Source organism: Lemur catta, chromosome 6 (assembly GCF_020740605.2).
Source record: "Lemur catta isolate mLemCat1 chromosome 6, mLemCat1.pri, whole genome shotgun sequence".
Classification (NCBI taxonomy): Eukaryota; Metazoa; Chordata; class Mammalia; order Primates; family Lemuridae; genus Lemur; species Lemur catta.
Window position 1 is genome coordinate 54,427,390 of NC_059133.1, and position 56,425 is coordinate 54,483,814.

Genomic DNA, 56,425 nt, shown 5'->3' on the forward strand with positions numbered 1-56,425 from the left:
CTTTAGGGAACCAATTAAGCATTTGTATATATATGTATCTGTCTCCCCTATAGACTATTTATCAGAACTTCTTGTATCTCCAGTGTCTTACTCAGAGTCTGCTGCATAGTACGCACTCAGTACAGATCTGTTGAGTGAATGGATGAATGAATGAGTGAATGATGGAACAGGAGCCTGAACCTCTGTGGGGAATGAAGCCAGAAACCTGTATGCATCATTTCCTACCTTTCTTCATCAGACTTCTTTTCTCAGATGTGCTAGGGTGTCACATGGAACCCTCTGGCTTGAACCATGTAGGAACAAACAGCTCAAGAGTAGCAAACAGCTAGACTGGGTTTGAATCCCAGATCTGCCACTTACTAGCTATGTGACCTTAAGCAAATCACCTCTCCTCTCTGAACCTCAGTTTCCTTATCTATAAATGAGGAGGGAAATAATACCTGTCCTAGTGGCTTGTCTCTCCAAGGCCTGGAAAGAAGAAAGGCAGTGTTCTTCCAAAATAAACCCAATGCTTCTGGGGTCCTAAAGATGCTCCTGAAACCTAGTCTTATCTTTTGGCCCCTTGAGAACTGGCCCAGATGTTCTGATGCTCTGTCTCTATGTCCCAACAATTCTTGGCAATGATCTTATAAGTGTTCTGCCATGCAAAGAGGGGAAGGAAACAGCTTGGGTCTCAGGAAGAAGAAAGCAAAGAGTGAAATGACTCTGGGGTAAGTAGCAGAGGAATTTCAACAGAGAAGCCTAGATTTCACTAGCCAAAGTAAAATGCGTAGGACCGGAGGTGGGGAAGGAAGTGGCTGAGGTTGGGTAATTGGGGAGTTTCTTATTCTTTCAGTCTACTATAATAGGATACATGAGAGCAGGATACCTCCTGCTTAAAGCTCAACTGTCCACCAGAAAGGACTGCTCTTTGGGTGAGTTGAACTTCTTCCACTGGAAAGAGAATTAGAGGCCGGAAGACTCAGATAAGTACTTTTGTGATGGATATACTTTGACCTTTTCAGTCTCCTCATCTACCAGGTATTAAACAAAAAAAACCTGAAGCCTATATGTGTGTACAGTGGAGAGGAGCAGAGGGAACTTCAGCGGAATCCTGAACAGAGAGGGATCTCTGGGGAAAGGCAAGGAATTAGAAAGGTTGCAGGGCACTGGGTTTACTAAGAGCATCTAGACGGATATTGAAGAGGCCTGGGGTTTGGAGAAGATAGAAACTAAGAGATATTTAGATAAGAACTTGTGAGAATCTTTGGGAATGGGAAAGAACTAAAAAGAGCCTAAGGAGAGAGTTGAGGATTTTGAGATGAAGAGACCTAGGAATGGCTCAGGAGGATAGAGAATTAAGGTGAGCTCCAGAAGCAATTCAGATGTCCAGAGGCCCAGAGCTATTCAAGAGAGCTAACTTAATGGCCAGGTTCTGATTCCCTCTTCCTCTTCTACCTCCTTCCTCTTTAGCTTCCATCATGTGGAACACCTCCGACGCCAACTTCTCCTGCTACCATGAGTCTGTGCTAGGCTATCGTTATGTTGCAGTTAGCTGGGGTGTGGTGGTGGCTGTGACAGGCACCGTGGGCAATGTGCTCACCCTCCTGGCCTTGGCCATCCAGCCCAAGCTCCGTACCCGATTCAACCTGCTCATTGCCAACCTCACAGTGGCTGATCTGCTCTACTGCACCCTTCTCCAGCCCTTCTCTGTGGACACCTACCTCCACCTGCACTGGCGCACTGGTGCCACCTTCTGCAGGGTATTTGGACTCCTCCTTTTTGCTTCCAATTCTGTCTCCATCCTCACCCTCTGCCTCATTGCACTGGGACGCTACCTCCTTATTGCCCACCCTAAGCTCTTTCCCCAAGTTTTCAGTGCAAAGGGCATAGTGCTGGCACTGGTGGGTACCTGGGTTGTAGGTGTGGCCAGCTTTGCCCCCCTCTGGCCTATCTATATCTTGGTACCTGTAGTCTGCACCTGCAGCTTTGACCGCATCCGAGGCCGGCCTTACACCACCATCCTCATGGGCATCTACTTTGTGCTTGGGCTCAGCAGTGTTGGCATCTTCTATTGCCTCATCCACCGCCAGGTGAAACGAGCAGCACAGGCGCTGGACCAATACAAGCTGCAACAGGCAAGCATCCGCTCCAACCATGTGGCTGGGACAGATGAGGCCACGCCTGGTCGTTTCCAGGAGCTGGACAGCAGGATAGCTTCAGGAGGGCCCAGTGAGGGGACTTCATCTGAGCCAGTCAGTGCTGCCACCACCCAGACCCTGGAAGGGGACTCATCAGAAGTGGGAGACCAGAGCAACAGCAAAGTAGCTACGCAGATGGCAGAGAAAAGCCCTCCAGAAGCATCTGCCAAAGCCCGGCCCACTAAAGGAGCCCGAAGAGCTCAAGAATCTTCATCAGAGTTTGGGAAGGTTACTCGGATGTGTTTTGCTGTGTTCCTTTGCTTTGCCCTGAGCTACATCCCCTTCTTGCTACTCAACATTCTGGATGCCAGAGTCCAGGCTCCCCGGGTTGTCCACATGCTTGCTGCCAACCTCACCTGGCTCAATGGATGCATCAACCCTGTGCTCTATGCAGCCATGAACCGCCAATTCCGCCAAGCATATGGCTCCCTCATAAAACGAGGGCCCCAGAGTTTCCGTAGACTTCGTTAGAACTGTGTCGCCAGTCACCAGAATCCAGAACTGTTTCCTGCAGAACCCAAGTGGCCAGCTGATATAACAACAGGTGAAAGTAAGACCTGTGGGCATCTTCACAGACAACCTCTCCTCACCCCCCAAACCAAGTTTCTTTGTCCCTTAATCAATGTTTCAGCCCTAGGCTGCCTAAGGAGTATTACTGATTATTAATAAATGAATTCTATGCTTTTAATGTTCAGGTGTGGTCTCTGGGGAAGAAGGAAATAAGTCAGGGTTTGTTTGGAGCTGGAACCTAATAACTGAGGATTTCGGGGGACCTAGGTCAGAGCAGAGGCAAGAAGCAGCTGGCCTGGGACATAGCCTTCAGCTAAGAGGTTTCCAGGTTATAAAACATATGAAGCGGTTTAGGAGGATTAGCCTTTTTATTTAACTTCCCAGAAATAGCCACTGCCCCTAACCACTGCTGCCAGGATCCCCCATCTCTGCAAACAGATTTATTCAGCTCAAAAAGTTTTATACAGCCTAAGCAAGAGCGAGACGCCATCTCCACAAAAAATAGAAAAATTAGCTGGGTGTGGTGGTGCAACTGTAGTCCCAGCTACTCGGGGGGCTGAGGCAGGAGGATCACTTGAACCCAGGAGTTTGAGGTTGCAGTGAGCTATGATGATACCACTGCACTCTAGCCCAGGCGACAGAGCGAGACTCTGTCTCAAAAAAAAAAAAAGAAAAGAAAAGAAAAAGAAAAAAAAGTTTTATAATTCAGCTTTGATATCTACTACAGTGAGTCTAGCACCCTGGCCCTTCCCTATACAAGCAGAATGGTCATGGAGGGGGACTCCTTGCTCTGTGGAAATGGAACTGAGCTTGGCTGAGGCAAAGGCAGACAAAGGCTCCAGCTGCCCTAGCAGGGTCTCACTCATTGGGGCTAATTCAGCTGAGCCCCAGGCCCTCGCTTCCCTTGCACTTGTTATCCTGGTTTATGAAAGCAGAAGAACAGAGATTCTAGTTAAGAGGGCGAGGGGGCCAGGTCGGGGGGGGGGGGGGGGCGGGCATACCATTCCTTTCCTCCAGCACTACCGACATCCTGTCACTGTGTGCATGCTTACACACAGCCTTAAAGCACCTGTGGCCACCAGGTGACGCTGGTTCTCTGTGTTTCCTTTCTGGCTTCCCAGTTGAGCACAGAAGCTGGGAAGCCAGAGACTGCTGACCAGAGAGTGGAGACCCAGGGACCTGCACTCTCCTTTTTCCCCAAAGCTCAGGAAGAAAAGTGAAGAATGAGACATTTGTTGTTCATAAGGTAGTTATTATCTACTTGGGGCAGGGCCTGGGGGGAGTAGCGGGGGTGGGCACCATGATGACACTGAGGATGGAATATGAGAGTCATGCTGACATGAACACTCTGGCTACATGCTGTCCTCTCCCTACCCCTACATCCATGGTTTGCGAGAACAAAGCGAAGTCTAGAGAGATTCAAACAAAGGCAGAAAGAACCACAGTTGTGGTGGACAGATCAATACCCTCACATGCAACACACTTCCACGGCCCAGGAATCCTGACTCCTAACCTGGAACATGCACTTCTAGGTGTCCTTCTTCCACAACAATCATAGCAGCCTAAACTGAGTCAAGGTGGGGCTACTGAGGCAGGGGTCCAGACAGGTGAACTGTAGGACCAATGAAGAACATTAGCCTAGGAGTGTAGAGATGGTTTCAATCAAGGCTGTCTGATAATTAGCTCTGTGAACTTGAGCAGATCTCTGGACCACTCTGGACCTCAAGTTTTACCATCTGTACAAAGCGGGGTGTGTGGTGTGGGGTGTACTCTTACCATGTGCGCAGTGCAGTTCTAAATCCTGTAAATATATTATTTCATGTAATCCTCACACAACTACCACGAGTATCTATTATAATCTCTTCCTTACTAGTGAGAAAATTGAAGCACAAATAGGTTAAATAATTTGTCAAAGGTCGAAGGGCTACTAAGTTATATGACCATGATTTGAGGGCCAAGTCTAACCACTACAGGACAGCTGCCTTTCTAAAACTAGAATCAAGTGACCAGATGATCTCTAACAGTCCTTCCTACTCAGACCTTCTAAGAATCTGAAAGTCAACAACTCTCTGGAGGGCTGTAAAAGGATTTACTTTTCGTAGTCCTTGAAGGCAATTCAAAAGTTTTGTCAAGTAGAAAGGAGCTGCAGTAGGGACTGAGGTTAGACCTCAGAAAGGACTTCCCAATTATTAGTCACTGGAAAAAAATTTCTCAGGGGACGCTGGAAAAAATGACTCAAGGGGACAGAGGGGGACACCCTGGAGTCAGAGCAGAGAGGGCAGGCAGATCTTACCAAGAAAGCAACCCCTTCCTTTCTCACCCGCTACCACCCACACACCCCCGGCCCCCACCCCGCTCCTAATTTCAATCAGGGCAGAATGAAGGAAAAGAAACAGAAGAAAAACAAGGCTTTCTTCAAGCGTTCTCTCGAGGGTGTGCCTGGCCCGTGTGTCCATACACTAGGTCGTGCACGGTGCGTGGCTCACGCGTGGCTCGGGGAAGTGTGTGTGCGTTTGGGGGCCCTGTATGCACATGAGTGTGAGCCAGTGTCTGTCTCGCTTTGTCTCTTTATCTCTGTCAGTCTCCCGCCGGAGCCGAGCTCTATCGCTGACTTTCTGACGCTATCTCTCACGGCTTCTCTTTGTCTCTCCCCATCTGTCCGTCTCTCCTGTAGGCTGTCTTCATCTCTTGTACCTCTGTTATCGCCTTTTTCCTCCGAAGCTCGTTCTCTCCCTCCCCCTCCTCCTCCTCCCCCCCCCTGCCCCCAGTCCCCCGCCCGGCTGCTCTTGCTCGTTTGCACACTCTCTCTCTTTCGCTGTCTCTTACAGGCAGATTTATGGTCAGCCCAGGGCCTTTCATTGGCCAAGCGCTGACAGAACTTGATTTAACGCCGCCTCTCATTGGCTGAGCTTGACAGGCCGATTTACGAGTCACTCTACCATTGGCCAAACCGCCCGGGCCCTGATTTATGGCTCAGTGGCTGCGGGGGTCGAGGGTGGGGAGGGGACGCAGCTGGGGAATGAGGATGCCCCTCCCCTCGCCACCGCTTCCCTCTCCCTCTCCCTCTCCCTCTCCCCTACTTTTTCTCTTCTTTCTTTCCCTCCCCTCAAGGAATCGTGCTCCCTCTACCTGTTCCTCAAGCCCCCTCCTCCCTTCGTGCACTGGGAGGGGAAACTGGGGTGCGGTGGTGTGAACTGAGGGGAAGATGGAGTCTGGAGGGGCACCTGTGGGTGGGGGGGTCTGAGGGGTGCGGCAGGGGTCGAGCAGAGAGAGGAGTCTGAACAGGGAGAGGGGATACTGAACTGCAGTGAAGGGGAAACCGAGGGGGTAAAATGATGACAGAAAAGGCTGAGGGAGAGAGACGGTTGAGGAGACAAGGGGAGGAGCGTCCGAAGAGAAGAAAGGAGGAGAGCCTGAAGGGAAAGGGCGCATCTGAGGGGCAAATGGGCTACGGCAGGAAGATCCGGGCACTGAGAGGGACTTTTCAAACCTCACTATCCAGACTGAATAAGAGACGGGAATTTCCTTTTCAGACAAGGGCTCTGAAAAGAGAAAGTCTTAAGGCTTAGAGAGGAGCAAAGACATAGAGAAAGGCGCAATAGAGAGGTAAAAAGTTGGACTGATTCTTAAAATCAGGGGAAAAAAGTGTTTAATTAAAAAAAAAAAAGATGAGAGCGAGAAGCAGGAAAGGACAACTGGAAGGTAATAGCAAAGCAAGGAGGGAGGGAGAAGGATAGAGAACTAATGGGGAGGACCAGACCTAAGGGCGGGGGATTTGGGGGGAACTGGGGGGGAGAGCAGAGTGCAGTGAAAAAAGAGGAAATACTGAGAGAAAGGACTCCTACTCCTGCTCTCTATGCAGACCCATTGGTGTCTGCATGGGGACAAGTTAGGCACCTCCCCCAGGAGACATTGTGCTTCCTCTAGGCTGCAGTAGGCTCCCCATTCCATACACCTCACCCCTCCCCCTTGCCCACCTCCCCAGTTAAATTTATGAGTCCAGGGTTGTTGGCCTTCAGGAATTAGGAATATTTATGCTTCTTTGAGAGTGAGGTTTGGAAGGTGATAAATAAGGGGCCATGCGGGGTGCAGATGGGGGCTCCTATATTTAACGTGGCCACTTTCCCAAGGCCCCCACCCACCCATTCCTTCTCATCGTGAGCCAGAGGAGGGAGGTGGGGAATGGGTTTCAGATATCAGGAAGGGAGTTTGACTATCCTGGAGAGCCCCTCAGAGGACTGCAGAGCTTTGCAGCAGAAAGGATTGAAGGCAGATAGGGGAGGAACTTTCCAAGTATCCTGGCATTCTTACAGCCCCTGGAGTGCAGTTACAGCATTTTTGTAGATGATGGGGAGAAACCCGTTTCCCCTCTGTCCCCTTAAGCTCAGTTGCTGAGGAATAGAGGAGAGAAGCCAGGAAATTAGGAGGCAGATTTCTCTGGCTTGTCACCTCCCTCACAGGGAGAGGAAGATTTGAAATCCCCCACCTCCCACAGACCAGAGCCTAGATCCCTGGGAAAGGAGGCTAGGAATGTAGGGCTCAGGGCATCTCCTAGGAGTCTCAGCCCCCAACCTGTCCACCCCCACTGCTGGCTGAGAATTAAAAACAGCCAGTAGTTCTTGACATCCCTTGCCCTGGGCCTCCAGGAAATGAGGGAGGGAGAAAAGATCTGCCTATGGATCCACATGCCTTCTCCAGCCCTCGGCTCCAGGAGCCATGTGTCTGTGACCCCCAGTCCAATAAGAGGGCTTGCTCTGAGCTTGGGTAGGTAATGAACAAAGCTGAGGGTCCATGATCTAAGGGAGGTCTAAGGAGAACAGAGAGAGCTGGGAAAGAGTCACCCACCCTCCCATCCCCCCACACCATTCCCTCCATCCACTGTGGCCTTAGCAGGGCTGGCTACAGGGGACATTCGTACACACACCAGACTGCTGCCTGGAGGGGGGATGAGGGGGAGAGAGGGTCTAGACTGGCCCTTTAAGAGCCACTTAGGGTCAGAAAGCCTGGGCTACAGAGAGGGGAAGGAGCTGATGTCAGAAGACGGATGGGCAGCAAGATGGGGATTGATGCTAATGGGGGAGTTAAAGCTAAGTACCCAGACACTCAGAGGGCAGAACTGCAGATCTGTCTTCCTTATGCTCACCCACCCCCCCAAACCAAGGCTGTAAATCTGCCTCCTCAATTGGGGGAAGGGGGAGTGAGGAAAAAAGACATGCTCTCTTCTCCCTTTTCCTGTTTCTTCCTTACACACTGTGCCCACCCCACCCCCCAATTCTTTTGTCCTCTCCCAATCCCTCCTCCCAATCCCTGACCCCTTCCCACTAAAATTTACAGTTTTGGGCTTTCCATCAGAAATTGAGAGAATGGTTTTTGGTTTCCAGGAGAGAAGAGTGTAAGAAATTTTCCTTCACCAGACCCAGGAATTGGGTGGGATTGTGGTGAGAGACTGGGAGATTGGAAACTCCCAGTTCCCTCAGTTTCTCTTCCTTCCACCTTCTCACTTGGAGTTAACTTTAGCAGCCTTCTCCCAGGACAGTAGGGTGAAAGCAGGAGGCAGGATGTTGGGTGCCAGGGGCTGGAAGGGGCACGAGAGCTTCCTGAGTTGGGTTTATGAAGGCCCCTGACACACTGAGATTCTGGAGGGGCTGGTGGTGGGCCTCCACGGGCAGCTAGGGACGCTGTGGGAGCTGTCCACTGAAAGATATACAATCTGGTTTCTCGGAAGCTCCTGGATCATACCGTTCCCTCTCCTTAAGCACACACCCTGTCTGCTGAGTAGAGACAATTTCAGGCCAATAGCCTATTTACTGTAAAGGCAGGGTCCAACTGCTCCTTATACCTCTCCGGAGGGAGTTGGGGACCTCAGGGAGGAAGGCTGTCTCAGAGGGGCTACAGCTAGAATTAACCCTTGGCAAATTCATTTCTTTCTTTGCTTTCAGGTGAGACTATGTCTCCCATCTTTCAGGACCCTTAAACACCCCTATTTCCCTCCCTACTGTCAATCAGGGCCTGTTCTTGAGAAGTCCCTGTCTATATTAGAGGGAAAACCCTCTGCATCTCATCTGTTGCACTATTAGACCTGAACTCCTTCCTAGTCCTGGAAATAATTGGTGCCTGATTGCCTTGGTTTCTGAGTCCTCCTCAGTATCCATAAGAGAATAACCCTAAGACATCAATCTCATCTCTTCCCTCACCTCAGGGTCATCCTCATCTCTGTTTTCTAAGTCTGTGGAGACAAGGGAGAGAGCAAGGCTGGAGTGGGAAAAGTTGGGGGTTTCAGTGAATAGGAGCCACTAGAACCCAGGCTTCCAGCCTCCAAGTATCCAGCCTGGTGCTCCCTCCTATCCCAGGGAGGTCAGCCATTGCCCGCAGCTCTGGTCTCTGGCTGCCCCTCAATACTGGTGATAAATCCTGTCTTTGTCTCCCCTCTGACCCAGGCCCCAGGCGGGGCTGGGGGTCAGGGCTGGGGGAGGGGTCAGTGTGGAGGAGATACAAGGAGAGTGGGAGGAGAAGATGGACAGGAGCAGCCGGTGGGCAGGCATTGGGGGTGGGCAGTGAGGGGATGGGGCCTCTGGATTCTACAGATCCTGGACATTCCAGCAGGCCTGCATTCCAAGTGAGAAAGCCAGGATTCCTGAGATGTGGAAATACCTTCAGAGTGGCCCCTGGAGCATCAGGAATACTGGGGGATAGGGGGTTTGTATGGGGTGCCTCAAGGAAAGAGGCGGCTGAAAGAAATGGGAAAATAATATTGTGGGAATCATTGTATCCCCACTGCAGACCCCTACACACGTGTGCCGTGTGCACATGCGCATAAACACACATAGGATTTATGACCCTTCACCATGAGGGAGCCCAGGAGAGCCAGCCTGGTCCCTCCCCGGTGGCCCTCTCTTGCTGTGACTTTCCTGCCTCCAACTCTCCATTCTTTTCCTCTGCTCAGCCTTGCTTTCTTGCTGTCTCTCACTGTCCTGGTTTGTTAGTCTCGCTTTCTACTAACTCTCAGCCTCTGCCTCTTTGTCTCTCAGTGATCACCTTTTCTCTCTCTTTGTGTTTCTCTTTCCATCTTCTTGTCCCCCTCCTCCCCCTCCCCTACTTTCTTGGCCCCTCCATCTGTCCTATCTCTGCTACTCTTCAGCCCAGCCATCCCCCTACCTCAGTCTCACCCCAGAACCCTGTTCTGGCCCAGGGGGGACCTTTGGTAGTCAGGTTGCAAGGAGGAATGGGAAGGAAAAAAGGGGCTCTGAGTCCCTGCTTTGGTGGGAGGTCTGGGAATCATACTGGGCTATGCTATGGTATGGAATGGGGCAGGGAAGAGGCCAAGAGGTGAGCAGAGAGAGAAGCACAACTAAGGGAGGAGCGGTGAAATGGGAGGGAAGAGATTGCTCAAGAAAAGACAGAAGAGCAGACGCTAAAGAGAAGGGGGTAAGGACTTAGGTTCCCTCTACGTATGTGTATTGGGTCAGTGTGAAGGGAGGAGCTGAGGGGAATCCACTGAGTCATACTGAGTCACAGATCCAGAGACAAGGTCTGGAGACCCCCCCAGAGAAACAAAGATGAGATGTCCGCCAGGCAGCCGCAATTCTGGACTCTCTCGCCTGCCTAGGAAGTTCTCAGAGACCTCTTTTCTCCTCTGCAGACAGTCTTGGAGTGCTGGTTCCCTCCCCATTCACCTCCTCCTCCCCTGTCACCTCCCTTCCTTCCCCAGTGAGAATGACATCAGTGCTGGCTGCCACAGTCCTCAGCCCTGTTGCTGATGTACTCTCCCATGGGTGAAACAGAGGCCAGTCACCCTTGCCCCATGCGTTCGTCCTCCAGTCCCGGAGCTGGGGCTTACACAGCCCAGCACCCTGGAGTGGGAGTGGGGGGAGGCTGTAGCAGGAAGGCGACTGCAGGACATGGTGGGAAAAGAGAAGGCCTGGGCACCAGGGGGAGAGAGAGCAGCCTGAGGGGGCACTTGAGGAAGAGAGGCTGCAGCAGTAAATCACCCTGTGGGGGGGCTCCCTCTGCCTGAGCTCAGTGGGGTGGGGAAAGGATAGACATTGGGGGGGAATGGGGAATCGCCACATCTGGCAGGCAGGTGTCTGGCACTGTTCAGGCTGTAGTCACTTTCCCAGCCAAAGGGGAGGAAAGGGGGGAGAGGAGAGGAGGGGCCTCCCAGGGTCCCCTGGGAAAGAGGGAAAAGCTCACAAACAGAAAGATAGAGGTTCACAATCAGACAGAAAGAGACCAAGGGAGGGAGATAACCAGACCCTGCTCCCCAGTCTCTGTTTCAGTTGGTGCTAGCGATGGGTTTGCCCATAGTCCCAAAAGAAAATTGCTGGCCAGAGGACAGGGCACCAAAGTTCCATTCCTAGGGGGAAAGAGCAGGCAGGAGAAGTTCAAACCAGGCCAGGCTGGGGAAACTGAAGCTGAGGATTCCAAGTTTGAGAACTGAATAGATCTCCACTCTCCACACCGTCATTGATCACTAACCCCTGGCTCTAGCACTGACACTACCTTCTGGCACTCATCAATGCTGCGTGATGAGTAGGAAGATCAGGGTGGTAAAGCTGGGCACTGCTTTTCTCCAGCTCAGACAAGCAAAGACAAAAGAGGTACTCAGCCCTCATCCAACCTCCTGCAGCCCAACTTTCAATGCAGGACTGCAGACAGAGGCGGTACACCCAGGCATTTTTCTTTTCTACCTGCTGAGGGCGATCCCAGGCACAGGTGCCTTATAGGTGGTGAGCTTAATTGTCAGGTTTTCATAGAATAACAGGCAAGACTGGAGGATTCCGAGTTTCATGTCCCGATGCTAGAGAGGTTCATCCCCATTCCTGTTACCTTCCTTCCCTCTTCCTTTCCCATCTGAGATACTAATTTGGTCTCTCTTACTTAATCCTGGAATTGCAGGCCCATTTTATGAGCAGTAGAGGTGACTGAGAAGGAGACCCTTCAAATTGCAGTGGAGAGGAGGCTCCCCCCACTCCCTCCTCCTTAAAATCCTGCAGAAGAAGGGGGAAAGAAAACCAAAGCATTCTCTTGTCGCCGCGGCAACCATAAAACCCCCAGCTAAATCCATCTTGTGAGCTCACCGCCCCATTAAGATGCAGGGCCAGGCTCTGCGCCAGCCCAGCCACATTCATTTGTGCGAATAAAGGTGGAGGAGGGGGAGGGGAGCAGGCTCTGGAGGGACGGGGAAATGGCGAGAAGAGGTTATTTACACCACCGTCCTGACCTTCTGGAGCAGCACTGGCTCCGATAAATAACCCGCTCAGCGCCGTTTCAGAGCAGGCGTGGGAGGTGCAGGAAGGGAGCAGGGGCTGGAGGAGAGCCCCCACGCAGGTGCGCGTCTCCGGGTTACTAATGGCTGAGGCGGGAGCCCAGGCAGCTGGCTTTGGGGGTGGTGGGGGAAGAACTCGGTTCCCTGGGACTCCCACTGAGAAAATACCATCCCCACCCCACCCCTGGCGCCAATTTCCAGGCGAGGGGACGGAGAGATGCCAAGGAGGCAAACAGCCCCGTAAATTAGGGATGGGGGGGATTGCTGGAGAGTCTCTGAGGTAGCAGGGAAGAAATATTATAAGATGGGGAATGAGGGGGGCGGCTAGAGGAATAGGGGTAGCTGCCAAAAAGAGAGGAAGAGGAAAAGAAACATCACACAAAGGCAGTTTGGAAAAAGAAATCTGTTTTATTCCTTTTTGCACAGAGCAGTATAGGAGGGTGGCTATCTCCTGGCTCCATACATCTCTTACACAAAGATGCCCCCTTAAGTATGCCCAGTTGTCTACCCCACTTCAGTGTTAAAGAACTGGCAGTTAGTGGGTGGGGTAGAATGCTTAAATCTCAGGAAGGTTAAGACATTTTTGTGGGGAGGAAGTTTTGGGTCCAGGGGAAAGATTAGACACAAGAGTGGGTATTCCATTCTCCATCTTCCTGGGGAAATCCAAATCCCAAAGGTTTTATGAAGAAAGGCGGCACTCTCAGCAACCTAGGGGGTACAGCCCAGACCCACTACTTGGATGTAAGGTTGAGGCAGAGAGAGGACAGGGTTAAGCAGCAGATTGCAGACCCAAGGCAAAGGAGTAAATGCATGTGGGGGAGCCGAGGGAACCAACAGAGCCTAGAGGCCCAAGTCATAAATTCCACTTTCTCCAGTTCTGAGCAGAAACTTTTCTTCCCAAGATTAAAATGGAATTTTAGTCCCAGGGACTGGCTTTGCTCCGGGACACAGAGAGGACGAACCATGCAAAGATCCCATGAGGTAGCCGACCAAGAGATGGACACTCACCACAGCAGTTTTGAAGCTATTTGCCAGCATGAGGATAGAGGAATGAATTTATAAAGTCTATCCAATAAAATTTAAATCACTGTTTCTCTCACTCTGTCCCCTCCCTATAAGCTATTCCCAATCTCTTTTCCAAGGTGGAAGACAGGTCAGTAAGAAGGAATAGGAGAAAATGCTGAGGCCCGTAACGGGGGCTGCGGCTGATACTGGATACATCCCTATTCATCCCCACCCCCACTCATTCTATAAAAAAGAATTCTCTCTCCCTCCCCTTGCTGGACATATGGGCTCTTGGGATGATGGCTGGGCAAAGGCAAAGGCAGGAAAACACTCAGCACATTCTTTCTCCTGCTTTGATCTGAAGTGTAGCTATAGCAAAGAGCACAGAAGTCAAGGAGAAAATAAGGGGGTAGGAGAGCATGGGAGCATGATCCAGCCTAGATAGGAAGAGGGTGCTTCCCCTGCCCTGTATCCAAGCCTGCTGGGAGCTTTACTCCCAGTACTGCAAAGAGTGAGAAGGAATGGGAAGTGTGTAGGGAGTTTAGGGGTTGGGAGGGGACCACCACAGACAGGATGGAGATTTAAGGATCCCTATGATCCCTAAGATGGCCCTGAGAGTATCAGTTGGGGGACTGGATGAGAATTCACAGCAGACGTGGCTTTTTTTTTAGGCGGTTGAGGAGCCAGGAACAGTGAGGTCTTCACCGAAGGAGTGACCACTTGATCTGTTCTTTGGCTGACTGCAGCACCTGCAGAGACAAGGGCAGCATTGAGGGAGGCTTGCTGAGGGTCCATGGTGGGGACGGGGGTTGGGGATCTCCTTCCCCTCACTTGCCTTCCCTTTCCTTAGAAGAATGGGGAATAGAAAATCCTCAAGGGTAGAGGAATGGGAAGAAGCTCTCTAAGGCCCTAGAGGATTTTCAGTTTGGGAAATTCCAAAAAAATTCAAATCTACTGGGGGGCTGAAGAGAGAAGAGGTATACCTGGGAGGAAAGAAAAAAACTGGGGGTTATTAGACATATGTTAAAAAGGCAGGGGGTGGTTACCACATCCAGACGGACTTCTTGGCAAAAATTCCAAGTGGGTGGAAAACAGAACCCCTCCCTTGCCCCCTGCATCAGGTAGACAATCTATCTGCAGTCAAGGTAGCAAGATGGATCTGCAAAAGCTGCATATATTCTGGAATATGCATTTCCAGCTTAGCCCTCATTTGAATAATAAGAGAAAGAGAGAGAGAGCATACCCACATGCACACAGACCATCTGCTTAAGGCAAGCCTCTGCTGAGGAATAAATCACTGAATGAGGCATCAGGCAGGGAGGGTTTGAAGAGTACAGAGCAAAGCTGACAGCCACTGCTCACAAGAAACTGGGAGAGGAGTTGGGAGTGGGGGTAGGGAGTGTCTGGCTATATGAGTCCCAGTTCTCAGGAATAAGAGGGATCGAAGATGTGTCTTCAGTCCTCTAGTCTCATTCAGACCTGGCAGGTAGAGGTGGAATGCTATTCTAGCCTCTTTTTTTTTTTTCCTCACTCTGTTGCCCAGGCTAGAGTGCCGTGGCATCAGCCTAGCTCACAGCAACCTCAAACTCCTGGGCTCGAGCAATCCTCCTGCCTCAGCCTCCCGAGTAGCTGGGACTACAGGCATGTACCACCATGCCCGGCTAATTTTTTTCTATATATATATATATATATATATATATATATATATATATGTTTTTAGCTGTCCGTATAATTTCTTTTCTATTTTTAGTAGAGACGGGGTCTCATTCTTGCTCAGGCTGGTCTTGAACTCCTGAGCTCGAGTGATCCACCTGCCTCGGCCTCCCAGAGTGCTAGGATTACAGGCGTGAGCCACCGCGCCCGGCCTATTCTAGCCTCTTTAGTGACCCAATCCATCTAGAAAGGAAGAAGGGAGAAAGTCATACCTGAGACACAGTCTGCTCCGTGAGGGGGACATCTTCACCCTATGGCACAGAGAGACAAACATTTAGTGTGGGAGAAAGCTAGAGTAAGACCTGATTGGAGTCTGAGTATAGAGAAGAAAAAGGTGATCCTTTAAACTGCAGCAAAGTGCAGATTTGCTAAACTTCTCCGTCCTTTTTAGGGATTAGTACAGCCACAATTTTACTTGGCCAAAGGGACCATGGGCCAGAGGGACCCAAAAAAAGAGTCATTTTATCCATCCTCCATTTTGAAGCAGGAGGACTTCTTAAAAGATTTACTGCATTCCAAGTAATCATCAGGTTATCTGATGCTGCTCTCTCAACTTGGGGGTGGGGGACCCGATTACCTAGTCAGAGAAGACCTTCCCTGAATATCAATATCGCTAGGGAAAGGATGAGGGGGAGCCAGGGGTAGTTTAACAGATCCCGCAAGGCCTGATGGGTAACGACAGCATGTTAATTTGAAGAAATAAACTGCTGCAACAGCAGCCTGAGAAGAGAAAGGGGGAGTTGAGGGGGCCCTCTCTCTTGCCACACAGAGACATATGTTAGAAGAGAAGATTAAACTATGCAAATGGAGCCCACTGCAGTTAAGGGAGAAGATTTCCCATTACCCAGCACTGTCAGCCTTCACTCTGTAGAGGTCAGAGCCAGGACATTCTGTGAACGGAAAGGTTTGCTTTGCTCAGATGTCTCTGCACCCCCACAATTTGCTAGTGGGCTCTCTCTGCAACTACCATTGTCTCCCCAGCAGACTCAGAGACCTATGGTTAACTCAGAGGCCCCTGTCTTTTTTTTTGTTTTTTTTTTTTGAGACAGAGTCTCGCTCTGCTGCCCAGGCTAGAGTGCCATGGCATCAGCCTAGCTCACAGCAACCTCAAACTCCTGGGCTCAAGCGATCCTCTTGCCTCAGCCTCCCGAGTAGCTGGGACTACAGGCATGTACCACCATGCCTGGCTAATTTTTTCTATATATTTTTAGTTGTCCAGATCATTTCTTTCTATTTTGTTAATAGAGACAGGGTCTCGCTCTTGCTCAGGCTGGTCTCAAACTCCTGAGCTCAAGCAATCCGCCCGCCTCAGCCTCCCAGAGTGCTAGGATTACAGGCGTGAGCCACCGCGCCCAGCCAGAGGCCCCTTTCTGATATCACTAACACCAAAGAGGACTGAGCTTCTAGCAAATAAGTACTTTCTGATGGATAGGTATTACCCTCAGTTACATAAGATTTTAAAAGACAAGAAAGGCGCTCCTCTGCCTCAGATGATTGGATCCATCCCCAAAGGGAATAAGCCAACTTCAAGTTCTTTTATAGTTTCAGAACCATGCATATTACAGTCTGTTTTATTTCATCATTCATTCAATATGTATTAAATGTCCACTTTGTGCAAAGATTGTATGAGATGATGCTAGGCACCATGTTAGGGGCAGAAATAAGTTCCTTCTGCTTCCCTTCTTTGGGACAATGAGAAAGGAAGGGAGGAGAAAGCTGTATGTATTTGAAAGGAAAAGAGAAGACTGTATATATTCTGTAAGCCCTGACCCATAGACACATTCAGCAGGTCTGGCTCCGGAGGGTTATTTGTGAATAGAAGGGGGGACGCAAGGAAACACATTCTTGCTTACCCTTAATGCCACCCGGTGTACCACTTGCTGGGGATCACTTTCTAGGATCACTCTACAAAGACAAAGAAGAGATCATTCTTAACTCTGTCCTGAAAGACCAACTTACTGTGGGGACAGGACCTCTGGCCACTCAGCCTGCTTGACTTAAGACAGGGGCAGTTTACCCCACCCCCTCACCCCAGATCCAGGGAGGTCAGAGAACTCACCCTCCATCTACGATTTCATCCACAGCCAAGAAGAGACCCTCCATGTTCTCCAGCAGAGCTCGTTTTTCTACATTTTTCCTGCATCCCCAAGAGAAAAGAAAAACCAGCCTATGTGTGACAGGAATCCCAGGACATTGTCTGAATCAGGGATCCTAAACTAGACCAATAAATGTCTCCACCAACCACACAGACAAAGAAGTAAATAAGCTGAAGAACTTTTTAGCTAATCCACTCTAAACCCCTTCCTACTCTTGTTTGCTGAGTAAGGATCAGGGATTTCTGGAAATTCAAAAAATAGTCAATTCTGACTATTCAATGGTTGATTATCCACAGCTATTATTTCTTTCCTACCTGCCATGAGGCTGTTCATGATATTGCTCATAAACACTGACATCAGTGGGTGGAAAAAGGAAATAAACAGAGCAAAGACTCAATCTGGAGATTGCAAGAAGTGGCAAGGGGTTGAATGCAAACCCTATTTGCACTCAAGCTCTGACAAACCTCCAAAGCATGTTTCTGCTCCCCTCCTCCTCCTCCCTTACCAGCTCTGCTCAGGCCCTGAAAAGAAGCTCAACAAGGGGGCTGGGGAACAGTCAGGGTCTGCATACACCAGCCTCAGATCCGGTGGTTGGTGCATGTGGCCTGTCACATCCGTCAGTTTGACTCTTTCACTAGATTACCCGAAATGAAGTCTATTCATTCTACCTGGCTAAGAAATAAATTATCCTCTTCCTGAGGAAATCTGAGCCATTTGCCCTGCTGATTTTGCAGGCCTGAGAGCGCCTGCTGTTCTGCTCCGGATGGCCGTCTGTACTGGGTTCACTTGGGAGCTGCCGGGGGAATGAAATTCAGAGCCCTGGATGTTTTCAAGAAAAGTATCTTTTTTTTTTTTTTTTTTTTTTTTTGAGACAGAGTGTCACTCTGTTGCCCTGGCTAGAGTGAGTGCCGTGGCATCAGCCTAGCTCACAGCAACCTCAAACTCCTGGGCTTAAGCAATCCTACTGCCTCAGCCTCCCAAGTAGCTGGGACTACAGGCAAGCGCCACCATGCCCGGCTAAATTTTTCTATATATATTTTAGTTGGCCAGCTAATTTCTTTCTATTTTTAGTAGAGACGGGAGTCTCACTCTTGCTCAGGCTGGTCTCGAACTCCTGACCTCGAGCGACCCACCCGCCTTGGCCTCCCAGAGTGCTAGGATTACAGGCGTGAGCCACCGCACCCAGCCAGGAAAAGTATCTTGTATTTATTCTATTGCCCATCTACATGGAGACCAGAGGGCTAGTGGGTAGGTGGAAAGGGAGGAGGGCAAATGGCACATTGTTCTATTCTATAAAAAGGAAAAACTCGGGGCTAAAACTGAAAATTTCGAGTGCTGCTTTCATTCCCAAGGTACCGATGCTTCATCTGGGATACTTTTTCTGCTTGCCCTTTCCCTATTTCTAATGTAAAGAATGGAGCCCAGGAAAACACCTTGAGGGTGCTGAGAACTTTGACAGAGCCACAGGGGATTACAAGAGTAGACACGGAGGTGAAGATTCTGCTCCCTCCTAATCCCCTTCCTTAGTAAGAGATGTATATGGGAAGGACATGCTCTCTATCCAATCCTCCCTATCAGCATGAATTACTCTGAAATAATAAGCCCAACTTCTTAAACTACATCAACTCCCTGGAGCCTCTGCCAATCCCCCACAAATCCCTGGGCCTGAAGAATAGTTACTTTCTCTCCCAAACCGATGTCAAGAATGGCCTGCTCACCTCAGCATCTGGCTCAGTGAGTCGAAGAGACAGTTCAGAACAGCCATAAGCATCAGCTGTTGGTAGACAGAAGGATAAAGTTCAATGCCCTGAAAGCTCTATCTAAAAACAAAACCCTTTAATTCATTAAGCCTCAAAAGACACAGGCTTTCACAAAGGACAAAAAACATAAGGTGGAAGTGAGAGCACACAGGAAGAGGACCTGTGATTTCTCACAGAAATAAATTCTGCTATATGATCCTACAATTTGACATCTCTTTTAGCCAAAAGTTCAAACAGACCTTTGCTGTCATAGTCCTCTACATGTCTTTACCAACTGCATATGTGTTACCTGATGTCTCAGGGTAGAGAAATCATTAACCAAGCAATAACTGAGGTCAGAGGAAGGCTGCAGAGTTAGTGGAAAGGGCATGAGATTTTGAGTCAGATAGATCTGGGCTTGAATCCCAGCCGAGCCATTTTCTACATGTGTGACCCTGAGAAAGTTATTAGGTTGAACCACATGAAACTGCCACTTTTGTAGTTTTACAATTGTCAAATACAAGTAATTTTATACGGTTCTTCATGGTTTGGTTTCCTCATCTGTAAAACAAAGGCACTAATGTTCTTCTACAATTCATAGAAATGTGCAAAGTTGAAATAACAATGCATTTTAAGCCAGGCAGGTGCCAGTAATTCCAGCTACTTGGGAGGCTGAGGTGTAGTTAGGTAGGTAGTTAGAGACAAGCCTGCACAACACAGCCAGACACTCCCTCCCCACCTGCCTCTTAAAACAAACAAACAAATGTATTTTACAAAGCACTTATAGCAATAATAGGAGCTCAGTAAGAGTTGATTCTCTCACACGTTTACTTCTGCCTCAAATGACCTGGGGGCTTATTTTTACTTATTTACTCTCCTAGAAGTTGCTACCTGAGGCAAATAGCTTTTCCTGCATATAGGAAGCAAGTTAGGACTATACCCACAGTCTTCTCAAGTGACCCATTCAGAAGTATGGCTTCAACATGACCCCAGGGTGTTGGCTAACTGACCCAAACTCAGGTATGGACCCTTCATAGCAGGAGCAAGTATTCCCTGCTCCCATCCCGCAACCTTGACCATGCCTTAGAAATCTATCTTAAAAAACACTATACTATCTGGGGAAGGGATATTAATGTATATATGGAGTTTACCACACGGAGATAAAAGATAGATCTGAGAAAACGTCCTTTCTAGGCTGATTCATTTGCTGGCCCATGTTTGTGAAGCAGAGAATGTGGCTCTACCAGGCCCCCAAACCAGTGGCTATGTACTGCCAGTGGTTTAGGAAGTAGAATCAGACATAGCAAAGAGGGGTGGGGATTCTCACCTCATTTTCATAGGAGCTGCCAATCACATAGAAATAGAGATCAATACTGCTTTTGTATACCACTGTCAGGCCTTCCAAGAGAGCAATTTCACCTGGTGGGGAGGGGAAAAAAGGTGGAAACAGTGGGTGGCCTGAAATAAGGATGCAGGATAGAAGGAGTTACCACGAACTCCTGGTATCCAGCTGTTTTGGGCTGAGGTAAGGCAGATTGTAATAACCTACTGAGGTTGATCTGTTCTTTTTGGGTAGTAGCAGGAAGAGAGAAGTATAAACTTGGGGGAGTCTAAATGTATCTTCTCCACTAAGCACCCCCTCCCCTCCTCCTGCCCACTACACTTATTTCCCTCCTTGTATATGAGACAGGATACTAGTCGATCCTTCGGAGGTGAAAATGCAGAGCGGTCACCTTTACAGACTTCCATTTACCTGCCCTAATGGATGCGGTACAATAAGCAGAGCTGCAGTTAAATTTGTCAAGTGAGGCTCATAAATCCAGGGACTAGACAGGTAGCTAACAGCCAACCTTCCAGCACGGTATTCCCGCGTGAGGTACACTCACCTCCCCATTACATTTCTGAAGAGTTTATTATATGAGGGGAGGAGGAAAAAAAGAGAAAAAGGAGGGAGAGTCATTTTATCCTTTCTGCAAAGTCCTGCAGCCACCCTCTTCCCACCACATGGTTCCCCCCAACACAGGGAGTAGTGAAAGGAAAATGACCTACTGTCAGTCCGATGGGTCTTGTTGAAAATGTTCTTCTCAAATGCCTTTTGCTCCTTGACACTGGGGTAGGTGTCATCATAGTACTGGTCAGAGGGAAAGCAGACAGGGTTAGGTCATTAGAGCTGGAAGCCCAGAATGATTAGTGACTATGTTTTACACCAGGATCTCAGATTTCTCTCCTTCAAGGCATGGGGCAAGGGAGAAATATTGACATGGAGGAGGAAGGATTACAGAGGCAGGGAATGGACAGTGAATAATCAAATTAAAAAATAAAAACTAAAGACCCTGCTGTAAGCAATCCCACCTCACATTTCTAAGACTATCTGAGGGGAGAGGCCTACAGCCCTATGCCAAGGCTCTGCTCCTGTCTGCATTCTAGAAGAGTGCTCCTAAGACCATTCTCATCAAGTGCTTCCTAGGAGCTACCCCATGTCATGGAGCAGTGCCAGAGAATACTCAAAACACCAGAAGCAGAGAACACTTCCTTTAGGCCCTCCCTCAACTGTACGAAGCTGAGGAATGGGGAAAGGCTGCAAAAACCTCCACCACAGAAAGGCAAACCCTGCCCTATTGTCTTTTATACCTTAGCTTTCTTTTCTGCAAACTAAAAGAACCAGGAGGCAACCTAGCACATCACTTAGCCCACTCTCAGGCTCTCCCTGGCAAGGGGGCGGAGATGCTGGCTGCTAAATCGCTCTGCTCTTTAGGGGCTAATCCGTCGCAGTCAGCTGAAGACCTATGACAGGTCTGGCATTTAGTAACTGGATAACTGTTTCAAAAGGTGTCCTGCATAGTTACATCCAATTACAGGAAGGAACAGCTGGTGAATTCTAAACTAATCTCTACCTGCTGATTGATTTATGCTATGCTCGCCCGGAGTTAATACACCAGGGACAGAAGAAATTTCTACAGGAGGGGGAGAATATGGAGGGAAAGGAGAGTGCTGTCCTTTCCTCTCTCTTTCAATAGATCCAAAGTTGGAAACATCACCCTGGGAAACAAGCTTGATGATAACTGTAGACCTAGGATTGGAACCCTGTAACTGCAAGAGAATACCCTGGAAATACCCAGGCAGGTTGACAAGGTAGAAGGGAAGGGGACAGGAGTGACGGACATGGGCAGGCTGCCTGTGATGTCTAGATACGGCTTTGTTAGGAACCAAGGTTCCAAAGCTTTTCCTATCCTAATGCTGATTTTAAAAAAGGAGGTCAAAGTCTGAGGACAGCAAGTAGGCAAGCAGGGCAACTAAAGGGCAGAAGAAAACTTAGGTTTTATCTGGAGTAGTCAAGGCAAGATGGAAAAATTCTCAAAATTATACTATCAAGGAATGTGAGTTAATATGATCAGTTCCAAGATTCAAATCTCAGAATAAGTCTTTGTCCTGCTCCTAAACTAATTTCAAAGGGAATCTCACCTTGGCAAAAAGTCGATCTCCATCATTGTCCAGAATCAGGATGGCTTTGACAGTATACAGGGAGGGTTCCTGAAGAGATATGAACATACCTTCAGTCCTGAAGGGTCCCACTACCAGACACCTGGCAAACCAGACACCTTCCCTTCAACCCACTGGGCTACAAGGCATACAGAGGTGCCTCTATATGTCCCCCACCCCAACATGGTTAGATTTTGACATATCCCATTGACAGTGATCAAGTGCTAAGTAAACTGAATTGAAGGAGAGAGCATTTCAACAAAAGACTACAAAGCAGCATCAGAGAAACAATTTCTCTGATTCACAGGGAGTTTAATCAAGATAGGTCATGCTGTTATTATAGTACAGTTATTTTCCAAATTAACCTCCTTCCTTGGTCTCCCATGCACAGGTGGGTATGGAATGTGATCAGATTAATTAATAGGCACTGCACAAGGCCATTTGAAAATAGGGTTGAATGCCCTAGTATATTTGGAAGTTTCTGCAGTCCCAATGCAGTAGCAATGCAGAGGCATAAAGCAAGCCTTCTCTAAACCACCCACACACTGAGCAGAGGGAAATGAGTGTACGGAGCACACCCAGTCCTGAATGCAGCCTAGTAAGACAGCTATCTTCCAAAACCTCTCCTATGATCTCCAATTCCTTCATTATACCCTAATCACTACTACTTAACTTCCTAGGACATAAACTAACCTGAATTACACCTGTAATCCTAGCACTCTGGGAGGCTGAGGCAAGAGGATCACTTGAGCCCAGGGGTTTGAGGTTGCAGTGAGCTACGATGATGCCACTGCACCCTACCCAGGGTGACAGAGCAAGACTCTGTCTCAAAAAAAAAAAAAAAAAAAAAAAGAATCAAATTGAGGATATTGGCTCTTGAAAAGGAATCTCGGCCTCAGTCTTAATGGTAACACTCAACTCCCTTTTTGAACTGCAAGCTTATCACTTTGCAAAAGCTGTGGGGGTCTGGTGTGCTCTCTCCTCTATCACTGCAACTTCTAGAAAACCAGCAGGAGAGGAAAAACTGGAAGGGAGAGGAGACATTGATATGGGTATGGAAGGTGTTTGCAGCTTCACATTCCCTGACTTTTTTTTTTTTTTTAACAGAGTCTCACTCTGTTGCCTAGGCTGGAATACAGTGGTGTGGTCATAGCTCACTGCAACATTAAACTCCTGGGCTCATAGAATCCCACCTGCCTCAGCCTCCCCAGTAGCTGGGACTACAGGCATGTGCCACCATGCCCAGCTAATTTTTTTTCTTTCTTTTTTCTTTTTTTTTTGTAGAGAGGAGGTCTCTATGTTGTTATCCAGGCTGGTCTTGAACTCCTGGCCTCAAGTAGCCCTCCCTCCTGGGCCTCACAAAGTGCTGGATTACAGGCATGAGCCACCATGCCCAGCCTATTCCTTGACTTTCTAATCGACATTACTTACCATTGATCTCCCTTGTGCTATGAGACAAGGTTGTTGCCTTTGCTACCTCTTTCCTGGCCTTCCTTAGGAAACCCACAGTCCTGACAGGGGCCAAACACAAAAGCATGTGTTTAACAAAGATTCAAGAGTGAGAAGGAAAGAATCAGTGCCAGGGATCCAGAAACTGCAGCCTCTACAAAGGTAAATTGTTTCATGAGGCTCCAGGTTTATCATTTCATTCAAAGAACCAACCTAGCTGGGGGAGGGGAGGATTAAAAATGGGAGTAAAAGGAGCACTTTCCCCACCATTTGAATTCTTGAGGACTGTAATTTTTATGTTCTGTTCACTGATTTATCCCACCAATCCAGAAAAATGCCTGATATATACTAAACTCTCAATATTTGTTGAATAATTGAGAGAATAAAGGAAATTTGAGAACAAAGTAAAATTTTCTTGATGCAGTAAGCATCTAGGGGGACTTTTTATAATTAGACTTCCACATGTAAATGTATTAAACGGATTTTCTGGTGTGGCCAGTTTGAGTGATATTACTACCAATCTTATCTCTCCTCTGATAAATACTCCTAAGGGATGCCCATCCTATAAACATTATACTCTGGAATAAACAAGGCAGGAGGAACTCTTCTCTCAAACTAAAGAACTCTGCTGTCTAGTAGAGGGAAGTCCTCTACAGTCTAATCTAGAAGGTCACAAACAGAAGCAGCTCTCCCAACTCCTAATTCCTCACAGACAGATCTTCCCATTAAGCAGGTTCAGTTCTATAGTAACTTGGGTCTTCAATTTACCAAAAGGGAGACATCAATGGGAATGAGTTTCCGTAATGGAAGAAGAGAAGTCTAAAGGGAAGGAAATTTAGAAGAAATCATTTTTCCCACTTTTCCCCTAGAAATTGTTGGCTTGTTCCTCTATCCACATTCACAACAACCTTAGAGAGCTGCCCATTAGTTTAAACTGGGCATTACTCTGGCATAGGAAAGTGGTTCTTGCAGTCATAGAGTCTGGCATCCACAGAACCCAAAGAAAAGAAAAGCCCTAATGGCCACCAGCCAACTGGGAGAGTCAGACAATGTCCTTTGTGGCCAACAGGGTATGAATGCCTAAAACAACCACACTGGCAAGGAGAGAAAGACATCCCTGGGTTCTGCTCCTGGCTTTTTTCACTGGCTTCATAGAAGATGTTATCAAAGAATCCTCCAAAATAGAAATACTGGATCTTCCTGGGAAGAATAAAAGACAGGCTAAGGAAGGCAAGGAGAAAGACCAGATTTGACTTATTAGAGCTCTGAGAGGGGAAAGAAGGCATTGCAGAAAAGGCTGCTCATTTCAAACTTCCAAAGGAAGAACGACACTAAATAAAGCTGAGAATTTAGGCAAGAGTTTAAATGCTGCCTTAATTCTCCACTCTGCTACAGCTAGAGCCAGCAGCTTCTCCTTTACTTCTCCTGCCACCTCCTGACTGCAGCTGGTTCCACTTCAGCCTGGGGCCCTTACCTCTCAGGAGTGGGGAGGGCTAGGAGTTCTCCTCATGCCATAAAACCAGCCAGTTTAAAGGCCCCAGAAGCCATTACTGATAATGTAATTTCATTTTAAGTTTTTGCAAAGGGCAAGTTTATAAATAACTCCCAGCTACTGAGAAATGGGTTTCCTGGACAATGGACAAGGCTTGACCTTGTAACACATTAAATGCTGATTGTTGAGAAAGATCCTATAAGCTTAGGGCCATATTCAAAGGATTTAAAAGGTCTATTCTTCCCTCCCACTCCCAAAATGGGTAGCTGCTAGAAAGCTTTCGAGACAAAGTTCTGTGATGCACTGACTTTCAGAGAGCCACAGCCTGAGTGTATAACAGAACTTCACCTCAAATGCTAATGGTGCCTGGAAATGAGGTATAGACAGATTGGTTTGTGGGAGGTTGGGTGGCTTAGACAGATTTTCATGTATGTTTTTATTATCAAGAAAACTAGAATACTCTCTTCAGGACAAGGAAAACACTATCAAATAAGCAACCAGACTGCTGAAAATGAGTCTTTGATATCAGAGGCTTCTGAAGCCTGATGAAAAACATCAATATTTCCCAGAACCACCTCCCCAGCGCACAGAAGACTGGAGGCAGAGTCATTCCCAGTGCTGCCCCCTGTGGGCCTTCTGGGTGACCTGCAGCTTCCTCAGGATTGCAGTCATTAGCAAAAATACTTAAGAAGGAAGCTCTGGATAAAAGGTCTCTATTTGTGTGTCTTATAAGACAAACTAGTAGATGGTATTCCACGGTGTGTATATAAATAAATAAATAAATGACAAACTAGTAGAGATGGGCTCTGAAAAACCACTGAATTAAGTCTATTCACAATGTGTACAGTAAGAGAACACTAGGATAAAATCTTGATAAGCCACCAAAAGTTTGAGGCAAGAGTGTTTGGAGCAGGTAGACAGTATATTTAAGAGCTAGATTAATTATCTGATTCATTTAGGGGAGAAAGAAACCCAAGGAGCCTTCATGGATTTAGAGGATGCTATCCACAGAGCTGAAAGATCACAAGTAAGAATCTGGCTAAGATTCCTGGAAAGTTCGTCATTCCCTAATTAAAAAGAAATCTTTAGAGCCATACCAAAAGGGGGCACCCTGACTTGGCAATAGGTCTTGACCAATTAAAAACTGTAACAAGATGCTCTTCTCTCATCCTATTTATAAAATAAAACCAAGACAGCAAAAACTAGAAGGAGAAATTCCTAGATACCATTTCCAGCTCCACGTGGCTCAGCAGGTATTTTGCTCTCTGACTCTGTGCCAACTTTTTTAAATTTAAAAGCTCCTCTGGGGTTAAGGGCTCCAATTTGCCAGCCACAAACCTATGGACTTCAGATGAAACGAATTAGCTAAGGGCTTGGACAGGGAAGAGCAGTTTTCACATACCCAGCTTAGATTCAAGAAGCACAGCTCAGAAAAAAATAGGAGCCACAGGTAGCATAAAACATTACTCAGCAGACACGAGACCAAATATTATTTATAAAGAGGAAACTGAACACGTGTATTAGGAAGAACTGATGGCAGAAAGAGACACCTAAAAAGAATCTTCCTACCTGACACAGATACAAAGCGTGGAAAGCACAGTCACCAAGAGTTCTAACAGTACAGGAGAAAATGTCTTGAAACTCCCACAACCCTTATATCTGGATCAGCCGTTAACTCAAGTTCTCCCTTTTTTAGCTTCTTCATAGGAGAAATGAGGCTTGACCTAGATCAGTTAAGGGTAATACCTTTTTTGAGTTACAGGAGACCTCTTTGATGACATGATGAAATCTATGGACCTTGTTCCCAGTAAAATGCACAAATTTTTAGGATTTCAAGGATTCATAGACTCAGGTTTAGAATTAAATGAGATTCTCTCTGAAGATAATAATATGGTGTGGAGGGTGGAGGAAAAAAGGGGGAAATGAGTGATACTTTTGTAAATCACCCCTCTCCTCTGCCTGGCACGCAGTAATGACTTCAATAAATGTGTGTGTGGCATTCATAAATTAATAAATATGATTGAGAAACCAAAACCAGCAGGGTAAGTAAAGGTCAGCACCACACCCTTCCAGCATTCAATGGCTGAATTTAGTGACTGTGAAATGGGCAGGACAAAGATAACCAAGCCCCATGTTCTTCAAAAATGCAAAGTCTCAGGTCCTTTCTTAAAATTCAGAAAGCCTGTCTGCTGCAGAATTTGTTGCCCAGGGGTCACACAGCCCCTAATTCTTTTTTCTTTCTTTTTTTAAAATCAATTAATTATTTTTTTGCAGGGGGGCATCTCACTCTGTTGCCCAGGCTGGAGTGCAGTGGTGCCATCATAACTCACTGCAGCCTTGAACTCCTGGGCTCCAGTGATCCTCCTGCCTTAGCCTCCCAAGTAGCTGGAATCACAGGCCACACCACCATGCCCAGCCAATTTCTAGATTTATTTTAGAGACAGGGTCTTGCTACATTGCCCAGGCTGGTCTCTCAAATTCCTGGCCTCAAATAATCCTCCCACCTTGGCTTCTCAAAGTGCTGGAATTAAAGACATGAGCCACCACACCAGGCTTCTAATTCTTCAACTATCATGGAAGTGAAGAATCACAAATGAGGGGCAAAACAGCATTGCCAGTAAGAGAGATGTATTAGACTGTACTCCACACCTGAGGCCTGTGAACAACATTAGAACTTCCTGCCTTCCCAGTTTAATCCGGGAGTCCCCACTTAAATATCACTCAGAAAAGGAAAAAATCAAATGGAACTAGATCCATTTCTGATGCATCCTTGGTCATGATTTGTATCATGATTTATCCCTCTGCCCTCCCAACATCTACTCCTGAAAACAAAAAACTAGTCTTTGAAAGACTGAATTGACAGCCTCTATGTTATTTTCAGTCTATTTATGCCCCCAAATCAACCCTGAGGAAGAATTGCTCTCTTCTCTGGTTTCAGTCTCCCTGTAAAACTACACAATAGAAAAAGTGCTTAGAGAAAATTGGGTGTCAGAGTTATACAAGCCAATTGGCTGTGGATGGGGATATCTGCACTGATAGTAAGAAAATAAAAAAGCCAAATGAGACAGGCTTCATCTGCAGCATATATATAACTTAGGTTATACAACAGAAAGGGCCTCCTGAAGAGACGGGGTGGTCAAATACTACCAGAGATGACACAGGCTAGGGAATCTAAGACTAGGAGAGATCCCTCTAATAATCTGATATGAGAGAAAACCTGTTCAGCCCAGAAACAGGGAAGGCAGAATGTGAGAAGGTGCTTCCCAGTATGAGCATCTTATAATGTGCATGGACTCAGCCTCCCAATCCATCTTCATCAGCTGCCCTGTGGGCACTCTGTCTTCCCTCTTCCTAATTCTTTCAGCACAAGTCAGTAAGTAGGTACTGATTCTTTATTCCTTTTCCATCTTTTATTTGCCTTCTCTAGTTCCCCTTTCCACAACTTGTTTTCTTGTCGATCTTCTGACTCTAACCAAGTCCCCTCAATGGAGTGAAATAAAAAACAGTAGCAAGTATCCAGATGAAAAAGACCCTAAACCTGCCACCAGGCTCCCTCAAATATCTGGGTAATTGCACTCATCCTCTGCCTCCCAGGGCAGACCTGGCTTCTCAAGGGTTTGGTTTTCTTCACGTGGAGGCCCCCTCCTCCTCTTTTGGCCATGTGACAGCTCCCCTAGACCTTTGATATAATTTATATCTTGCCAGGGACCAACTCTTTCCCACCACTGTGAAGGAGAGGGAAAAAATATATATAAATACGTCGGAAATCTATAACAAGGTCTTCTTGGAGGGCAAGACATGGGGAGAGTTAGAAGCAGCATCAATTGCTCTTTGGGGGTTTTAGTTCAAGCCGAGGTCTGCTTCCAGCAATCAACCATTAAAACAAGCCGGCCAGAGTAACAGCACAGTTTATTCTGATCATTTAATTTGAAGTGTCAATAAATTAAACTTCAATCAATTAAACTAGGTGTGCAATAACCCAGATGGACACCCCGACACCAACATAATCACAATAAAAATTTTTATGGCTGCCAGGGACCTCACCGGGGGCAGTGCTGGCACTGCTCACGCCCTAGCTGAGAAATATATCTCCACAGCACAGGAATGAGGAGATTGCTTCTCCTAACGAAATGGAGGGGCCAGACACCAGCAAGGACGCAGCTGGGAGAGGGGCACAGGGGACTGCCAGGAACGAGATGGGAGTGCTTTGGGGGCTTAATGTAATTGATACCTTTGCCCAGAGCAGGGGGAGGGGGCATTTAGGCCAAGTACCTCTACTGTTAGTGCCAAAGGAATTTAACAAAAGCCCCATTAAGATGATTCAGGAAGCGAAGGCCATGGAGCCAAATCAGCCTTTAAGAGTCATTGATGTATTCTGCAGTTTCTTCCTCCATATATACTCATACCCTCGTGTACTTTGGATGGCCTTATTTTCAAATGAGGCTTAGCATTCAGGATTTGGTCATTGTTGCACGATAAACGATTAAGGGGAGAAAAAGCACAGAATTAGAAGACTAGTCTGTAAAGCAGTGGAACAGCACTCAGAAGGTGAATCCATAGAGGATTTGAAAAAATGAAACCTATGAAGAAAGACTTAGGGATCTAGACTGCTAGAGTAATTCAGCTTTGAGGGGAAAAAAGTAAAGGAGGAAAGGAGGAAGGGGATAAGTCATTATCTTTAAGATTCCATAGGTTATTAATGGAGAATAGTGACCTGCAGAGATCCCTCTGCATTCACAACTCAAAAAGGGAGAACTAGCAGAAAGAGCAGGAGAGAGGAGGCTGAGTCAAAAGATGAAGGTTGAGAGCATTATTTTTAAGCCCTGGGAATGCAAGAGTCAAAAAGGTCTCTTTCTTTAGAGACTACAAGGAGACCTGAGAAAGAGATGAATCAGTTTGAAAGCTAGGCCTGGATTACATAATTCAAGAAGGAAACGTGACCCATTATAAGGTACTTAAATGAAGGACCTATTGTTATTTACAAATTCCACAACCCATGCAAACTTTGATCCATGGTTCTTCCTGATCCCCTCTTGATCCCCTTTAGCTTACCCTTCCCTTTTTCTCAACATCCTGTAGCTGTGTGCCTTGTAGAGGTGAGGATAGAAAAATATACTTTAATCATATTGCCCCCAAAGTCCAGCCAAACAAGGAAAAAAGGGAAGCCTAAACGAACTTTAGAAGGAGTCTGCCTCTCTAAGGAGTGGCTTGTTAAACACTATCCAGGCACAGTGAACTCTCTAGCTCAGTAGAGATATAAGGTGAGATGCAGGGATTCCTCATACTCTTCATAATGAAGATTAGAGACGTAAGAATCAGGAGATATTGTTGAGTAGACAGAAGAGGGGATGAGACAACAAGGAGCAGTGAAGAAAGGTGATCGTGAATCAGATGGAGCTAAATTTTGTGGGCCAGTATGTGTGGGCAGCAAGAAAAGAAATAGAAATTTAGGAAATATCCCCTGATTCTCAGCTAAGGTTCCTGAACCACTGAATATAGAAAATTATTTAAATTACTATTTTCTGACTTCTCCCAAGGATGGTACAAAACTAGTGCCACTGTGGATACAGAGAAGTTGATTCATTACATACAATGAATGCCTTAGGATTTATTTCTCTCACGAAACTCCAGATGAAAAAGGTTGGAATGATGGGAAAGTGATACATATTCTTAATTGGGGGCTCAAAATAAATCAAAATTGCAAAAAGGAAAAAAAAATTTTGGAAAGAGTTGACAAAGATGAAGGAGGATACTAGTTTACTATCCCAAGAACCCTGGAGACCAGCACAAGAATTGATACCTGTTGGTGCTTTGTCCCCAACATATAACTGATGCTTGAAAGGATAATTTTGAATATTAAAGAGGTGGAAAGACCATGATGAGAGAACCTACAGTAACATCAGAGAGAGACTTGGTCTGGAAGAATGAGGAAATCAAAATCTAATCACAGTTTTTACATTGTATGTCCTTGAACGAGCCCTTTTGCCCATACCTTGGTTTCCCCTAACTCCATTACATAGGCTCCTCATGACAAAGCATCAGTGTGGTTTTTAAAGCAAAGTTCAGGGGTATCTGACCGAGTTAGCAGGGATCTGTGAATGCAGCATCTTAGGCACAAAGTGAAGGAATAAGGAAGAAGCAGGCTGAAATAGACTTCACTGAGGAAGCAAAGACAAGAAAACTAAGAGAAAAGAAAATGTGGGAGAGACTTTCACATATAACTCTCCCAACTCACCACTACACACAGACCCATTGTTAAAAGGGCTCCGCAAGTATCATCTTCCTCATTCCTTTATCTCTAAGCGGGCTCCCTTATAAACATAAGGGAACAGTCTAAAACTTCCGAAGAAAGCAATTCCCTAAAATACATCCTAGTCTGCTACTTAATTAAGAATACTTGTTAACTGCCTGACATACAAAATATTAAAACTACTCAGATTTTAAGCTTTTTACCTAGACTTGACCAACCCATATTATGAGAAGGAATTATCTCTGACAGTTTGAAAGGGTAATTAAAACCTGTTATTCTCTTTTACCTGACGAAGATCTGGATGTGTACACACATGAGATCTGAAGGAAAATAAAAGACAAGAAACCTTTGAAAAGAGGCCTAGGACTCAACTCCCTTAACGAAGGAGGCTGGGAGCTAAATTCCTACACTACACACACACACACACACACACACACACACACACACACGCACACACACACACACACACTTCTCCAAATTACAAAACAGGGCACTTCTGAGAGAAATGCGCTGGTCCAGCGCTAAAGAGGTGTAATAAGTATTTTGTTTGAACAAGCAAAAAAGGATCATATGGACAAGAGAATTAATACACCTCGCTAGCCACCACCCTTCTCTTGTAACCAAAGAGGGAGAAATGAGCATCCTAGATCCTACAATAAGAATTCCTAAAGTCTAAATGGAGAGGGAAAAGGAGAACAGAATAAGGAGTCTGGAAAAACATTCCACAAATTCATGCTAACTCTATTAGGCATTCCAGAACTTTGATCGAATACTGATTCTTTACCATGACAAACCTATACAACAGAATTAACAAGAAACCGAAGTAAAGAGAAAACAATTTTTTGCAGGAATATGACAGAGTATTATCAAAGGAGAGAGTCAAACTCTGAAAACCATCAGGAAGCGCCTGTGATGACAAAACACCTGTATTCTGCTCTTACAATTTAGGGCGAGTTTGGAGGTTTGAGGAAATTCAAATCAGGATATCATCCACAATGATAAAAATAAGGGGTAACCTGAAGGACTCCAATCCAGTAGGCTTATGATCCTATGTATTCTAAGGACTCCATGTGCTCCCTCCAACTTTCCACCAACTCTATCCTCTCTCTGCGGCAGGGCTTCCTACTCTAAACCGAGGCTTTAGCTCCTGCACTAGGCCACACACTTATTCCAGGGACCAGCAGAACCTTCAATTCCCGAGGATTGCCCAGAACACCCTTTCCCCCCATCTCAGTCGGGCTGCACCCCTGACTCTCGGCCCTTCTGGACACCGCAGCATCTCCGCTGCCCCTCCGGATCCTACCAAAATCAGCGCCTCCATCTTGCCCCGCAGCTGGTGCCGACGTGGAGCCGCAAAAGCAACGCCTCCGCTGATTGGCTCTACGTCCTCGTTAGTCCCCGCCCAGGATAAGGATCATTGGATAAGGATAAGCCAGCCATTGCTCTGTTGACCAATCATTGTACTAGCTTGCTTAGCGGAAGCAAGATGTCCAGCCAGAAGGCTCAGGTACTTGATTGTCAGCCTGAACCCTCAATAAAACGCCAAAACCTCACGACTGACTTGGGTGGGAGGGTCAGTGGGGCGGGGGTTGTTTCCATGGGGAACAGAGGAAGCGATTGTTAATTTTCAATTGGTAGGGCCAAGGGCACGTGATATTAGAGGGCTGATTTAGCGACTTTAATCCGCACTCCCTTTAGGGGGCGCTATGTCTCCTTAGCCTTTAACACTGGCCTCTCCTGACCGAATCATACCCTAATCCCTAGTCCCAGCGCCCCTATTAGGTCCATGATATCGGTAGTTGCTGAGGCAAACACGCCTATCTCTCCCTTCAGGCTTGCTCAAGTCACTTCAGCATCCTCACAGAAAGTCTGCACAATACAGTACAGCCAAGAGCTGTCCAACATGTTAACTAGGTAAACCAAGGTCACCAGGAATTGATTGTCACAATAACAATCTCCCCAAGGTGGAGTCCCAGGATTTGCTGGGCCCAGGGAAGGATGAGAAGCCAGTGAGTTTCTAAAAGCAGCTTTTCTTTTCTTCTTCTTATTTTTTGAGAAAGAGTCTCGCTCTGTTGCCCAGGCTAGAGTGCCGTGGCATCAGCCTGGGTCACAGCAACCTCAAAGTCCTGGGCTCAAGCAATTCTTCTGCCTCAGCCTCCCAAGGAGCTGGGACTACAGGCATGCGCCACCATGCCCGGCTACATTTTTCTGTATATGTTTTTTTAGTTGTCCAGCTAATTTCTTTCCATTTTTAGTAGAGACGGGGTCTCGCTCTTGCTCAGGCTGGTCTCGAACTCCTGAGCCCAAAGGATCCTCCCGCCTCGGCCTCCCAGAGTGCTAGGATTACAGGCGTGAGCCACTGCGCCTGGTCAGCAGCTTTTCTTTGACTCAACATGGAATAGGATGTTAGAGCTTTTCGGATCAGAGAGGAGAGTAAGAGGGGCAAAGGGGTAAAAGGATTAGAATAAGGGAGGGTATAGGGAATAGGTTCTGCGGTTTTTCGGTAGGGACAAGCCGTTGCAAAATAAGAAGAGAAGTTTCTCTTCTGAATTTTCTTGTAAAAAAAAATTTTTTTTTAAAAAGAGAAGTTTACTGAATGCAGGGATTTCACAATAGGAAAGGGTTTTGATGAAGTTTAGCTTTCCCCTACCCCTCGGTTCCTTGGTCCTTGGACCCACCTTAGGTCAGGGACACCTATTGCCTTAATTATCCTAAGGAGATTTCCACACACACACCTCTCCCTCTGACAATTGTGTCTTTAGGAGCTCTCCAAGAGAGAGCCCAAACTCATCCAGGAGTTTTTCTAATAGTCTCAAAGTAGTCAGAGAAGCCTATTAAACAATACAAGGGCATGGTGGAGCTCGCCTGTATCCTAGCTACTTGGGAGGCTGAGGCAGGAGGATCGCTTGAGCCCAGAAGTTCGGGGCTGCAGTGAGCTATGATTGTGCCAGTGAATAGCGACTGCACTGCATGCCAGCCTGGGCAACATAGTGAGACCTCCTCTCAAAAAAAATTATGTTTAATAAAAAAAAAGAGGCTGGGCAAGGTGGCTCACACCTGTAATTTTAACACTTTGGGAGACCCAGGAGGGAGGATCACTTGAGGCCAGGAGTTGGCGACCAGCCTGAGCAAGAGCGAGACCCCCATCTCTACGAAAAATAGAAAAAATTAGCCAGACTTGGTGGCACGTGCCTGAAGTCCCAGCTACTTGGGAGGCTGAGGCAAGAGGATCGCTTGAGCCTAGGAGTTCAAGGTTGCAGTAAGCTATGATTGCGCCTGTGCACTCTAATCTAGGAGACAGAGCAAGACTCTGTCTCAAAAAAGAAAAGAAAAGAAAGGAAAAACTACAGAGCTAATATATGGTATGAAGGAAAGTGATTTTCTGGTGAAGTTCCAGGTGACAAGCCTCATACTTCATATACCTCATATATGGAAGACGTAAGGGCTTATCCTTTATTTATTTCTTTTTTTCTTCTTCTTCTTCTTCTCTTTTTTTTTTTTTGTAGAGACAAGTCTCACTGTGTTGCCCAGGTTGGTCTCAAACTCCTGGGCTCAAGTGATTCTCTGCCTTACCCTCCCACAGTGCTGGGATTATAGGCATGAGCCACTACACCATTTCTAACAGAGTTAGTTGTTCAAGCATTTAGCACTGCGCCTGGCATCACAGTTAGTGGGTTGTCCTTGGTTTTGCAGCTTAATGATAATAATAACATTTATTGACTTCTTATTATGTGCCAGGCACAGAGCTAAATCTTTGAATACATTATTTAACACAGTTTTTAAAAACTCTTATGAAGTAGATGGCTATTATACCCATTTTACAGATGAGAAAAGTGAAGCTCAGAGCAGTTAAATAATTTTCTTAAGGTTTTAGAACTATTTTGGTAGCCATATATTTGACCACAGGAGAGCTGATTCTAAAACCATGTTCTCACCCACAACCGACTCATGCATGTTTGCTGTACAGCCTCTCATACATTCCAGTCCTATGGGAAGGACCCTACACCAGTGCCAGATATTCTACAAAGACCATGAGGAGGAAAAAGGTGTGATATGTTTGGTTCATGGGGGTAGTTGTCTCCTCTTTCTCTGTGGATTTTGGCAAATTTTAACAATAAGACATAGATTTAGAAGATGGCTAATTCTTAGCTCTCCAGCCTATTGGGTAACTGTACTGTGGGGGGAAGACTACTAACTGGATTAGAGACATTAGTTTTTGTAGTGACTTTGACTTAATCAGTGAGAGACCTCTGGCAAGTCCCCGTGCCCTCTCTGGATGGACTATAGCTGCCACGTCTGGAAAGGCAAGAGGTTCAGACCAGAGCTTTCTAGAGCTCTACCTACCTTAAAAATTCTATGGCTGGTCCAAGTACAGTGGTGTTTACAACTAATTGATCACAACCAGTTACAGATTTCCTTGTTCCTTCTTCATTCCCACGGCTTCACTTAACTAGCTTTTAAAAAATAAAATAAAATAATATGATCACTGCTGCTCCTTTTGCTTCTGTCTCCCCTTCACTTGGAAAACTGTTTCTCGGCTGGATGTGGTGGCTCATGCCTATAATTCTAGCATTCTGGGAGGCAAAGGTGGGAGGATTGCTTGAGCTCAGGGATTCGAGACCATTCTGAGCAAGAGTGGGACACCCCTGCCCCCTGTGTCTACCAAAAGTAGGAGGAAAAAAAAAAAACAGCTGGGCATTGTGGCACATGCCTGAAGTCCCAGCTACTCGGGAGGATGAAGCAGGAGGATCACTTGAGCCCAAGAATTTGAGATTGCAGTGAGCTATGATGATGCCACTGCACTCAGGGAGACAGAGTGAGACTCTGTCTCAACAACACACACACACACAAAAAACAAGGAAACTGAACAACTCTCCTCACAACCACCCCTCCCAATTAAAAAAAAAAAAAAGGAAAACTGTTTCTCAACATTTAAGAACCAATCAAATGGAAAATGCTTATGTTTCTCTCTCTCGTCATATACCCATGTATATATGATTACAAACTATTTATTAAATGTATATAGAGAAGTGACTGGAAAGGACTACAGCAAAATGTAACCAGTGGCTGTTGGGACATCATGGTTTTTTTTCAGTGATTCTATATTTTCTAGGTGTTCTAAAAGGTGTGAAAGCTATGTTATACTGCAGAAAATATTGTAAAGGACAAAATCAAAGTCTTCTCCTCGTAAAGCCTTCCCTGATATCCCCAGGTGGAGGTGGACATTTCCTCCTTGCCACCCTCATCGACTCTGGTTACAGCCATATTGTAACATATCAGTTTAACTCACCAGACGTGTTGTCCTAGGCAGTGTTTGTCCCATTTATTTTATTTCCTTAGCACCTAGCATTCAAACAGTACACTCAAACAGTGTTTACTGAATGGAATAAATGTTTTTGTGAAAATGCAAGATGCAAATATGAATGGGCTGTGTCAAAGGGTAATGTAGGATTAAATGTCATATAAGAGACATATACTGAGAAGGGAATGATCCCTGGGGATTGGTGGAATGTGAGGTCAAGGAGAAGAAGGGATGTTGAGTTAGGCCTTAATTCATTCATGCATTGAAGAAATGACAGGTACGGTTTGCTGTGAATAAAAGTATGGCAGTTAGGATATGTGACAAATTTTTTTAACTTTTTTTTTACATTTTTTATTATAGTAAAATATATGTAACATAAAATTTACCATTTTAACCATTTTTAAATGTGCAGTTCAGTGTCATTAATTACGTTCACATTGTTATGCAACCATCACCACTATCCATCTCCAGAAGTTTTTCATCATCCCAAGCTAAGCCTCTGTACCCACTAAACAATAACTCCCCATTCTCCCCTCCCCCAGCAGCTGATAACCATTATTCTACTTTTGACTCTATGAATTTGACTATTCTCATACCTCATGAAATGGAATCATATGATTTTTTTCCTTTTGCATCTGGCTTATTTAACTTAGCAGAATGTCCTAAATGTTGTGTAAGAAATCTTTGAGGGGTTGATTTCATGGGACAGAGAATTAAAATCAAGATATAGGGAAGAGAATGGAGATAAAACTGGAAAGGTACTTTGTGGCCAGATTATAAAACACCTTGAAAGCAAACCTAGGTAGCTGCTATAGAGGGACCAGATGATATGGAAGTTAGAACTGCTACACTCTTTTGGAAACTAATTTTTGTGGTATGATTACAGGATATCTGGCAATATCCTGTAAAATTAAACATGAGTACATCCTCTCCTAAAGAAATAAAAACACAACCCAATACATAATGATATATATGTAAGAATGCTTATTGCAACATTATTTACAATGACAAAAAAATAGCATTATCTATCAACAGGCAAATAGTTAATTAAATTATTGTACATCCAGACTGTGGGATAATATGCAACTAATAAAAAGGAATGTTAGATCTATATGTAATTAACCTGGAGAAATAGTAATGGCATGTTAAATGACAAAAGTAAGTTGCAGAGTAATTTATGTGATATGATTCCATTTTTTCATTTAAGAAAATGTAAAACCATAATCATGAATAACTATGTTTGTAAATGTTTCTATTCTATTCATTCATTCCATAAATATTTATTGAATGCCAACCTTGGCAGGCATGGTGGCTCAGGCCTGTAATCCTAGCACTCTGGGAGGCCAAGGCAGGAGGATCGCTTGAGCTCAGGAGTTTGAGACCAGCCTCAGCAAGAGCAAGACCCCATCTCTACTAAAAATAGTAAGAAATTAACTGGGCAACTAAAAATAGAAAGAAATTAGCTGGGCTTGGTGATGCACGCCTGTAGTCCCAGCTACTCGGGAGGCTGAGGCAGTAGGATCACTTGAGCCCAGGAATTTGAGGTTGCTGTGAGCTTAGCCCAGGCAACAGAGTGAGACTCTCTTAACAACAACAAAAAAGAAAGTGCATTTAATACACCTAACCTACTGAACATCATAGCTTAGCCTAGACTATCTTAAACGTGTTCACAACACTTAAGTTAGCCTACAGTTGGGCAAAATTACCTAACACAAAGCCTATTTTATAATAAGCGTTGAATATCTCACAGGGTCTCACTTTTGCTGAGGCAGGTCTCAAACTACTGACCTCAAAGCAATCCTGCGTCAGCCTCCCGAAGTGCTAGGATTACAGGCATGAGCCACCATGCCTGACCAGAAGCAATTTTTTAAATTGAGGTGAAATGCATGTGAAAAATGAATGATTTTAAAGTGTACAATTCAGTGGTGTTAAGTATATTAACAATGCTGTGCAACCACCACCTCTCTCTAGTTTCAAAACATTTTCATTCCCCTTAAAGAAAACCTGGTACCCATAAAGCAGTCACTCCCTATTTCCTCCTCTTCCCAGCTCTGGCAACCACCAATCTGCTTTTTGTGCCTATGGATATTTCAAATAAATAGAATTATATAATATATCTGATTTTGTGTCTGGCTTCTTTCACTTAGCATAACATTTTCAAGGTTCATCCATTTTTCAGCATGTATCAGTACTTCATTCCTTTGGATGGCTGAATAATATTCCACTGATGGACATATATATGCTGTTTTGTTTATCCATTCATTAGTTGATAGACAGCCATTTGGGTTGTTTCTGCCTTTTGACTATAGTGAATAGTGGTACTATGAACATTAATGTCACAAATATTTTCAATTTTCAGTGGAATTGTTGGGACATGACTCTATTTTTTACCTTTTTGAGGAACCACCAAACTACTTTCCACAGTGAGTACCCCATTTTACATTCCCAACAGCAACATGTTAAGTTTGATTTCTCGACATCCTCACCAACACTTATTTTCTGAGTTTTTTTGTTTTTGTATTTTTTTAAACAACCATCCTAGTGGGTTTGAAGTGGTGTCTCATTGTGGTTTTAATTTGCATTTCCCTAATGACTAATGATTTGAGCATCTTTTCATATGCTTGCCGTCTGTTTGCATATCTTCTTTGGAGAAATGTCTATTCAAGTCCTTCAACCAATTTTAGGTTAGGTTGTTTGTCATATTGTTGTTGAGTTGGAAGTGTTCTTTATATATTCTGGATACTAGACCCTTATCAGATACATGAATTGGAAATATTTTTTCCTGTTCTGTAGGTTGTATGGAAGCAATTTTAAGATGATTAATTTGACAGCTGTGTGTGCAAGAAGGATTGAAAGAGAGATGAAAAGCAGAAAGATCAACTAGGAAGCCATTGAGTTTTTCAGGTTACAGTCAACACAAAACAGTAACAGTGAGAAAAATGTCCCCAAAAGATGTTCACCATAAGCGAAATTAGGAAAAGTCAAAGTGTAATGGATGAGATCAGCCATTGCAGAAATAGCAAATGATCTGGTATAGTTTCAGGAAAGCATAATTCTATCAATATATCTAAAGTTCTAGCAACCTAATCACTTAAAGTAAAATCGCTGGAGCCCTAACACAATCAAACTCTAACCCAATCAATTATAATAAAATGGCTGAAGGGAATATAAACAGAATCAATTATATTAACTTGGCTAGAGCTGAAACCCAATCAATTGAATTGTACCTTGTCTTCATAGAAGGGGGAGTAGGGAGGTAGTCTACAAAGAATTCCCCCCCAAAAAAGTAGTCAATATCTCTCTGGTGACATTTATGGGAGAAGATTACCTGTTTGGCCAATATGAATGAATATCTTATATCTGTATAAAGGAGGTAGATGCTATTCTATTAGTCATTAAAATATCCAACTAATTCCATTTGTTCACTAAGCAATCTTCTAATTATCATATTTGACTTTCAAAGTAGTCAACAATTTTGATTAGCCAGTAGGATTGTCTAGGCCACTGTAAGTTTTATGTAGTAATATGTAAATCAACCATGTGGCTTATACATTATGCTCTTCTAAGTTTGGTCAGCATAAGTGAGTTCTCCTAAGATGAATTAATTGACCAAAATTGAACTTCTGGGCATTCAAGCCAAGGCTTAGCTCTTCTTAGAGAAAAAAAATCAGCAATGTTTCCATCATTGCCACTCTAACATCAACCCACTTTAGAAGGAACCTTATTTCAAGTGCTCAGAGAGACAATGAGAGGAACTTTTTGTTGTTTTGTTTTCCATTCTAGAATGAAACCAGAGACTCAGAAAAGCAATTTAAATAGTCTAGGACCACATGGTTCACCTAGATTAGGCTCTAGACACTAACTCCCAGCCCAGGCCTTACTCTGATTCTGGCTATAGCAATCATAGATGGTTTCCATTCCAGCCACTGCAGAATGGGAAGCAGCACAAACAGTGGTCATCACAGTGGAGTGGGCAGCAACAGCTGGTGACCTGAAGATGTGGGCAAGTTCCTCCACAAGATGACTGGGGAGGACACCCTGAGTCTTTGGTTCTCAGCGGGGCATTCCCTGGTAATGAAGCAGGTCTTGGGGAGACAGTGGAAGAGTGGCATTTTTCTGACCTAACAACAGTCTGTCTGGCTTTGTCTCTGAGGTATAGGAGGTGTCTCCCCAACACACAACTATGATAAAACTTAAGACCATACAGAGGAAGATTCCTGGAGTTATATAGCTGCTGCTTTCATCCAAGGGAATGGGTTGGGAGGGCTTCCTGGATGAACTCTTTACACTGCTCCTTGAGATCCACCCCTACCTCTGAAATACTTTATCAGCCTTCCTCAGGACTGCATCACACAGTCAGCTGTATAGACAGCAACATTGCTGTGGGGCAGAATGGAATGTTAGCTGTGCCTTCAGAGAAATCTAGTTTTTTCTTCCCTTCACAGAGCTGTGACAGAGGCCTTTGTTAGAAAGAGGGATACTTTTGTCATCTTAATTATGTAGAAGGCCAAGCATGTGGGAATAGATTTAAGTAAACTGGTGGTTTGGGTATTGGAAAAATAAAGCAGTCTCATCTAATTGTATCTGTTTTATTAATGAAACATGAGGCAAGGTCATCTGCTGAGAGCAAAGGTGGTATTGGAGATTTTAGAAGAGAGAAGGTGTGAAACAGTCATTGCACAGAGTAGAAAATGGAATTTATCAGGGAAATATAGAATTATTTGGGAGTGTTGAGTTTTGAGGGCACAAATTTAAAGTGATACTAATCAGCAAGATTCTGAGATTTTCTCCATTAGTATTTAGGTCTGCCCAGGTATAGATGTGGAGAAGCTTAATTGTTGGATTTAACTAGAATTGTATTTTTCTTTCCAGGAAAGTTTGATGGAGGGGAAGGGGGCAAGGAAGTCAATAATATCTTCAAATTTGTAGTTCTGGATATGAAAGGGAGTTGGTGGATTATTTAAAAAATAAAATAAAAAGATAGGCCAGGCCTGGCAGCTCATGCCTGTAATCCCAGCACTTTGGAAGGCTGAGGTGGGTAGATGGCTTGAGGACAGAAGTTTGAGACCAGCCTGGGCAACATAGTGAGACCTCGTCTCTGCAAAAAAAAATTTAAAAATTAAATTTTTTACAGGCGGTGGCTCACACCTGTAATCCTGGCACTCAGGGAGGCCAAGCAAGAAGGATCGCTTGAGCTCAGAAGTTCAAGACTAGCTTCAGCAAGAGTGAGATCCCGTTTCTAATAAAAATAGAAAAAAATTAACCGGGCGTGTTCGCACATGCCTGTAGTCCCAGCTACTTGGGAGGCTGAGGCAGGAGGATGGCTTGAGCCCAGGAGTTTGAGGTTGTTGTGAGCTAGGCTGATGCCACGGCACTCTAGCCTGGGCAACAGAGCGAGACTCTGTCTCAAAAAAAAAAAAAAAAAAATTAGCTGGGCATGATGGTGCACACCTGTAGTCCCAGCTAGGGATCACTTGAGCCCAGGAGCTGGAGGTTGCAATGAGCTATGGTGATGCCACTGCACTCTAGGCTGGGTAATGGAGGGAAACTCTGTCTCAAAAAATAAAAATAAAAAAAACAAAAAGATAGTACCAATGGTTTAGAGGTCTTTGTGGGAAGACAGGTATTAGGGTGACAAGAGGGGTGTTAGGGTAGGAAGAGGGGTAATAGGATATAAGAAGGAAAGACAGAAGATGCTAAACAGAAGGTGAGATACTTGAACATTTCAAAGGATTTTCTCTGAATTGAATTGCTCCAGTTTTCCTCTCCTTTTCCAACCTTTGATTTTTCCTTATTTCTTCTTTCTATCTCTCTTTCTACCAGAAAGAAAAGAGTAATAAAGTTTACTCTTTTTTGTGACCTGCCTGGGTGACTAAGCTGATGGTCCACCAATCCTCAGTATGGGTCTCTGTGTCTTCATTCTGCAAAAAGAAAGTTGATCATTGTCGGGAGATGAGGCTAGGAGCCCTACACCTTCCTCCTCGTGGGTGTCTCATTTTCTGGCAAGAGATCTCTCTGGGGAAAACATGGCCAGAGGCAGTAGCAACCAAGCTATGAGCATGGTTTTAGCTACAACCACAAAGAACACAGACAAAAAGAACGGCCAACAGGGAGAATGTGAGGCCCTGGTATGGAGACAGCCTCCTTGGAAAGAGCTTTAAATACAAGAGAATTTGGGAAGGGTCCCAGAGGTACTGGGACAAATTAGTTGATCTCTTCTCCTGTGTTTCAATATGCTGTATGTCAGACTTGGGGAATCAGAGGGGCCTCGGCTCACTACAGTAAAGAGAACCCCAGGGATCCCTCTTCTTGTTAGTTTTGACCAAGATCCTCACTCACAAGACTGGAAATACCTCAGTAAAGCCCTCTGAGTTTACCAGGGTAAGTCAGCCCAGCCTGCACCAGGGTACTTGGAGGAAGAGGGCTATCTGAGAACTTAGACAGGCAAGTAGACTCCTGTCAGGTAGTGAGCCCTAAGCACTGATCACCATGACCTATCCTGCCACCTCAGGAAACTGAGAAACTTCACCCAAACCTCCTTTTATGATCCTGGGGCTCTCATGTACTGTAATTGATCAAACCTTTATAGACTTTCCCCGGACAATTGTACATTTACATATATTGTTTCTTCTGCCTTTAATGTTGTCCCCATTTTTCTCCCTATAGAATTCATTCTTCAAGACTAGTTTAAGAGGCACTCTCCAAGCCAATTTGGAAGTGTGTCCCAGACTTCAGTTAAATGAAAAAGAAAAAAAAAAAGGACGAGTTTAAAGAATACCTCCATTAGGCCATCCCTCCAAGTTAGTTGTTCTTTTTTTTTTTTTTTTTTTAGAGATGGGGTCTCAATATATTGCCCAGGCTAGACTTGAACTCCTGAGCTGAAGTGATACTCCTATCCCAGCTGCCTAAGCTGCCTATCCCAGCCTTCCAAGTAGCCAGCTATTCCTTTGTCTTTGTTCTCAAAGAACTTAATTTATGCACATTAGCCACATACTTTTATTTGTTTATTCATGTGTCTGTGTCATTATACTAAAATTGTCCAAAGCAAGGATCACACCTTAATTATGCTGGTATCCTCTGAATTTAGCAATTTAGTACATACTTTGTAAATATTTGTTGAATAAATAACTGTATATTATACTTGGAACTAGATACCTTGAGGTATAAATATAAAAAAGACAAAACATAAAATAGAATCCCTCTCAATAAGAAGTTTATCTTTTAGTTAATAATAATTTAATTTCACGATGATTTAATATATTTAACATTTATTTAATAATTTAATAATAACTGTTATGTGTATCATATATGTACCATTGAATAGTACTTCCTATATCCCAGGCACAAAATCACTGAAGTAAACATATATACGCATTTTTTAATTCATTTATTTCTCACAATGACATGTAAAATAAGTATTGTTATTATCCCCAAATTACACATGGGTAAAATTAGGCTATGAGATATTAAGAATTTGTCTGAAATCCAGGTGAGGTGGTACAAGCCTATAGTCCCAGCTACTCAGGAAGCTGAGGTGGGAGGATCATTTGAGCCCAGGAGTTTGAGACCAGCCTGGGCAACATAGTGAGACCCCACCTCTGAACAAAAAATTTGCCTGAGATCTCAAGGTAAATGTCAGAGCCAAGGTTTGAGTGTAGGCATTTCTGACTCTGAAACTCTTGCTGTTAACCATGATACTATGGTGCCTGAGACAAGTTCTTGTACAATACAGTTTATATCATTACTATTATAGGATGATATAATAAAACACAAAATCATATGGTTCAAATAGAAAATAAAATATTTAAATGAGGTTTTTAATTCACTGGTACATATCACTGCAAAAGGAGTTAGAAAAGAGGAATACGTATAAGCACTAAAATAGCCAGAAAAAGTGTTGAAGAACTAGAGCTTGAACTGAACTGGGCCTCGGAGAGTAGATCAGAGGAAGGGAAGCAACATTAATGTACTTTCTGCATGTGCACTGTATGTACATTGCCTCATCTGATCCCTCGCACAGTCTGCGTTGGAAGCTCTGTTCTCCCCAATGATCAAAGGGAAACTGAGGTTCAAAGATTTGCCCAAATCCACACTGCTAAGTGCTGAGCTGAGACTCAAACCCAGATCTCTCTTCTACTCCATACTGCCTCAGGTTGGTAGAAAAGGCCAAGGAGGACATTCCAGATGGAGGGGAGCAGCAGGAACAAAGATGGGAGGCTGGAACAAAAAGGATGCCTGTGAAAGGGGTAAGTAAATAGCCAGGCATCTGGCCTTCCATCCTCAAAGAGCAGAGAGTGGAACTTCCTAGGCAGCTCCGCCCACTGCAGAGGATTGCAATAGTGTAGGGTGGGGTGAAGGTTCTGGGGTTCCTGGAAGGTGAATGAAGCCATAAGCCTGGCACTGTGCCCATTGTGTGGCTAGAACTAGCCCTGCCTAGTAGTGCTGGGATGGAGAGCCATGGCCTGAGGGCTAGTTCCTGGAAGTCTGGCCCCCACCATTCCCCACCAACACCAGTGCACCCTAGCCTTGGCTCTCTCCCAGAATCAGGCTGCCTAACTGGCTCCAGTTCTGTCCCAAGCATCTCTCTACCAGAGCCTGGCCTCCAGACAGGGTATTCTCAGTTCCTCAAGCCCCTGACGCACTCTGGCCTGCAGGTATCTAAGCTTTCATCTCCTAATATTAACAGCCTCACTTTTGTATTGATCCCATTTTACCTTCCCAACAATTCCACTAAGTGGGTATTATCATCATTATCTCCATTATTCAGATGAGGAAATAAAACTCAGAAAGATTGGGTAGCCCAAGGCCACATAGCCAGTAAATGCCATGACCCAAGCCCAAGCCTAAATTTTTGTTTTTCTTTTTTAGAGATAGGGTCTCACTATGTTGCCCAGGCTGACCTCAAACTCCTGGGCTCAAGTGATCCTCCCATCTCAGCCTCCCAAGTAGCTGGGACTACAGGCATACACTATCATACCCGGCTCTAAGCCCAAGTCTTACGATTCAAGATCTGGTACCATGAAACTTACTTTTCTTTCTAGATTTAGAATTAAGCCCCAGGGGTTATTTCTTCTGGGCTATTCTAGACTCATCTATCAGCCTTTGTCCATTTTGTTGTCAGTGCTGGACATTGCTAGCAAGGTATAACTCTTAGATGCCAGGGTCTGAGAACGTAAGTCCTACCCATTCCCTTGAAAGCCCCAAGCTCTTTTGGCCTGAGTGGGGTTCAGTATCCCTTCAACTCCTAAGTCAACCCTCTAAAAATCCTTACCTAAGGAAAAGAACCTCCTCAAAGACTTTTTTTTTTTATCCTATTCCAAACTGGAACATAAAGAAAAATGAATGGATAGCTCAGGAGATCTGGTCCACCACCTGGCTTCAGTTTATACCACCCCCCTTACTTTAGTAACAGGGGCCTCCCTATTCCCTGGTCCCAGACCCCTCCACCACCTCCCCCCACCATCCGGGGTAACCGCCTGGCTCTGCTGCCTAGGATAACGCCCAGCCGTCCTCTTGCCCCCTGTGGCTGCCTCCCCTTTCCGTCTGTTGAGAGAGGAAGCCAGGGGGTGGCGGGTGCAACCCTGCAGGGCACTGATAAAGGGCCAGCCCTCCCCCACCCTCTGAGGCCACTGCGGTCAGACCGGCAGTCAAGCAGGCAAGGCAGTCAGCTCCCTCTGGGACCCATGGCCCTCCCCTGGTTCCACCTCTACCCACCCCGCCCTTCTCGGGAAGCTGGTTGCATAACCCAGTGGGGTGTTTGGCAACATTGCTTGTGGCATGACCTGCTGGTGGTGGTGGTGTACACACACCACACGTTATGAGAGTGAGGGTGGGGATGGGTTGACCAGGTGTGACAACAAGTCAACCTTTTGGGGGTGGGGGTGAGCAGAATAGGTGAAGAATGATAAAATAATAAAGATATGTGGCCACGTTTTTCTCTGTATTCTGTCTCCGTTACCTTTGTTAAAGTGGGAAAATCTTGGGAGAGGAAAATTTTAGGCATCCCTGCTCCGCCAAGCCACAGGCACTATCCAACCCATTCAGGCTGGCACTCGGCTCCCAATGCCCTGCAATTCATAAATCAAGCAAAGGACACTTAACGTAGAAGGGTGTTGACTCTGGGCTTCAGGAATAAGAGAGGAAGGAGCTAACCATCCCTTCACAGCCTTCCCCTGAGGGCTTTAAAGGGTGCTGTGGAGGCAGGACACAGCCTGGGAACCACAGTAAAGTCCTCTTCCTATAGGAGAGGAGTGGGGGTGAGGTGGGAGAGACATCTCTGCCCTAGCCAGTCACCTAAATGAAGGCTGTTTCTTCACTTAGCTCACCCTACGTGACCACGTCCGTCCCTGCAAAAAGTAGTAAATGACTTCAAACACTTCTTTGACTCCCTCTTGCTTACAGAATAAAATATACTCTCACTAGCTTCACTTTCAAGACACTTTATAATCTAGCCCCAGTCAAATTTTCCAGGCTTATCTTCTACTGCTTTCCACTCCATACCCCGCCCTAGCAAACCCAAAGTATCACTCTGTGTTTTCTGCCTCTGTGCGGCCACATCTTTGCTTGGAATGCTCTTTTCCCCTTCTCTGCCTGGGGAATCCCTAGTCATTCTCCACAGTCCAGCTTAATTGTCACCTCCTCTATGAAGCTTCCCTTGAATTTCACCAGGCAGAACTTATTTCCTCTTGTGCTCTACACCACTTTATATAGACCTTTATTGATGTAATTCTTCGACCAGAATGTAAGTGAGGACACAGACTGTCTTACTCATCTTTGTGTTGCTGGAGTATAAAACACAGTAGACACTCAATGAATGATTAGGCTTGTGTTATCCATAGTTGCAGCTATAACACTACAGTGTCCTGAACTGGAAATTCTTATTCAATAAATGTTTGTTGCCTATCTGTAACCTGATATCATTATGTAATCAGCCACAAGTGTGACTATCATCACTACTCATCCCCTCTGAGGGGCCCAAATAAGTATGCAAGTGAGAGAGCTATAGCTGAAAGCCCACGTATGTGACCCAGATTCATCCCCAGGTCATCAAAAGATTTTGAACTCACATGTAACCTGTGACGAAGTCATTGGATTGCTTCCTGTCCTACGTAGATCAGGCGTGCACAGTCATGATCTACTAGGATAGGGATGGAATTCAAAGCATGCAACCATGGGTTTGGAATAGGCATTAATCAGTTCCAGCACATGCAGGTGGCATAGGAGGCTCCTTGTGGTATCAGGATTGCCTCCTCACTTGCATGGCTGTGTTGCTGGGCGGTGGGGGACCTCAGGGGAGAACTGTGTGGCCTAGGTAGTGGTGCAGTAGTGGGGGACACTTGAAGGGCTCACAGAAGCTGCTCTTATCAACTAGGACAGAACATTTTCCACTATTTTAACAGTGAACACAATCCTATTAGATCATGCTGGCTGAATGCCAGCCCTCCCTTGGGGTGGCACCTGTCTGCTTCCCCAGTGATCAAATGTTTCTAATTTAACTTGAACACCATAAGAAGAAAAAAATAGAGAAAAAAAATGTAAGCTGCTGCTATAAGGATTTAAGGTAGACTTATGAAAGACTTTCCTTAGAGCTGAAAGCCACTAAAAGCTAGAAGGAAGAAAGATCTCTCTCTCATTTATTTTTATTTTTTTTTAGAGACAAGGTCTCGCTCTATCACCCAGGCTGGAGTGAGTGCAGGGACTTAAGCAATTTTTCTGCCTCAGCCCTCCCTAGTAGCTAGGCACACACCACCACGGCTGGCCAGTTTTTTGTTTTTTGGGCTTTTTGCTATTTTTTTTATAGATGAGGGTCTCACTATGTTGCCCAGACTGGTCTCAAACTCCTGGCCTCTAGTGATCCTCCCACCTCAGCCTCCCAGTTGCTGGGATTACAGGTGTGAGCCACCCCGCCCATTGAGGCAAAAGGATGAATGAGTGACTTCTGAGGGTACCTGATATCCCACACACATGTCCTGGCCTGTCCTAGGTATGTGGCTGCCATGTGGCTGGGGTGCCTTGCCTGGGAGAAAGGAGGACAGAGGGTACCCAGGGTCTCCTTTAAGGGAGGTGAATAATCTCCCGCCGGGCAGCCCCCCACCTAACGCCCCTCACACACTGACAAAAAACCTGGCCAAGAAAGGGGCCTTTGTCCTAGGACATCTGAGGCTGAAGGGGGAGGGGAGAAGGCTACAGGTGAAAGGACGCATCAAAGCAGCCAGCTGCCCCTCCTCTTCAAAATAGTTCCCCTACCCTGTTCCCAGAGCCCAGGTTTTCCTTAAATGAAGGCTGTGCCCTAAATGCCCACCTGCCTAAACAGCTGGGAGGCTAGACACCTGGTCCTTACCTTCAGCTGCCTTCCACTTTGCTATGACTCAGTTTCCCTGTCCCTAAGAGAGCCACGGGGAGAGAAGAAGGAGGCTACAACCTACATAAAGTGTAGAGGTCATTTTTGAGTGGACCATCAGGTTGGAATTCATCACAGGCACGGAAGAAACGCAGACCTGGCTGGACTCCTGGGCTGGAAGGAGGGCTGGAGAGGCTTGGAGCCCTGTGTGCCCCCGCTGGCAGGGAGCAAGTGGGGGCGGGGTGTGGGCAGAAACCACACCAGGCTCAAGTTTCCTCTCTTGGCCAGAAGGGGCAGGAGGAGAGGAGAGCCTCGGGGAAAGGGGAGGGTTGGAGGAAGGACTGAGAACTCAGGCCGAGGGCGTCAGAGAGTGGGCTGGTGCGCCTGCCTCGGGGCTCCCTGCCCCAGCCCAGCCCCAGCCTCCGCTCTCGGAACTCAGCAATGGCCCGGGGGCGGGGCGCGGCCCTCGCGGATTCTCAGAGGTAGCAGGGATCCTCGCCCAGGAGGTGTCAGCTCAGGCCCAGCCTCCCCAGAGACGACACGCGGAGCCTCATCTCCTCACCTTGCTGGGACTCTGCCACAGGTGCCTGAAAGGCGGGGTGGGCGGGTGGATTCCAGTGGGATCTGAGGGGCAGGCCGGGAAGGGAGAAGGTAGATGGGGAAATAACCAACTTTCGGGATGTTCTTAGGAGATCTCAGACCTTCCCAGACTGCCCCTGGTTTGGGACTCTGACATCCTTGGGAACTCCTCTATGAAAAGACCTAGATGGCTTCTTGAGTGCTCTGGGATCTCTGGGGTGGGAGACTGTGCTTGGGAACTAGAAGGTGGTCTCCTGAAGCACTGCAAGGGGCTGGGTGGGCTGCCCTGGGACAGCAGTAGACTCCCAGCTACATGGTATCACCCTTTCCTCTACCCGTCCACTCCGCTGCCCTGTCCAGCCAGCTGGGAAGGTTTGGGGGAAGCTAAGGAATTGAAGACACTGGATATAGGGACCTCTGAGAAGTGTTGCAGCAAGATGGGTTGGGGTGGTGGGTACTAGGTGTTGCCCCCCACTGCTGCGTGTCTTTTTTTGGGCCCAGGAGCGGTAGAGATCCTCTGCACCTGGAAGGGAGAGGAAGGCATCCCAACCCCAGCGGAGTTCCTTCTGGCTGGAACGCTTGGCTGATTGGGAAGTAGGGCATCGGGAAGCAGGGGAGGAGAAGAGAGTAGGTATCAGATCTGCTGGGGTTGGGATTCTCTAGTCATTGGTCCCAAAGGACTGGAGTTTGGGGTCCAGGGATGGAGTGACAGGACAGCAGAAACTTGTCCCTCTCTCCCTTGTTCCCACACACAGGTTTGAGTCAGGCATGTCCCCAAGGGACTGAGCTCACGCTGATCCACTCTCTGTTTCCATTTCCTTCATTCTGCTTGTTTCTCTGTCTCACCTCTGTGTGCCTTTGCCTCTTTGGGGGTTCTCCCTAATATTTCTAAATAGGTTGCTTACTTGCCAACCCACACCTCACATTTTACTGACCTCCGCCCCTCCTTTTACTGCCTGTACTGACACTTGGAGAGGTGGGACAGTCAAATAAGCCTCAGAAGAGGGACCCCTCTCATCATTCCCTCTTGTCAAAGAAGTTGAGAGCCCTGGAGCAGCAGTGGAGGCCAGATGCCTTCCTCTTCCCAGCATTGCTTTCCAAATGTTCCTCGCCCCGTATCCCTAATCATAAGGCTCCGTATCATTCTGTGAGTATTGGGAGATTATGATAAAATCTTTCTGGGCAGGTAGGACCATCAGGATAAGAGTAAGGAAGATGGATTTTAGTCCCTGCAGATGGCTCCAGTTTTACCTGATCCACAACGTTGGGCAATAAGAGAAGGAACAGCCAACTCAGTGGGAATAAGATGTTGTGTGACCTTAATATGCAGGCTAAACTGTAAAGTGGGAGCTGCTTATTATTGTAAAAGAAAAGGGACACAGGGAAGCCCACTTCCGTAGTATCTCCCCAGTTTCTGCACTCTATGGTGCAGAATTGGATCTGACTACCTCCCTCCCTGAGCTATACCTCTGCCTGCCAGTTCCCCTGTCCCCTGAAATACCTCCTAACACCCAGAGGGACCTATGCCTGGTGTATAGACCACTATTCACCTTTGAGTGTGTAGGGAAAAACATCCTGCTCATCCTGTATCCTGGTGCAAACCTGCTACACACCAGAGAGCTGGCTGGAGCTAATCCAGAGATTCTCCTCAACTCCCTGTCCCCGAACCTCCTGCCTCCTCCTTGCTCTCCTTCTGTGTTCTCATTTTCCTGTCTCAGGAGGAGAGGGAGACTGAGCTCCAGGTTTTCATGAGAAGGGGCTGATATATAGGCTCAGAGAGAGGGGCCACCTGGATCCCAACCTTGCTTGGGTCAAGGGATTGAAGTTAGAAGCAGCCTAGAGATAGTTTTCTGGTCTCCTTTCTGGCTTTGTGTTCTTTCCTGTAAATCCATACAGTTGGACTAGTTTAGCGTTTCTCAAGGTAAGGTTGGTCTATTGTATCAGAATCACTGGGGCACTTGTTAAAATGCTGATTCCTGGGTGCCTGCATCTGTAAGTTCAATTCAGTAGGTCTGGGGTGGATTTTAAGAATCTGTGTTTTTACACATAGCCCAGGTGAATGTGGTGACTCCCTGAGCTAGATGCAGTCTACTGCCTCTCACAGCAAGGAGGGCCTCTAGTCCTATCTCCATTTAATGGAACAGACTGAATGTGAACCAATTTGCCCAACGTCATGCATCTTGAAGGCCAGAGAACCCCTTCTCCTACCTCCTAGGGTAGGATCTTTGTACTACACCTTAAAGTTAAATCCAGAAAAACAAAGGAGAGACAAATGGGGGGTGGGGTGGGTGAAGAACTATGAGGCAAGAGTCTTGTCTCTGCCCCTAAACCCCTTCTCCATTCACTTTGCCTTTGGGCAATTTCCGTCAGAACCTGGGTAGGGGAGGGTGGGGTTCCGGTGTTGAAATGGCATCCTGGACAGACATAAACACCCCACCCACTCTGCCCACTGGCCAAAAGCTTGTGCCTACACCAACTCCCAGCTCTGGGGATGGCAATACAACAAGAGAGTGGAGGCAGGAACTAGGGGAAATCTTCTTTCAAAAAGATAATTTGTAGTTTCCACTAATTTTGTGGTAAGCCAAAGAGTGGATTCCATATTAAATAGCTGTGGTGGGCCATCCTTGTGGTGGGTGGTCTAAGGTCATGCAGTTTGAGGTCATCCAGTCCTATCCTCTGTCCTTCTATAAGTTTCCTTCACCTCTAGCCTGCTTTCCTTTCCTTATATGGCAGTGCATATGTGTGCGTGCATGTGTGCATGTGTGTGTTTGTGTGTGCACGCATGCAATGTCTAGCTGTAAGAGATCAGGAGGCCCCTGCCAAATCTACCTGGGATCTCTTATGGAAGGCAGGAAAAACAGATGCAGGGAGAGATGGGTGTCGGAGAATAGGGAGGCAGCGTGAGAGGGACTGACAGAGAGGAGAAGAAAAAGGCAGGATTGAGGGTTTGCTGAGAATGCTAAGCTGTCCAAACAGAAAGGGACCTCTGAGTTCAACTTGTCCAACTCCCTAGTTTTACAAATGAGGAAACAGAGGTCTGGAGAAGTGAGATGGCTTGCCCAATGCCACACTGCTGCTTTGTGGCAGAGCTGCAGCTAGAGTCCAGATCAAAAGAAGAGGGGTTGGAGGTGAGTGTGCATTTAAGGCTTTAAAGAGATATTGCCCAGAAGAAAAAAGAGACAGACTCTATAAGCCTGAGCAAGAGCAAGACCCTGTTTCTACCAAAAATAGAAAAAATTAGCTAGTGCGCCTAATTATGGTGGTGCACGGCCTGTAGTCCCAGCTACTCGGGAGGCTGAGGCAGGAGATCGCTTGACCCAGGAGTTTGAGGTTGCTGTGAGCTACGATGATGCCACTGCACTCTAACCCAAGCAATACAGTGAGACCCTGTCTCAAAATAAATAAATAAATAAATAAAAAGAGACAGACTCTACAGAGAGAACTGACTGATGTAGGCTGCCAATAGAGGACTGGAGACACGGGGGTGGGGTGGAAGGTGCCCGAAGGCATTGCAGGCAAGGAGAGTCAGATTGCAGACCTAATCCTGCTATTTATCTGCTTGAGTCTCAGTTTCTGAATATGCTTTATAGGATCTTTTTGAAAACTAATCTCATAAACTAATGCTTGTAAAATTCCAGTATAGTTCTTGACAAGTGCCTAGTAAGTCTTTGTCATTGGTATATTGCCTCAGAAGAGGAAAGACTTCTGGTTATATGGGTTGGGGTATGGCCAAAATGACCCTGTGAGGACACAGGGAAGAGGTCCAGTGTCTCCAGCATCCATTCCTACTCTGCCTGCAGCTGATAAACCCCTTATCTGGCCCAGGCAGGGGAGCCCAGGGCCAGGATAGGAGGAGAGGGCAGGGCTGCTATCAGCCACCAGGCCTGGGCCGTATCATGGAGAAGGGGAGGGGCTGTCTGCCTGGCTCTTTCCACAACACGTCTTGGGGATCCCCAAGCACATACTCTCATCTTGGGAAGAAAAGGCAGAGACCCTAAAACTGAGGACAGAGGAGGAAAGCAGGGATGACTTCTGATGTTGCCACAGAAAACAGAAAACAAACCAAAACAAAAAACCCAGAAGATCTAACTCTGCCCCTGGCCAGGAAAATCATTTTAGAGAGTGAGAAGTAGGGGAAAGAGAAGCCATCTTGTCTGAAAAAAGGTAAAGACCTATGTGCTCCCAATGGACCTGACTACGGCCATAATAGGTGAGGCAGAGATCACATCACAGAAAAAGACTTTCCAGCTTAAGGGGTTGGTTGATGAGACCAGCATGAGTGAGGGGGATGGGGTCGCTCCTTCCCTCAGGTGAAGCTGGAAGGAGCCCCTCTCTAGGGTAAACTTGCTGCTCCTAGCAGGTACAGCTCTAACAACCTTCTTCCTTTAACACAGGTTTCTGGGGCCATTTGGGCTTTGGGGGAACCTGGACCAGACCCTGGTCCAGTAGGATGCCCCCGTGTCCTCCCCAGCAGAGCAGGAACAGGGTGATACAGCTGCCCACTGCAGAGCTGGGCGAGATGGAACTGACTTGGCAAGAGATCATGTCCATCACTGAGCTGCAGGTGAGGAGGGAGCGGGAAGGGGGTGGGAAGTGGGAATGAAGGGAGAAGCAGGGAGTTGGCCTGGACTGAGGCAGGCAGGGCTCAGGGCTGGAAATGCTACAGGTTGAAAAGGAAGGGCTGGAGCATGGGAAGATCTGGATGGAAGACACTGAGGAACATTGAGGAGAAGGGGGTGTGGAGGAGCAGGGATAGGAGTGGTGGGGAGGGAAGGATGTGATTGGGGTGTAGGCTTTCTCCGCAGCCATCTGCTTACATCTCTCTCTACCCCACCGCCTGCTCTGCCCTCCATTGCTCACCTTATTCTCTTCAGAGCTCCCTCCCCTCAAATCCTGCCCTTCTTCCCTCACTTCCTCCCCCTGCCCTTAGCAGCTGGGCCCCTTTCCCCCAGGTAGCAGTAGTTCAGAGGCCTCAGGAAGGGGAGTCAGACTGTGCCGGGGGGTCCTCTCCTCCTGGTAGTTGGACAAAGGGGTGACTGTTGGCTTAACAATGATGCCTTTGTCCCCAGCTGGGCTGGAACAGGGTGGCTCCCCGAAGTGGGTTGGGGGCCTTGTTTCCAGCATGCTCTCTCCTCCTCACTGCACCTGGGCAGGGACAGAAGGACTGAAGAGAGGGCAGAGCTTGTGCTGGCTCCCCACAGTGTTTCTTAGCCTCCAGCCCACCCCCTCTTCCTCTCCTGATGCCATGCCTGGTGCCCTCAAGCATCTGCCCTAGGCCCTCCTGCCACACAGCAGCTCCCTCTGCTGGGCACCCAGGGCATGGCCAGGGTCTGAACTTGACCCTTTGACCCTAGATAACCGCAGCAGGAAAGTGTTCTGAGGGGTCATCTTGGATAACGACGCCTTGTCTTCCTGAAGGAAATAAAGGAACATGAGCCATTTCAACCCAGTAAGAACTTTCTCCTGAGGAGGAGATTTCATAATTGTTCCAGTGTTAGGTAGTTTTTTCTAAAGTCTGACCTCAGTGACTTCCATTCTTGCTTAAGCTGCTTTCTTCTTGGAACAGCTGCATCACAACTTTGCCAAGAAGCTTCCAGTGATTTTTAGCACCTTTCTCTCTCCTTTTTACTATTTCACAGGGTCTTTCAGAAGAACCCAGCTTGGTCTGGAGAGAATGCTGGTTTCTCTTCCTGTCTCCAAACCTCTTTGTGTCTTTCCTTGCAGGGTCTGAATGCTCCAAGTGAGCCATCGTTTGAGCCCCAAGCCCCATACCTTGGACCCTCGACACCTCCAACTTACTGCCCCTGCTCAATCCACCCAGATGCTGGCTTCCCCCTTCCTCCACCACCTTATGAGCTCCCAGCGTCCACATCCCATGTCCCAGATGCCCCCTACTCCTATGGCAACATGGCCATACCAGTCTCCAAACCACTGACCCTCTCAGGCCTGCTCAGTGAGCCTCTCTCAGACCCCTTGGCCCTCCTGGACATTGGGCTGCCAGCAGGACCACCCAAGCCCCAAGAAGACCCAGAATCTGACTCAGGATTATCCCTCAACTATAGTGATGCTGAATCTCTTGAGCTGGAGGGGACAGAGGTCGGTCGGCGGCGCAGCGAGTATGTAGAGATGTACCCGGTGGAGTACCCTTACTCACTTATGCCCAACTCCTTGGCCCCCCCCAACTATGCCTTGCCACCTACTGAGACCCCTTTGGCCTTAGAGCCCTCCTCAGGCCCCGTGCGGGCTAAGCCCACTGCACGGGGGGAGGCAGGGAGTCGGGATGAACGTCGGGCCCTGGCCATGAAGATTCCTTTTCCTACGGACAAGATTGTCAACTTGCCGGTAGATGACTTTAACGAGCTGTTGGCAAGGTACCCGCTGACAGAGAGCCAGCTGGCACTAGTCCGGGACATCCGACGGCGAGGCAAGAACAAGGTGGCTGCCCAGAACTGTCGCAAGAGAAAGCTGGAGACCATCGTGCAGCTGGAGCAGGAGCTGGAGCGGCTGGGCAGTGAACGGGAGCGGCTTCTCAGGGCCCGTGGGGAGGCAGACCGGACCCTGGAAGTCATGCGCCAACAGCTGACAGAGCTGTACCGTGACATTTTCCAGCACCTTCGGGATGAATCAGGCAATAGCTACTCCCCTGAAGAATACACACTGCAACAGGCTGCCGATGGTGCCATCTTCCTGGTGCCCCGGGGGGCCAAGACGGAGGCCACAGACTGAGCTGGCCTAGAGGGGTGGGACTGGTGATGGGAATTTCCTTCATTACCTTCTGATAAAGGTACCCCTAACTCTGGGACCCAGAAGGCAACGACAATGGCAACAAGGTGTTTGGGAGCTCCAAGGTGTGTTTAAAGAGGCTTGCCTTGAGGGAGTGAGGGGAGGGTTGGAATCTCTTCCCTGACTTAGCCTCTCAGATCTCCAACCTCCACTTCTTGTCTAAGCTTTGGTCTATAAAGTGCTCTACAGAAATAGCCTTTCATTGTGTCTTCCTTCTTGAGGGAGGGTGATGAAGCTGAGCA

General features: G+C 46.6%; 3 protein-coding genes across 6 annotated transcripts; 2 read left to right on the plus strand and 1 right to left on the minus strand.

The window, feature by feature from the left end:
• The first annotated feature begins 829 nt into the window (after positions 1–829).
• On the plus strand, positions 830–2,868 carry GPR84 (G protein-coupled receptor 84). Of its 2 annotated transcripts, none has more exons than XM_045553795.1 (2): positions 830–914; positions 1,453–2,868. In XM_045553795.1, exons 1-2 carry the CDS (start codon positions 854–856, stop codon positions 2,649–2,651), a joined length of 1,260 nt encoding a protein of 419 aa, XP_045409751.1. In that variant the 5' UTR covers positions 830–853; the 3' UTR covers positions 2,652–2,868. The 2 variants fall into 2 exon arrangements, with proteins under 2 accessions (XP_045409751.1, XP_045409752.1); XM_045553796.1 differs by lacking the exon at positions 830–914 and adding an exon at positions 925–1,020.
• A 9,475-nt stretch (positions 2,869–12,343) lies between these two features.
• Positions 12,344–32,568, minus strand: COPZ1 (COPI coat complex subunit zeta 1). The gene is made up of 9 exons (XM_045553797.1): positions 32,483–32,568; positions 21,971–22,039; positions 20,558–20,639; positions 19,836–19,927; positions 18,488–18,543; positions 16,733–16,810; positions 16,527–16,578; positions 14,886–14,924; positions 12,344–13,709 (listed from the first exon to the last, which is right to left on the minus strand). Exons 1-9 carry the CDS (start codon positions 32,498–32,500, stop codon positions 13,662–13,664), a joined length of 534 nt encoding a protein of 177 aa, XP_045409753.1. The 5' UTR covers positions 32,501–32,568; the 3' UTR covers positions 12,344–13,661.
• A 16,519-nt stretch (positions 32,569–49,087) lies between these two features.
• Positions 49,088–56,377, plus strand: NFE2 (nuclear factor, erythroid 2). Of its 3 annotated transcripts, none has more exons than XM_045553798.1 (3): positions 49,088–49,404; positions 53,795–53,964; positions 55,125–56,377. In XM_045553798.1, the coding sequence occupies exons 2-3, from the start codon at positions 53,851–53,853 to the stop codon at positions 56,124–56,126; spliced, it is 1,116 nt and encodes a 371-aa protein (XP_045409754.1). In that variant the 5' UTR covers positions 49,088–49,404; positions 53,795–53,850; the 3' UTR covers positions 56,127–56,377. The 3 variants fall into 3 exon arrangements, with proteins under 3 accessions (XP_045409754.1, XP_045409755.1, XP_045409756.1); XM_045553799.1 differs by lacking the exon at positions 49,088–49,404 and adding an exon at positions 49,426–50,027; XM_045553800.1 differs by lacking the exon at positions 49,088–49,404 and adding an exon at positions 54,755–54,849 and having other exon boundaries at positions 53,877–53,964.
• The last annotated feature ends 48 nt before the right edge of the window (positions 56,378–56,425 follow it).

Excerpts from the sequence above, each read along its gene's own strand:
- GPR84 (XM_045553795.1), top strand. The coding sequence starts at position 854 with ATGAGAGCAGGATACCTCCTGCTTAAAGCTCAACTGTCCACCAGAAAG. Across the intron at positions 915-1,452 it reads CAGAAAGGACTGCTCTTTGG|CTTCCATCATGTGGAACACC; the intron begins GTGAGTTGAACT and ends CTTCCTCTTTAG.
- COPZ1 (XM_045553797.1), bottom strand. Across the intron at positions 16,579-16,732 it reads GATGAAATCGTAGATGGAGG|AGTGATCCTAGAAAGTGATC; the intron begins GTGAGTTCTCTG and ends TTGTCTTTGTAG. Across the intron at positions 14,925-16,526 it reads TACACCGGGTGGCATTAAGG|GGTGAAGATGTCCCCCTCAC; the intron begins GTAAGCAAGAAT and ends TCTGTGCCATAG.
- NFE2 (XM_045553798.1), top strand. The coding sequence starts at position 53,851 with ATGCCCCCGTGTCCTCCCCAGCAGAGCAGGAACAGGGTGATACAGCTG. Across the intron at positions 53,965-55,124 it reads TGTCCATCACTGAGCTGCAG|GGTCTGAATGCTCCAAGTGA; the intron begins GTGAGGAGGGAG and ends CTTTCCTTGCAG.